Here is a 72,089-nt window from a genome sequence, read left to right as displayed (position 1 = left end):
TGATGTCAAAAGAAGTTTAAAATGAATGTGTCACAATAAACTTAATTTGAATTTTTTTCTGACTTTTCTTTTAATACAAAGCATGATAAATTTTGGACATTTGATTCCAGCATGGTAATCCTTTCTCTACTCACCTCAAGATCGATACGCACTCGTTGATTTGCGGCATGGTAGTAGAAGTTAATTTGAGATTTTTTTTCGTGACTTGACCGCACTCATATGATACTCCTACTTTCGTCTTATCATTATTGAAAACACTTTACACCAGCTATGAGGACGACGACCTAAGGTTTTGTTCTTGAGAATGTTTCTCTTTAAAAAGTCGGAAGCAATGAGCACCACTAAGCTAAGAGCAGCAGACAAGATTTCCTTCACTATCCCAAATAAAATAGAGAAATGGAGAATTTCGATCTTACTTTTTAGCGCAGGAAAGAAAATATATTCTTATGAATTCACATCATGCTGAACTTAGTGCGAAGATTATTCAAGACAAATAGTAAAACATTAACTCGAGTCTGATTTTACCCTGCTGTCAAGGGCCCACCAAAATCATCTTTTGATTGGAAAATATATGTACAAACTACTTTAATAATGTGATGGGACCACACAGTTTCTGTTCTTATCGATAAGGCGATTAACCATGGGGTCTACATTTCATGTTCTTCCATCAATTCTAGCGCAAGTAAATGTAGATTTCATCTCCATTGCAAAGATTTTTTCATACCTAGGGTAACATTCTTGTCCATTCCTATTAATTGCCAGATATCAAATTTTGTTAATTTGAAAACAAAGTCCATAGATTCATATTTTTTCACATTAACAAAAAAAATGGTTAACGATTTTTATTAATATCATCAATAAGTCATCAGTCGACTTCATAAATGAAGGTTAGTACATACTCAAGGTACCTCCTTTCAACTAAAGGGCCCCACAAGTTTGAATAAATGTAATCTATTGTACGAACTGCTGTGCTGAGCTGTACTTTGTGCTGCTTGTCAAACACGCAATGTTTGTAAAAGTCCATCTTTCAAATTTCATATTATTAGAATATAATATACGAAAATGATAGGATTTTACAATTTATGTTAACGAAATCACTAGATAAATAAACGATAAATAATAATGACACTAAAAATTTACGTGGTTCGATCCAGATTATCGGTCTTTTACGTTCACGGGAAGAGCCAACAGTAAATAATTCATTATAATCGAAGAATTAGAGTTTACAATCATTAATACGCTTGAGTATTTCCTACACCTAAATTTAACTTCAAACTCAAAGTATTTATAAATAAACAACTCACTTGGATATAAATTTACTGCACAAAATAATCATTTGTTTAAGCTCAAAACAAAAATGCTCTACGTAGCCAAAATTAAAAACTCCAGCGTTTGTCTTTGGTCCACGTATGTAAGTCTTCACGTTGCTTTTCAAGGCTTCGCGTGTCTTGAAAACTTGCGGCTCCTTTCTCAAGTGGTGTGGACATGCAGAGGGCTTCATGTTCTTTGATATTGTGTCTCCAAAGTCAAGACTTTGACTTTAAGCCCCACGTCTAGAAGACCTTCCTTTTTCTTCTCTCTTTTCTTTTATCTCCCTTAAAGATAAATAGATAATAAAATATATAGTGTGCCCTATTTTTTTGTCTTCTAGTGACAAAATATATCTTCCTTTCTTCTTTTGCACATATGAAAGAAAGTCCCGAAGAAATTGCTTCTTCATCCGATTGCTAAACGGTTTAGGAAATCTTTCTTAATAAATTTGATTTAACAATTATTATCTAAATTCAAACTCGAGACATTAATTTAACACATACTCATACAAAAAGTCTGCTCACTCGAAATGTTCATACCTCTCTCGGACATGTGGATGAAACTGTAGAAGTTGAGCCTATAATTGTCTATCCCTAAAGGTAGTAGAGATCGCTCGCCCGCTTCCCTTCATGACCATAAGCGCAACAATGATAACCTTCAAAGTTTGAGACTCTAAAATAAATCGACATCAATAGATTAATAACCTGAAAATCAATCCCTATGTGATGTCATGTGATATGTGAATCCAGAATTCATGATCCACTCCTCTCTAGTCGAACCAGTAGTCCCACTCAAAACGTATGACTCCTCCCCTCTGGCCCGTGTGACATTCGCGTCGCTCTACGATCTCTCTACTTTCTTTAGCTATGGACAATCCACCTGTAATGTGCCCCTCTTTTTGATAGCCGTAACATCTTAACGGCTTTTTCCTCACTCTAAACTTTAATCTAAACTTACGTCTTTTATAAGAACTCATCTTTGGGTTTTTGCCTTTGATCGACAAGCCATAGCGCCACTTCTACGTTCGTTTGCCCTACAATTTATTCTATCATTCTTTTGGAAAACAGTGCAGAATTCACTTACTCCTGTTAGATAACCACGAAATTACTCATCAGAACTGGACAAAGAATAAAGTGACATTATAGTCATCCTGGATTGACATTCCTCTTTCATCTTGGAGTGAAGCACCGTCTAATCAAAAAAGTTTCTTCAAAAGAGATTTTGATATATACAATGCTTCAAGTTTCACCTGAACTGCATCTGCACTTGTCTGATTTATCTCTTCAACCAAAACATCATCCCCCAGATTCAGCAGTATTATACACATGGCCTTTTTCAAAATATCAACTTTTTCTTCAGTTGGAGGAAATTTATCATCTCCCTCCAATGCTAAATCCAAACACTATGGCTTTAACATCACACACATTTTAATGCACCGCAAATTGAAATTGTTCTTGCCGGTAAATTTCTCCAACTCGAATTTAATAAAATCCATAACGATAATTGCATACAGACAAAATTTCTGAAATAATCAATCAATGATAAATTCTTGCAACTAATGTGAACAATTCAAGTGCGAAATAAATTGCAAAATACATCGGATCGAGATGGCTCCATAATTTTTAGCAAAAAGAATATTACAATTGCTCAAACACTCAACTCTCAAGTGTTCCCAATCTTAGATACCAATCCCCAAGGAACAATCATAAGAAAGGAGTTTTCTTACGCTGTCAACTCTCTTGGATAACAGCTCTAAAAAACTCTATTGAGTTGTCACGAGTTGTGTTTTGAAATTGCTTAAAACGAGTTTGGATTATGAGTGATCAGTTCCTAGTCCAATCTGGTCCCACTCAAGAATCGAAAACCGGACTGGGAGGACCGGTTTCAAAACTAGGAACCACGGACTAGATCGGCTAGTCTTAGGACTAGAAATCTGACCAGACCACTGATTTTGGTTTAGTCCAATGAAACTGGTCACATAAAAGTGCTTGCTGTTCTAAAACTTCATTCTATCCTCTGCATTAAGCAAATTAAATATCTACCAAACTTGGTTTTAAAATGCAGAGGATATAATTAACTTAAGTCATTGGACCAGTGATCATTAAGCAAATGAAATATCTACCGAACTTTTACAAGTGATCATTAATAATGTGAGCGTAGAAGCTTTCAAGTGCACTCCAAAATACATCGTTCCCCAAATTTCAAAATAAGTACTCGTCTCACCTAATTAATTATACTTTATTTCACTCGAAGACTTAAGTTAATTATATCTTGGGTAAACAAATATAAATCGACAGACGATTTGATTTGATTATGATAACATGGAAATATTGCATATAAAAAGTTTGTGAAATCAACGTTAACTCTTAAAAACTTTCAACTGTTGTTGTAAGACATTGTTTAATATTTAAATATTGTAATAGAGTCACGGTATACATGAAGCTAGTGGAACAACAAGAGATGGCCCAAAGTCTAAACCTGTCATTTATACTTGACCAGATCAAATTTAACTGAAGAGTGAACTTTGTTGTATTATTGTATGTCCATTGTGGATTTTTCCTATTCCCACTACCTCATAGCTTTTATTTAGAGAGGGGCTAGCATCACCGTGTCACGGTGTGACATTCAAAGAATGTCGACAACAATTTTCCTTCCTCAAACACAAGCACTGGGAAGTTTCCAAGCAAGACACAAGTCTCCCTCTCTCTCATTCAAAATGTGTGGCTGAGGATTGACCCTCCGTCGAAGCTAACGGTACGGTTAGCTAAACATTGTTCTTTTATTAATATGGGTTGCATGCACTTATGTATATTGGCAAGAGACCTTTCTCTGTCTTCTGGACACCGAAAATGGGAAGATCCGCGTTGCTCCTCCTCTGGTGTGTTTCCATTGCTTCTTCATTAGCTCCGGGATTGAAGCTGCTGGCTCTAGCCCAACCAAATCCAGGTCTCTCTCTCTCTCTCTCTCTCTCTCTCTCTCTCTCTCTCTCTCTCTCTCTCTCTCTCTCTGTGAAACGGCGATGGTTTGATATGCCATGAAGATCCTGGAGATGTTGCATGTCTTGATTGGTTGTCTAGCTCTAGGAGTCATCGCTCGCAGGCAACAAAATCTAGGTTCTCTCCCTCATCTCTCTCGCGTGCGCGCATGGTGATGATTGAATTGTGAAGAGTTGAGACATGAGGAAAGAGGACTATAGAATAGGGCACAGTGATGAATCAGCGTCTGCCTTTCTTTCCGTTAGCGATCCTTCTTTTTCAAGCAGAAGACAAAATGTAGTCATGCTCCAATTTGATTTCAAAAATGAGCGCCTACTATTTAGTCAGGGTGGAGCTCAAGAAGTTTTAACGGTTTTAGAGCTACATAGAGCAATCTTTTGAACTAAAATGTAGCAATTTAGCAAAGTTAAGGCCATTTCAAGATTCTCTAGGAAACATTTACAAATCCTAGGCTCTGTTTATTTTTTCGAAAATAGATGATATGAAAAATATTTTCCTAAAAATTGTCTCTTATATCGCTTGAAATAATTAATCAATAAAAAATATTTTCATTATCGACAATAGTATTGTGTAAATATTTTCATAAAGATGAAAATATTTTTTGTTCATTCATTTTTATAAATAATATAAGCGATTATTTTAAAAGAATATTTTTGAAATAATTTATTTTATGCAAAACAAACGCACCCCTAGTGTATCATCCTTTAGCTCACTTTATTTTTGCAAATGACATCTCTATTTTCAAGCTTTTCACAGATGCCTTTACCATCCGACTATCCATCAAAACTTCTTTTCAACTTACAATTCTCCCAATTATTACCGATGTAATTTCCATTGCTGAAATATCTATCTAGTTGATACGGTTGCAAAAAAGTTAGATAAGCAAGTTTAAGGGACATCACAAAGAATAAAAAAAAAAATTAGAAAGTTGTTTCTATCTCGAATTAATGAATAGTGAAGAGTTAGTGACAATCTCTGGTTTCCCCTGATTTAGGTTTCATAAGCATCGATTGTGGGGCACCTAATGATTACCTTGACAATGACCTTGACATATACTACAAGGCAGATGCTGGGTTTGTAGATTCCGGAATAAACATGCAGGTGTCCACCGAGTTAATCTACGAAAACTTCCAACAACAATCGAAGAATCTCAGGATCTTCCCCAGTGGAACAAGGAATTGTTACACATTAATGCCAGATGAAGGAAGGGGCAACACATATTTGGTCAGGGCTTCATTTTGGTATGGTGATTATGACGGCAAGAAACTATTCCCGACATTTGACCTCTTTATTGATGTTAACTATTGGATCACGGTGAAATCTTCTAGTTGGTCATACGAAGAGATTATTTACACTCCTCCAAGAGATTATATACAAGTTTGCTTGGTGAATACCGGCTCGGGAGTTCCATTCATATCAACTCTTGAGTTGCGGTTGCTAGATAACTCGACTTACCAGATCAATTCCGGTGCACTTGTAACCTACCTGAGATATAATTTGGGGAGCCAAAACACATACAGGTGATTTTCTTTGTTATTGCCCTTCAATTTTGGATGTCGACCACATTCATCAGTCTATAAATGACGTGTTAGTATATACACATTTACTAAACATGTGTTTTCGCATTATGCAACAGCATGAACAATAGAAAACGTGCTGTTATTCCCAAACCAATTTGTGTCGGTTTGTTCATCATGTTGCACTTACTACTATGATTATTTGATTGGCTTCGGCATTAATAGGCATCCACAAGATGTATATGATCGCATCTGGAACAATTGGTCGTCAGTCAGCAACACGACGGCCATCGTGACAAGTACAAGCAATGACGCCTATAAAGTTCCATCCGAAGTTTTGATGACCGCCACAGAAGTACAAAATGTCACTGATCCTCTGAGTCTGTCATGGACCTCAAAGGACTCCATCATTGTTTGGTGTGTATACTCCCACTTTGTGGAATTGCAATTGCAAAAGGGTCAATTCAGAGAACTCACGGTAAATGTACTAAATCAATCCGTGAAAACCGTCATGCTGGAGAACCTAAAGCCGGTGACCATAGCCTCATTTCCCATGGCTGGACTGTCTTTGGACTTGACTATTAGTGCGACGGCCCGCTCTAGTTTGCCACCGCTCCTCAATGCCATTGAGATTTTCACTGTGGCGCAGCTTCCAAATTCACCAACTTTTCTTGATGATTGTATATTATCTATGCTTCCACTTAATTTTTTTTTTTGTTTTGATAATCTTTGATTTCCTTATGATTGTAGCTATTTATGTGGTGGTTTAGTTAATGCCGTGTATGACATCAAGAAAGCATATAGGGTGACGAGAGCAAGTTGGCAGGGTGATCCATGCGTTCCTACACAGTACTCATGGAATGGTCTGAATTGTATCTATGATAGTTCTCCAAGAATCATCTCATTGTAAGTCTACAAAAACATATTTTCTGTGACACAATGCTGCATTGGAACTGCACAAGTCTCGAAAGATAAGTTTACTTGACAATAACTATAGTACAGATTGGTAATACATCATGTGAAGAAAGGAAGATTTTGAAATTTAAGTCTCTAAATCGATGCCTTCCATGTTGAAAGTTTTAAGCGGTGAGATTTTACCCTAATCGAGTTAGCTGCTGATGTGCAGGAACCTGAGCTCTAGTGGACTGAAAGGACTTATAGCTACATCAATCTCCAATTTGACAGCAGTTGTATCCCTGTATGCATTAGCAGTTTTTCTTTCATTTTACTTAATTTGAACAGAAAAAGAATGGACAACACTAAGCCCCAAAAAAGCAGCATACTTCTTTATCATTAGCACGATGTTCATTATCTATCTTATCCTGTTCTATACATTTCAATAAGTACATGCAAATGAAGTTTCTTAGTACTTTTTTGGCTTATGTTCAGGGATTTATCCAACAATTCATTAACTGGGTCCGTGCCAGACTTTTTAGCGCAAATGCTGAGCTTGAAAGTTCTGTGAGTCACTGAGCTTTTGATGGAACTATTATGTGTGGTTATCTAGCTCGAGTAAATGGCTATCAACTTCTAATCATGGAAAAAAAAAAACTTCTAATCATGGATATTTGCAGGAATTTAAGTGGAAACAACTTGAATGGCTCTGTTCCTAGAACTCTCTTGAAGAAGAAGGCAGATCGATTGTTGCTACTAAGGTTCGCTCATTGCCACACTAATGTAACACAACCTTAATCGCTTATTATTGTCAATACAATCTGCATCTTTGTTCTGTACGTTGCTGCTCACAATGAAGAATGAAAAAGATGAAAGTGATACTTGCCTTTTTTTAGTTTTTTATTTCTTCAACTTGTGTATGTAGTACACACAGAGTGGGATATCCATGAATTCATGCCCTAATCTTCTGGCATTGACATGTACTATCGACATTCTTCGACAGCTTAGATGTGAGATAGCTAGTACGAGTACCTAGAGGGGGGTGAATAGGTATACAAAAAAAATTTCTCGAAGCTTGCACGATATTTAAACAATTAGAGAATTTGCAACAGTTAAAAATTCAATCGCAAGACTCGAGTAAGGGAAAGAGAGAATTGAACACTCGGTTTATAGTGGTTCGGCTTGATTCAAGCCTACGTCCACTCTTCTGCACTGACAGCCGATTGGCTGGATTCCACTATAATCAAAGAGTTGTTACAGTGTTGATCTTCCTTGATTTCTAGGTGTAGATGATCTACCACACTCACTCAAGGCGTCACCAAGTATAAACACTCTCAGTATACAATTTCGCTCAGTCTCAACTAACAATCAAGGATCTTCAGACTCTGGAATTTTTCTATCGATCACACACTTAAAACAACTAGAACGTCTTCCTTTTATACTCCTTCATGCCATCATAGCCGTTGGCACTTACCAAAGGAATTCCTCCAATCTACCCGTTGGACGGAATCAATCAAGAAGATCATCCGAGCTATTTAAGGAATCGATGATAGCCCATCAATCTGTTCGCCCATACAATCGGGATCTTGGTTTCCAAGAATAGAATAATCCAAGATTATTTCGTCGACCATCGGATCTTCAATCGATCTTAGATAAGAATTAAAGAATCCGAAATGATTATCCAATCAAAGAATCTATTCCGGAGGATAGGATCAAATCCTCAACCATAAACCTCGACTTTGGATTTCCTTCAAGCACTTGGATTAGAAAGATGTCAGTGAGAATAATCTTGAGTCTTGAGTCTTGAGTCTTGAGTCTTGAGTCTTGAGTCTTGAGATAACAAAGTCTTGAGACTATAAATTCTTGAGACTTTAACTATCGATATCCAGACTTAGACTAATAGAAATGTTTTGTCAGCTTCAAAATATTCTGGAAAGATTTCTCCAACAATCTCCCCCTTTTTGATGGTGACAAAACTTTCTTGAAGATTTGAACAACTTTGACCTGCAAAAACATTTCTCAAGCAATATGGCTAACTCATAAAGATTAATAAACAACCAGACTCTGCATCCACAGCAAATTGGTTAGTCTTTCATGAGTAATACCATGTAACAATACTTGATATGAATGCAACCAGTCAAGCATCAAAATCCACAGCCAATTCAGTCTAACACTCAAGTTCAAGTTCTCAAGTCATACTCAAACACAAAAGTCAAATAAAGTTTTAAAATAATGTTTGTTCAAATTGGTTCTCCCCCTTTTTGTCATCATTAAAAAGAGGGTGAGAAAGGAGTCATGTCTGCTTGGGAATGCGCACGATCCTGAAATCCCCAATGGACCGGACTACTCCTTCGAGCTTCTTCGATCTTCTCGCGAGATGAGCTACCTCTTCTCTCTTGGCATTGGCTTGAAGTTGCAGAGCGAGGTCTTTGTATTTATCTTCCGAGAGATTGAAGATGCTTGTCCAAAGATGCTTCAAAGCTTGGATTTCACAGTCCGAATATATATCTGGTTACGCATTTTAAGAATATTCATGATACTACGAAGATCTGCAGAATCATCCGTCGTATGCGGCATTGGCTTTCTCGGATGGTGTGTGTGCGCGACGATGGTGCTTCGAACGGTCCGGCAGATTTGGAATCGTCGTATCATCTTCTTCGTGCAATTGAGAGACCTGAACTTCTTCCGGGTCTTCCGGAGATTGTCTTGGATCTTCGTAGCATGAGATGGAGACCTCTCTTGCTCGCTAACTCCCCTGTCTCTAGGACATCGAAAGGGGAAGAGTGATGATCAATCTCTTGATTTCCCTTCTCTCAGTTATCTCCAGACTGTTCTTTTACTTCTTCTCCTTCTTCCTCAACTTCTTTCTCCTTCTCTCGAGTTCTTCTTCTTCTCTCGCTTCTCGCTGAAGTTCTGTCGGATAAGACACAGAACGTCTTGTTCTTGTCAGTGCTGGAATAGTGGGATCTTCATCATCTTCATTCTCATCCTCATCCTCATCCTTCAGGATAAGAGTTCTTCTCTTCTTTTTCGATGAGGCTCCAATGGCCTCCTTTCCTTTTCTCTTTGAAGTAGGCGAACAGAGATTTCACTTTGAATTTCTCCATTGCCTTGGAAAGTTCTTGCAGACGCATCTTCGTTAACATCTTCAAACCTACCACCATCTTATCACACGGTTGAACACAAAGAGTATGTGGCAGTTCAATATTCAGATGTCTAAAGATCTTGGTCACCAGACCAGGATAAGGCAATTGTCCTTTGTCTTTTGACACTGCATTCAGTACATATGGAAAAGAATAGTGTGCGGGAGAGAGAACTTCCGTCCCCGAGTTGATCGCATACATCAACTTTGCTTCGAGGGAAAGAGACACGAAGTCTTTGAAGTAGACTTAGGTCCTGAGACAATTGATCACAATCTTGTGAAGCACAATGTTGATAGCATTCATCCTGGAATAGATAATTTTCTTATCTACATCCCTATCTTTGACAAGATCCGAGTAGTTCGAGCGGGTGAGACTTTGATTGGGAGATAGCGTCCCCGTTCAACTCCAACTATGTCCGCCAACATATTCACATCTACCACATAGACTTTGTCTCGAACACCGAATGAAATTCTATTTGCATCCAAAAAGCTAAGATTTGAATAGAAATAAGCGGTCGATGATCATACCCGTCTCAGAGTCGGAGCGAAAGTCTCAAGTTGAAGCAAATTCAACTTCTCTCTTAGGTTCAAGTTGATGGAATCCGGGAAGTCAAAATCGACACTTCTAGGGTTGATTACCCCTCTTTTCAATGATCTGAAATACACTTTTTCCGATCCTTGGATTTAAACAAATCCATCCGATTTCCTTTCACCTTTGCCGCCACACCCATTCTAGGTTTAAATTCAAGGAACATTTTGTCATCATCGTTCCCGTCAATCAGATTTTGTCCTGGCATACGAGGATCTCTTGGAATGTTCGCAAGTGCTTCCTCTGCTTTTCCTTTCGGGGCAATTCCCCATTCCTCCATTTTTGGGTCGGCATCCTCGATTATCTCTTCTTCCAGATTGTGACTTGCACTTTGTGGGGCAGGAGATGCTGAATGACGTGGAGGAGAGCGAATCGGACTTTGTCGCTGACTTGGTAAGTCTTCTTCCTCAGTGAGATCGAAATGAGTCGGTCCCTTCTTCATTCTTTTTGGTCCCCCGTTTGCGATTCTTGATTATTTCCTCGAAGACGACATCTTTCTTTGTCTATTGGAGGATTCCTTCACTTGCTTTCCCAAGAAAAATGACCACTTTCTCGACGATGAACAAAGAGTAGAAACAGTATCGAGAGGAGAGTGCTTTTTAGGGTTTTGAAAATTGGGGAAAGAAAAAAAACTGTATATATATAACTCAGTTTTTGAAAAAGGAAGTTCAATCGGTGCAAGGAAAGTGAACGATTACTTCTTTTCAAAATCGATAACTGCCAAAATTATTAAACAAAAGATCGTACCTTTTCGAGTTAATATAACTAAATGACAATTAGTACCTTTTAGATGAAATACAACTTACAGTCTTTAGCCACGAATGATTGAGTCTCAGGATTTAGAGTCTAAGAGATCAGAGTCTTAGAGTTGGTGAGTCTCTAGACTTTAACTTCTTCAAGCTTCAAAATGTTGAGTCTCGAGCAGATAAAGTCGAACTGATTCTTCTCCAAAGGCTTTGTGAATATGTCCGCTAGTTGACTTTTTGAATCAACAAATTGAATCGAGATTTCTCCATTTTGAATATGATCTCTAATAAAGTGATGACGAATCTCAATATGCTTTGCTCTTGAATGAAGGATTGGATTTTTGGTGAGATTGATAGCTTATTTGGTGTTGTCACATCTCGATTTCGTGCATGAGTCTTCAATGCCAAAGTCTTGTAGCTGTTGTTTTATCCATAGAATTTGTGAACAGCAGCTTCCAAGAGCTACATACTCTGCTTCGTCGTTGAAAGAGCTACAGTGCTTTGCTTCCTCGAAAACCAAGACACCGTTCTGTTTCCAAGTAGTTGACAAGTTCCAGAAGTGCTCTTTCTATCGACTCTGCAACCGGCCAGATCTGCATCTGAGTATCCTAGAAGATTAAAGTCTCCCCTCTTTGGATACCAAAGACCGATGCTTGAAGATGAAGCAACGTATTTGATAATTCGTTTCACGGTAATGAGATGTGATTCTCTAGGATCCGATTGAAACCTAGCACGAGATACAAACACTAAACAAAATATCAGGTCTAGAAGCAGTAAGATAAAGAAGTGAACCGATCATGCTCTGTACAGCTTTTGATCTACTTTCTTCCCTTCTTCATCCTTGTCTATCTTCCGAGAACATGACATTGGTATGTCGATCTTTTGCATTTTTCCAATCCAAACCTTTTGACAAGATCATTCGCATATTTTCTTGATGGATGAAAGTTCCTTCCTTCATTTGTTTCACTTGGAGTCCAAGAAAGAATGTTAACTCTCCCATCATACTCATTTCAAATTCATCCCGCATAGACTTAGAAAATTTCTTGCAAAGACTTTCATTAGAGGATCCAAAAATAATGTCATCAACATATATTTGAACAAGTAAAAAGTTTTTGTTTTCTTTTTTGATAAACAAAGTAGTATCTACTTTACCTTTGACAAAACCATTTTGTAATAAAAACTTACTTAGTCCGTCGTACCAAGCTCGAGGTGCTTGCTTTAGACCATACGAGCCTTTTCGGTCAAGGCGAGTCGGCTTCTTTGGGTCTTCAAATCCAGGCGGTTGTTCCACATAAACTTCCTCATGGATAAATCCATTTAGGAAAGCACTTTTGACGTCCATTTGGAATAACCTGAAATTTTTGTAACAAGCAAACGCAAGTAATAGACGAATAGCTTCTAACCTTGCAACGGGTGCGTAAGTCTCGTCATAGTCTATTCCTTCTTCTTGCGTATACCCTTTGGCCACGAGTCTTGCTTTGTTTCGTACGACTTTTCCTTTTTCGTTCATTTTGTTCCTGAATACCCATTTGGTTCCAATAACAGTTTACCTTTTGGTTTAGATGTCAATTCCCGGACATCATTGATGTTGAACTGTCTAAGCTCTTCTTGCATAGCTTCGATCCAGCTTTCATCAGATAAAGCTTCTTCTATGCTTTTTGGTTCAATTTCAGAGATGAGAGCCACAGCACTAGATTCTTCATGCCTTTTTGATCTGGTGCGGATTCCTTCATTAAGTTTGCCAATAATAAGATCTTTGGGATGACTGGATTTGTGCTTCCAGTTACCGGGTTGATGATCTCTTTCTTTATTTGATTCTCCATGAGCGTCTTGATGATGGACTTCCGAATCCGAGGTGCTTCTTGAGATGTAGACATTTGAAGATCTAGAGCGGATTCAGTCTCTTCGTGCGAGTCCGGGCTGGATTCATCTTGCACCGAGTCTTGGAATTTGACATTCATTGATTCTTCCATAGACTTGGCTTTTTTTTGTTGAAGACTCGTAGGCTTTGCTTGATGTAGAATATCCAAGGAAGATGCCTTCATCCGATCTTTCTTCAAACTTACCAACTCGATCATTTGCATTTTTCAAAATAAAGCATTTGCAACCGAACACATGAAAGTATGAAACAATAGGCTTCTTACCTTTGAACAATTCATAGGGGTTTTATCAAGAATAGGTCTTAGAAAGACTCTATTTATAATATAGCAGTTGAGCTTGACTTCAACCCAAAATCGTGAAGAAATTTTACTTTCAATTAAAAGTGTTCTAGCCATTTCTTGAAGAGATCTATTCTTTCTTTCCACAACTCCATTTTGCTCTGGAGTAGACGGAGAGGAAAACATGTGATTAACACCAGATTTATCACGAGAATCTCGTAAAATCTTGATTTTCAAATTCACTTCCATGATCTGTTCTTATACTAGAAATAGCACATCCTTTTTCATTTTGAACCTTTTTAGCAAACTTTTCAAAGTACGAAAAGGTTTCGATTTATTTGCAAGAAAATATACCGGGTAAAACGAGAGTAATCATCTACAATTACTAGACAATATTTCTTACCTCCAATGCTCGGGTTCTTGTTGGTCCGAAGAGATCCATATGAAGCAACTGTATTACATGATTAGTAGATACATGATTTATTTGCTTAAATGAATTTCTTACCTGCTTTCCCAGAATGCATGGAGTGCATAAGTCAGACTTTTGGTATGGCAGTTTAGGTAGACCTCGAACAAGCTGCTTTGAAGAGATTTTGGCTAATTGCTTCTTGTTGATATGGCCAAGTTTTCTGTGCCATAGAATTGCTTCATCTTGAATTGAGATTAAGCATTGTTCTTCATTTGGCTTTACATCAAGGAGGTAGATGTTTCCATGCCTTCGACCCATGAAAGACGAGTCGAATCTTTGCTTATTCAGAACATATGCCTTCTTGAAAGAAGATCTTGTAAGTATCACACAATTGGCTAATCTTTGAGTAGATTGTAGTTGAGTCCTTCCACTAGAGAGACATTGCTTATTGTGAGATTTCCAATTTTCGCAATTCCGAATCCCACAATACTTCCTTTGCTATTTCCTCCGAATGAAACTTTTCCACCATTTACTTTAATAAGCTTTATGAAACATTTTGAGTCTCCTGTCATGTGTCTTGAGCATCCGCTGTCAAGATACCACTTTACCTTCTTTTTGACAGAGACCTGCATTCAAAAAAGAGTCTCAAGCTTTCTTTGGTACCCAAATTTTCTTGGGTCCTTTCGTGTTAGTAGGATGAGCATTATTAGGCCATACTCTCTTAACAGGCTTCCAAACCATAGGACACTCTTTTTCAAAATGATCCTGATTTGTTACACTTAGAACACCTTAAAGCATTTCGACCTACGGGCTTTACAAAAACTCTTTTGAAATGATTTTTATAAGCCTCTCTCGATGGTCTTTTCTTAATTCTTTCTTTTACTTTCGGAAAATCAATCAAAGGGATTGTTTCAGCTGTCATACCTAGACCCGACTTATTGAAGTAAGGTCTTTGGATTGAAAGAACTTTTCAAGTTTTCGGACCCTATTGAAAATTTCTTTGAAATATTTGATAAATCAGTTTTTAAGAAAGCATTTTCTTTTGAAAGATTGTCTTCACTCTCTTTAAGAGTAGAAACATTCAAGTCTAAATTTTTACCTTTTCTTCTAAAATGTTTTCCTTTTGTTTTAAAACTGAGTTTTCCTTTTAAGTTCGGAAATCCTTTTAAGAGAAGTCTTAAGACTAAAACATAACTCATCAATATATTTAGAGACTTTGACAGGGATTTTATAATCACTTACCTCAAATTCACTGTTTGAGTCTGATCCAGAGTCTGAGTCTAATTGCGCCATTAGACACAGGTTGGCATATTCCTCATCACTCTCTTCACACTCAGATCGCTCCAGGTTTCGGCTTTAAGAGCTTTTCGAAATTTCTCAGCTTTTCCTCTTTTCTTTTCGAAGAGGACAGGTTGGGTACGATGTGTCCCTTCTTTTTACATTCGAAGCAAACTACTTCTTTATTTGGTTCCTCATCATCACCTGAGACTTGGTCTGCTGTCTCGAAAACTTTGTTTCTTTGGGATGAACCTTCGCCTTTTCTATTCAGTTTTCTGAATCTTCTTATCATGAGGGCGAGCTCCTCATCATCCATATCTTCTTCAGAATCTGCATCATCGAATCATCGTTTGACTTTAGTGCAATAGATTTCTTACCTCTTGGATCTTCGTCTTCATTAATTCGTTCCACTTCGTAAGATCGAAGAGTTCCAATCGGCCCGTCTACGAGATAATGGCATGATTCTTTGCGTCTCTCTTATTGAAGTCTTTATATGATTCCAATCCTTGGAGAGTCCACGTAGAAGCTTGTTCACCTTCATGGGATCAGAAATTTTTGTCCTTGGTTCTCAAGACCATTGACAATATCTCAGTAAAACGACTAAACATGTCGGTTATAGATTCTCCTGGTTTCATTTTGAAGGATTCATATTGACCAAGAAGAATGTTAATTCTGGTCTCCTTCACTGACGTCTGTCCCTTCATAAGTGATATGTAACTGTCCCCGAGACTTCTTTTGCTGTGACACAAGAAGATATTCTGTTATATTCAGTTGGTGACAAAGCACAATATAAAGAATAAATTGCTTTAGCATCGAGTGCTTGTCTCTTGTTTATTTCTTCTTGAGACATTCCGCTGGTTTCAACAGTTTCTTTCCCTCTTTCGGTGATTGATGCAGCAGCGGAGTGATTCCTTTTTCCACTACGTCCCATTCCGGAGGATCCTTTGATCGTAGGAAAGCTTTCATCTTGTTCTTCCGGATGTTGTAATCCTTTCCATCGAAGTAGGGAGGTCTGGTATTGCTTTGCCCCTCCATCAGCCCCGGTGCTAGCATACTAGCCATGGATCTTTTACTCAAGTAAAACACTTCAAACAAAGTAAGAACACGGGCTCGATACCAATTGAGATAGCTAGTACGAGTACCTAGAGGGGGTGAATAGGTATACAAAAAAATTTCTCGAAGCTTGCACGATATTTAAACAATTAGAGAATTTGCAACAGCTTAAAAATTCAATCGCAAGACGAGTAAGGGAAAGAGAGAATTGAACACTCGGTTTATAGTGGTTCGGCTTGATTCAAGCCTACGTCCACTCTTACGCACCTGACAGCCGATTGGCTGGATTCCACTATAATCAAAGAGTTGTTACAGTGTTGATCTTCCTTGATTTCTAGGTGTAGATGATCTACCACACTCACTCAAGGCGTCACCAAGTATAAACACTCTCAGTATACAATTTCGCTCAGTCTCAACTAACAATCAAGGATCTTCAGACTCTGGAATTTTTCTATCGATCACACACTTAAAACAACTAGAACGTCTTCCTTTTATACTCCTTCATGCCATCATAGCCGTTGGCACTTACCAAAGGAATTCCTCCAATCTACCCGTTGGACGGAATCAATCAAGAAGATCATCCGAGCTATTTAAGGAATCGATGATAGCCCATCAATCTGTTCGCCCATACAATCGGGATCTTGGTTTCCAAGAATAGAATAATCCAAGATTATTTCGTCGACCATCGGATCTTCAATCGATCTTAGATAAGAATTAAAGAATCCGAAATGATTATCCAATCAAAGAATCTATTCCAGAGGATAGGATCAAATCCTCAACCATAAACCTCGACTTTGGATTTCCTTCAAGCACTGGATTAGAAAGACTGTCAGTGAGAATAATCTTGAGTCTTGAGTCTTGAGTCTTGAGTCTTGAGTCTTGAGATAACAAAGTCTTGAGACTATAAATTCTTGAGACTTTAACTATCGATATCCGACTTAGACTAATAGAAATGTTTTGTCAGCTTCAAAATATTCTGGAAAGATTTCTCCAACAAGATGGAAATCCAAATCTTTGCCAATCAGACAATTGTCCAACCAACAATGTGCAGCCAAAGAAAAAAGGGCATATCTGTTGCTCCAATCATTGCATCGGTCGCAGCTGTTCTGGTGTTGATTTCATTGGGAGCTCTTGCAGTATTGTGGATAATCAAAAGAAGACAAATCCAAAGTAACTCTTTTGCATATTGCATGTGCAAGGAAAATCAAAAGTTTTACATGTGATTTTGTCAGTCCGAGTCGGGTTTTGAACCCCAACTGGTTAGCTAGTCCAATTGCTCGTGGCCCTTTGCACAATTGGGCTGGAAAAAGTAAACATGGCACTCCGACTTGACCTCACTCACGTAATCATGTTTCTATGTCATCACTGTTTCATGTTCAAAAACTATGCACATGTTATTGGTTAATGATATCATAATTGCAACAACGCTTACTCACAAGTCACGTAAATGAAGGCATTTCAAGGTATGCTTCATTTGGTTGAGGTTACTCGGTTTGCTCTTTCTGGTTTGTATTTCACAACGCAGTCTCTTCTTAGGATAAGTCATTACATATTTTTTCAAAAAGGCTCTGTTTGCAGTGAAGATATATGATATCAAAGTGAAGATCATGACCGATAACTTTTTCTCCAGAGGAGCTGCTATTACTACTACCACCACTTTTGGAGGATCTACCGGGACACTAAGGTTGTCAAAAAATCAACATTTTACATCCCGAGGTTGCAAGAATTACCGATAACTTTAGAACAAAGTAATTGGAGAGGGAGGATCTGGGAAAGTTTACTTTGGCAGGCTTAACAATAGCACTGAAGTCGCTGTAAAAATGTTATCCCAATCATCAAAGCAAGGCTACAAGCAGTTTCACACAGAGGTTCGAAACATTACTGCAGCTAGAATTGATGTGTCATGTTTTTCAATTTTTTGGCAGTTCTACTCACAGCAAGTTCTGATATCTTGACGTGCAGGCCCAACTCCTGATGGTCGTTCACCATAGAAATCTGGTTTCATTAATCGGATATTGCGAAGAATTTGAAAACATGGCGCTGATTTACGAATTCATGTCCAACGGAAATGTGCGGCAACATTTGTCGGGTTTGTCGATATTCCCTTTTCCAATAGCACGATATATGTCGAGATAATTTTATCTCAATACCGTTCTTTGATAGTTCAGACTTTTGGATTAATTGGTCAATTTAGATATTCAGAATAGCACCATGGAAATGAAATTGACTTTCTCGGTGAACGAATACAATAGCGAACAAGCTTTACACCTTTCATGAATACTCCTTAATTCTCTACTTTCAAGCAGCACACAACCCAAATGTTTTGAGTTGGAGCCAGAGACTACAAATCGCAATCGATGCAGCTCAAGGTACATAAAGTAGATCAATGACATCTTTGTTCACATTTCCACAAGTTAAGCTACTCGATACATTTCGTCAAGTTTTTCCTGCTGGTGTGCGGGGTTGGAGTACTGCATAACGGCTGCAAACCTCCTATTATCCATAGAGATCTAAAGACCCCCAATATTTTACTAAACGAGAACATGCAAGCAAAGATTTGTGCTTTTGGATTATCGAGAGCATTTGTAAGAGAGCAGGATTCTTATATTTCGACTTGTCCAGCGGGGACGCCTGGTTATCTCAATCCGGAGTAAGTAACTCAAAATTTCTGAATACAAAGACTTTTCCATTCCACCTATGATGCAGAATAACTGTACTAATTTTGACCAGCACGAGAGGCCCATACATCTATTCATACATGTTTATGTTGGATAGACGTACGTAAGTTCATTTTTGTGAAGGCAGCTTAGGCAATTGTTGTACTAATCAAAGCGGCAATTCCTTTTGAATCCTCAGGTTTCATATACTTGGACACTCGAGCCAAAAGAGCGACATATACAGCTTTGGCATAGTTTTATTTGAGTTAATCACGGGCCACCCCGCCATTATAAGAAGTCCGGAGGGCAACATGCACATCCTTCACTGGGTAACTCCATTCGTAGAAAGAGGAGACATCCAAAGCATTGTCGATCCGAGGTTAGATAACCAATTCAACATCAGTTCTGTACGGAAAGTGGTGGAAATAGCCATGGCATGTGTACCAACGAACGCGGTTGAAAGGGCAGACATGAACCGTGTTCTATCGGAACTAAAAGAGTGCTTGACGGTAGAGATCAGTTCAGGAAGAAGCCAAAGAATGGGAAATAGTGAGAGAATAAGTGAGTTTGATACAACCACAATGGAGCTTGATTGTTCTCTGTATGCGCGTTAACTATACTTCATACTTAAGTTTATCATGTCCAATTTTTATTTTTATTTTGTTTAGATTATCATGTCCAGATTCTTCATAAGGAAAATTGCCCAAAAACTCATAAACTTATTGTATTTTTATTAATTTAGTTCTAAACCTTTTAATTGTGTCAATTAAATGATAACCATTTTTACGTTTTGTCAATTAAGTCCAATCGGGCCAATTTTAGTCAAAGATCAATTGTCTTACATGACATGACCGGGACAATTTTCATTTTTTAATATTTTTTTTGTTTTTTATTCTTTTCTTGTTAATTTTTTTTTTTTTCTTTTCTTCCTTATCTTTTCCTTCTTTTCTTTTTTTATGACCCTCACCCGCCACAATAAAAAAAAAAAAAAAAAGTAAAGAGGGAAAATAAAATTAAATTAAATTAATAACAAAAATTGAAAAAGTATATGTTAGTGATTTCCGACCAAGCTGAATCAATTGGAAAATCATGAAAAGTTTACAACTCAATTATCCTAATTAAAATATTTATGACTAAATTGACAAAAGTGCAATAAATTATAACTTTTTGGATAATTTTTTCAATTGTTAAAATAGTTTGTTATCATAAAAAAATGTAACTCTTGGTCATGAAAAGAGTGACGCCTGGTGATGAAAAATATGACTCTTAGCTATAAAAAAAGGTAATTGTTTATCATGAAAAATGGTGATGGTGTGGATAAAGGGGCGTTTGGCTTGGCTTTAGGGAAATGGGTTGAGGAAAATGCAAATAACTTTGGAATAAAGGGGTTTTCCAAAATGCTATACCATTTGGTAAATTGTAACTTCAAATAGCATTGGAAAATAGTTTTGGTGTAAATACCGTTTGATAAAATCCACATTTATAAAGGACTTTTGCTTTTTTTGTTTTTTTTTTTTTAAGTTTGAAAATTAAATTCGGCAGAGGGTGCTACTGGTCGACTGCCGCTGGCCAATTGCCGGTGGCCAGATCAGGCGTCCCCTAGGTCGGCCAGATCTAGCGACCTCAAGTGTCCTCAGGTGATGCCGCTCGAGTCTCGAGTGATGCCACCCTAGGGGGTGGTCGACGAGAAGGCATGACCCCAAGCGGCGGTGGTGGTTGCCAGAGAAGCCCAATCTTCAATGGCAGATCAAGGAAGCCGAATGGTTGTGGATGAATGAGGAAGAAGATGAATAGTAATGAATGAATAGTGATCGATGAATAGTAGAGTTTGCATTTTCAAAATGCTGAAAGCACAAAGCATGTCCCTACCTACATTGGGCTTTCAAACCTGTATTGGGTTTTCAGCATTCTAAATGCTAGCTTTTAGCTAAGGAAATCTAAAAAACACTTGCCAAAATGCTTTACATTTTCTCCAAGGAGCTTTGGAGGTCCAACACTTATTGCAAAAGTTGAACCAAACGAGGCCAAAGTACTTACTATCAAGAAATGTATGAATTGTTTGTCTAACAAAAAAAAAAAACAAAACAAAACAAAACAAAAAAACAAAGCATTTATGTTCATTACAATTGTTCAAAATAACAATTTCTTCGTGTAACTCTCTCCTTCTCTTTTTATATGGACAACTTTGATAACACATTCAAGGTAAAAATTTCAAGAGAAAAATTGAGGAATTGTTGAACTTGTTTCTCTACCGCTTTGATGTATATCTTGAAGGTACATTTGTTTTAAGCCAAGCAAGAATACTAGTGAGGGGTAAATATTGCCTAAAGACCCATAATCGTCATCACACATCAAAGCATCAAAGATCTATTAATTATTGCTCTGTCTTCATCGACATTCAAGTTTTCCTAATAATCTTGAGGTATTATTAGTTTTCGCGGAGATGGAGATAGTGGTTGCATCAACTATTCACAATCTTCACAAATAAGCATTACTGAAACTTTTGTTTCTGTTTACATGCTTTAGTCATGTTTGTCACAACCTACCCTCGAACAATGATTCACCTAAAGTTTAACTAATAAATTATTAAGCTTAAACTTATTTTAGGCTTTCCCAAGCCTATACCAATTCGTAACTTAGATTCAAGTTATTAGTATGCAAATCAATTTCATTTGGAGTCTTCACTAATCAATTTATAGTGGGTCAATTAAAAACTCAAGAAATGCATCGAGAAAAACACTTTACCTTACAAACTAGAAATTGCAGATGACACGACATGGCACAATAATTTAATTATTTTATTTACAATTAATAGTTTTTTAGTATAATGTTGACTCATCTATATTTCACAAGGAGGTAAAAATGTGCTATTTATGGAAAATATTTTTTGGAAATTTATTTTAAAAAAAAAGACTATTTTTTGGTGATTGAGACTTGAAAATAAATTGTAAAATATTTTCCATTGTTTGGAGGAAAATCTTATTTGATTTTTCTAAGTAGACATATGCTATCCGGGCACTAATGATTTGTGTGTGGGTACATAAGGAACCTAGAATGGGTACAAAGTTCTTAAGCCCAGATACAGACTCCCAAGCACGAGCATGGGTAGTAACCTTGGGTCGTCAAAACCAAAGTCGAAAACTTGATGCATGTGCCCAACTACCTCACACCTTGACCAGGGTCTACAAAGGCTAGACCAAGTCCTCGACACCTAGGCTTGGGCCCTCGAAGCCAAGCCCCAAACCTTAGTGCCCGGCATGGGGACCCCAAGCCAATGTCCATCGAGGCTTGGCCTCGGGACTTCAATACTAGTGCTTGCTTCCTAGTCCATCAAGGCTAGGCCTCGAATCCCATGCCCAAATTCCGATCCCCTACACCTAGACCTGAGTCTATTAATGTTGGGCCCAGGACCTTAGCGCCAATACCCAAGTCTATCAAGGCTAGGCCTCGGTCCCCAACACCCAACCCCATCCCCAACATTAATGGACCATGGCACAAGCTCAAGGGACTTAGGCTTGTGCATTAGAGTCCTAAGCCAGCCTCAATGAACCTGGGCTCAAAAGCCAAGGACCCAAGCTTAGGCATTTGGGTCAAGGGCCCATCCACATGGTGCATGAACCCGATGCACTCGGCCACGACCCTTGGCCAAGATCGATCCAGACACTTGGCCAAATCAATCGACTCGACCACGAGAATGATCCTCGAATGTCTAGGATCAATGCACACAGTCCATGGACACAATGCAAGGCACGATAGACCCAACGTTGATGGACTCTTACAAGGTCACTAAGGACCGAGGCACAATGTAGATGGACTTGGGCTCAAGTAGAGGACCCTGCCCTGCTATCAAGGATCTAAGAAAAAGTGTTAGGATATGTTTTATTGTCTATCTACTTAAATTTTGAAAAAATAATCTTTGATTTAAAAAAAAATATTTATTTTTCTAAATTTAAGTTCAGATAAAATAATATTTTTCTTTAAATAAAGAAATATTCGTTAAGAAATCAGCTTCCTTAACAATTTAAAGGCGAAAATTTTTTCTGCCAAACAAGCTTGAGCTCCTTAACCTGCGATCCTCTGTATCCTTCCCCGTTCGAAGGGCCCTTGACTTTTGAACTTCGCGGGGTTTTGCGTTGACTTCTTCGTCCTCCCCTTGCTCTGAACTCTGCAAGTAAGCCCTAAAGATTCCTTCTTTCTGAGATTCTCTCGCCCCCTCCCTCTTTCCATGTCATGCAAGCATCGGAAATGAGAGCTTTGAGAACGCTCTGCGCCCACAAGCACCTCCTCCATCCCACCTCCAAACCCACATCCCTTGCCTCCTTCAAGCCCTTCCAGAACCCCCGTCTCTACGGCGGCATCCACTCCACGAATCGCCGCCTCCTCTCTCGAGACGCCGGTCTCGCGCCCTTGCCCTCGGGCTCCGAGTCGGAGGCCAGCGACGCCGCCCCCGCTGTCGGCAACGTCCACGACCCTTCTGCCCGCTGGGTCAGAAGCAGCGGTGGGGAAGCTGGGTCGGGTCCCGAGAGCGAGGCAAGGAGCAGGAATGGCGAAATTCCCGAAGAAAGGAAGTATTTTGGAGGTGGTAGGAGCTCGTATGGCGGGAGCGGTAAGAAGGGGAAGAAGAGGAGTTGTTGGGTTTGTTCGGAATGTGGGTACACGGATGGACAGTGGTGGGGTTCGTGCAGGTCGTGCCGTAGCGCCGGGACGATAAAGCAGTTCACGGTGGAGGAGAACGGCGGCGGGAGCGAGAAAGTGAGGGGCTTCCAGGTGTCGGAGAGTGTGGTGAGGACGTGGCTGCCGCAGTGGGCTGGCGAGGTGCGGCCGCTGCGTTTGACGGATGTGAATCAGTTAGAGTGGCGGATTCCTCTGTAAGTTTGTTCTGTTCTGGGAAATGAGCAACTGGTCAGCTTTGGACCCTATATGCAGCTGCTACAGAAAGATAAATAGTTGAAGAAAGTTGTTGTCGAGTTGATTTTATTGTCTTATCTACATTTGACATAATTTACTTCGAAACATCTTTCCAGGAGTTGGATCATAGAGCGTATCTTGTGATTCTGATGAAATTTTGCCGGAATGATAGTATATTTCCTTTTCTTTAGTAATACGAGAGTGATGATATGACCTTTGGTCCTGATGACAATCTGTTGTCCACCTCGATGAAACCATCCATGCTGGTTATTGTAACACATTAGTACTTCTGTTAATTTATTTTGAAAGAAACGTGCATGTCGCTCTAATTCCTTAAAGTAAATGATCTCTTGGGGTGCTTGATGTTTAGGTATGGACCCTTTGGAGAGGAGGTTTCGAGAGTGCTAGGCGGTGGTCTTGTGCCAGGTTCGACCTACTTTTTAGCTGTATGGTCCGCACAGATCTGCTGCTGTACTAGAACTTTCACTTGAGATGTATGGAAGTTTTGAAGATCTTAATTTTATCAAAGCTATTGATTTTGCTGCATTGTGGCTCTAAAGGTTCCTTAATTTTGGTGGGAGGTGATCCTGGTGTTGGCAAGAGTACCCTGTTGCTGCAGGTAATGTACTTAGATGATACATTAAATATTCATAAAATATTTGGGTCACTTTGATGCCACAATACAGCACCCTTGCTTCACCCATAATTGGGTCCACAGCAAGATTTCAGGTTATAATACCGACAGGTACAAAGTTTCACTCATAGACATGAAAAGCAAGCAAATTCCAACAAATTTTCCACTCCAAAAGTGATGCAGCATCAGCTGAAATTTTACTCGATATTCATGAGGCTTCCATCCGATTACTATTTTTCAATTGACATTCTCATTGCACGCAGCGAGTGATTTAGGACCTTAAAGGCTTGGACTTGGTCTTGGTCCTCATATTTTGCAGCTACAAACGCTTCCAAATCCATGCAGTGTGCAAGAGAGACCCACCAACTTGTTTTTTCGTGCTTAAGACCTCTTTAATCAATTTTATTACAGTTTGAGAGTTACTCCCCAACTTTGAATTTTTAGTATAACTAAACAAGACACTAAATGATGTTCCATCTAAAGAGAAAAATGGGAACATTCCAAAACACGAATCATCAGCACAGATTAATAGCTCCTTTTGAGAGAGCCTTGATTTACATAGGCTGGCCACTAACAGTATGCAAAGGATAAGACAATTTGTCCATATTTAAAGCAAGCTCCTGAATAGATGAGAAAAATTCATGACTTCTCCGGACTAAGATGGATGTGCTGAAAAGCATGGGTAACATCGAAATGTGGCACCAAAAAAATTTCTAAAGAGAAAAATATATGAGAGCATCAACATATATCCACCTTTCTTATATCTATAAATTGGAAGTCAAGGTAGCCACCTTTCTTACGTCTCTGAACATGACAAAACAGGAGTTGAATGCAGAGATATATCTATTGGTCAAATGGAGCCCGAAAATGAACATAATCTCTTTAGGAATCCAAAACACATCAAAGAGCTTTTCTAGAGCAATTATTCAATTCGACAATGTTCCACTATCATGAAGCACAACAATTCTTGATTTTTGACAAATGGAGTAGGAACACATACCAACTTGATAAACGCAGGATCAGATGATCTTAACGTAAGTGCTAGTTTTATGGCAAGCAGCCAGTAAGGGAAGCCCCCAAAATCCCACCCTGCATCAATGTGTACCCATCAGGATTATTCCACCATATAAACGGGGAAGCAAGGAAAATTGGAATGCCATCATATCGCAGATATTGCTAATTAATGCGCCTAAGGAAACACTAGCGCCCCTATTGCAAAGATATAGAACATAAACAGCAAGTAGTGTTAAGAGATCATATTCATTTAGAAGAATTGTATTTCTCCGCTCCAATTGGAAGTCTAAAATTTACTTTTTGAATGATTGTAATCATCTCCTATTGCCAACAAAAAAAGGATCATACTTGGTTGTTCTTGCATAAAAAGAAACTTCGAACATGACAACATATCTGAAGATGAGCCATATATTGAGTTACAATGGACGAGATTTAGCAATCTCCATTACAAATTTAACATGCAAAATGCTTTGGTAAGGAAGTCAGAAAAGAAGAGCGTTTGGAATCCAGAGTATGTATTTATTAATAATCATGCTTTTCTAACTACTAGCACATAAAAATAAAGGAATGAGTCAGAAACCACCTTTGCTCTGTTAACTATGCTCTCTAGAATTGACTCTTCACGAAGAATAGAAGATTAAAGCACACGTGATACCTAAATTTATTTTGCCAAGCTAACAGAATGCATGAAGTCATGGTCTCAGAGCATTTCCAACACTTAAGACTAAAATGGCACAGAACTACCTGTCAGCCAACATGGCATGCTTAATTAAGTGCTAAAAGTCAAGTATCTCTTCTTTGAGAGTATGAGGACAGCAACTGAGAGTATTGCTCTGATTTAGTGGAAAACATGAGACACGAGCTATTCAATGACTGCATATAACATAGAAATAAAGGAATATCACAGACCCAAAGGAATGACTAGATCTGCTATTTGCATATATGCACTCACAGACTCAATCACGCAAATGATGTTTAATCCTTAAGAGTCCTAAATAGTGGAACAGATTCGGTAGGAAATATGCACCACATATTTTTTGCTGCAACAAAGTAAAACACACAGATGCAAATCAGTCTTACGTGGAGGCATAAACTTCATCTCATCTATAAAAAGAAACAACTGAGAATTCACCAGTCGGGACAGTCCCAAATGATGTATTTTGAAAATCGAATGAACAGCGAAGGTCTTCAAGTTGACCATCAATTAGAGATGTCACGTTTTATATCTTACTGGACTTAGAACAGACAAAATCCTGTTATGTCCAAATAAACTGTCTAAGGTCAGCAATTCATACACTTCACAGCTCCACAGAAACACGAAGAGAAAATAAGAAAAAGTGTCCTACTTCCACGATTTTTTCGTTTTTGCTAAAATGCTACCTCCACTTACTTGTGCACGAAATCAAATACGCGTGACTGATGACCCTCTTGTAATGGAAGAGACACCCATCGCCAAGGTCCAAAATGGAATGACAGTTATGGGCTAAATATGCTGAAAGCATGCCATGGCTTAATAAGGCCATGTCAATCCAATGTCCACTTCAGAGTCAAGACAAGGGCAGCAAACACTTCAACGTAGATTAACAAGTTTTAAAGCACCAATAAGAAGATTCTGGCCCTCACCTGCACATATATAAGGGCCTACTTGAAGCATAACCAGGAGATCAAGCTTCTTGCACAAGTTGAGAAAAGATATTATATGTGCAATTCCCTCAAAGACTGTCTCCCCCGGTTTCGGTTCATGCAGATTCCAAGGAACATATGTCTGGATAGTGTTCAAACATAGGGCTTTTGCTCTCAACAATCTGTCTTCCCAATACTGCATGCACAATAAATGCCCAAGTGTAATTGATTTGTTAAATGGAAGTGGGCAAAGGTTGCTTCAAGCAAAGAATCCTTCTAGTCAGCATTGAAAGAAGATGATGAATTATATTAAGACGTGAACAAGTCCTTCAGTGAGGGGCTCCCTGAATTTGTCGTGGAGCTCTAGATTTTATTGCTTCCTGATGGAGCAGAAAGTCATCTTCTAAAACAATCTCAAGTTCAAAGTTCCTCTTCTAGCCTAAATTAGATGCATTACCACATGCAGTAATACTGCTTCAGATATGGCCAATATAACACAGCTTCTCTTCTTAAAAAAGTGCATCTCCACATAGAAAGGAGAACTATTTGTGAGTAGCATTTGGAAAAAAGCATATATAACAATTGTCACAAAAACCCATTGTAATCTAATCACATGAGTAAGAAGAACGACCAAAGGAAAGAAACAAAAATACGTCCGGGAGCACGCGGAAATAATGAACATCTCCACCGATTATCCGAAAGGGATAGCCATCTTTCCAGAACTTGTCACTGTCGATCTCAAATTTCCAACTACTGGACTGATTAAAGTAAATTGCAATTAGACCCAGGTACAGAAGCAACCCAACAGAAATTCAACCACGCAACGATAGGGATTTACAATCAAAGGCAGGTAGTGTCGACGAAAGTGAGATGCACACTGTGAACGAGCAGAATAAACCAAAAACTAAACTACAATCACATTGCAAAACCGCTTTTTCAATCGGTGAACATAATCTAGAAAGATGGACACAAAGCAGCAGGAACTGGACTGATTAAAGTAAATTGCAATTAGACCCAGGTACAGAAGCAACCCAACAGAAATTCAACCACGCAACGATAGGGATTTACAATCAAAGGCAGGTAGTGTCGACGAAAGTGAGATGCACACTGTGAACGAGCAGAATAAACCAAAACTAAACTACAATCACATTGCAAAACCGCTTTTTCAATCGGTGAACATAATCTAGAAAGATGGACACAAAGCAGCAGGAACTTGCAGCTTAAGGCAGCTCCGATAAGCGAAAGTCCTCTTATACGAAGTTAAACACAACACTTGAAAGCAGAAACTATCAACGTACGCTAGCATCGATGAATTAGAACGAACAGCTACATTACGGTCCGATGACAAGTAAATTACTGCAGCTGACACACTGATCAGCAGCATTTAAAGTCGGCCATTGCCTAGACACAGCAAAGCGACTAGAATGGACAGTTTTAAGTCATTCCAGACAGTCGATCGCGCGCCAAGCGTCGAACATGCGACGCTAACAAAACGCGAACAAATTCAAGTCATCTCAAAGCAATCGAATTCCATTGGAGGCAGCTCGAACCGATCAAATCCAATGATGGCGGCACAAGCAGATCAAGCACGATGGCGACTAAGCCGCGATCGCATTCGGGAAAAGGAACTACACAATTCAGGAGCAACGAACTGCGGTTCCTCACCATCGCGGCGGCTCTGGAGGAGGCCGGCACTGCACTGTGAAAAGGGAGAGCGTTGCTGGTGGCGGTGGGAGCTGGCATGCCCGTACAAGTGGTCGTTCTGGACAAATTACATTTCCCACTGCGACATGGATTTTAATCTCAATTATCCAAGTTCTGCGCCAAATTGGTCATCGGGAATGGGTTCGGACCCTTCGACATCGAATTATGTCTCAATCGAATATCTCCGGTGGTTCATTGGAAGAGCACAACATTTACTAGGTTCAAGATCAATTTGACATATCAACTTTGCTTATCACTTGCTTTTCCATATTTTTCAAGTAGACAAAGGCAATAGTGTCGGATTTAACTTTCTCTATCGAAGATTTCGCCTTTCGTGGTTCAGATCTCGTTCCCAATTCATTTGGAATTGTTCTCCGGGTCCAACTTTTTTCCAACCACGATCTCTTTTACAAGGAAGCAAATCTGCTGAATTCCTGGTGGTCCCTAGCTCTTTTTACTCACGCTGGTCTCTCGTTTTTATTTTTATTTTTATTATCTCCTTGCTACTTTCGAAAAGTTCTTGGTGCCCTCCAAGTCCCTGTTTTTTTCTTGTTCTTTTTTTTTTCCCCCAACGAGTAGAATTTTCTCGTCACCTTTTATTCTAGAAACTCACCTTTTCGCGTCGAATATACCCCTGCAACATTTTCTTTCTCTTCGTCGCGCAAAGAATTTTTCCATATTTCTATGATAATCAAATGGGAAGTTTACGAGATTGTTGTTACTCTTCATAAATTGATTTGGGATATTTACCAAAGAATTTGTGAATAAGCGACAACAATGAAATGCGGAAAATTCTGTATTTTCAGAGTACTAATTTCTTTTTTTTTTTCTTATTGATGTGTGTAATTAGTTGCTTTTCGAGACTTGAAACTTTTCTAGTAAAGCATGACGACGCTTCTGATTCATGATTGACTCCGTGGGGAGTGAGGGCAGCGTAGCTTAATTATGCTTCTTAAGCCGATTAAGAAAGCCCATTTCGTATTTCTGCCAACGGAAGAGATCATTATCTCAATGCAAAAGAAAAAAGATTCGAAGCATCCTATATGTCAAATAAAAGTCCGAACTCGAGAAAGAAAGAAGTCGAAGGGTAAAAGGGAAAGGAAGAAGGAGAAGAAATCGATGAACTTCTTTCGATTTAGAAAGCCCATTTTGAATTTCTGCTAAAAGGAGAAATCATTATCTCAATCCAAAAGAGGAAAAAAATTAAAAAGATCGGAAGCACGCTAAACGTCAAATAAAAGTCCGATTTCCATAAAGAAAGAAGAAAGGTTGAAGGAAAAGAAATTGATGAAATTCTTTCATTAAAGCTTCCGCCCTAACCGCTTGAAAATTGAAGTTCGATATGCAATTCCTAGGAAACCACAAGCGAATCCTTTTCTAACGATTTTGTCTTGTTCCAACCTTGTTCTCTCTGCATCGATTGACATTGTTCCTTCTCTTACGAACATGCGCTCCTTCCACGTGATGATAATAAAAGAGAACACCTTAGCCACAAACAATCGAGCGAACGCTGTCGCGACCGGGGCAGTGTCTCGCATCAGACACCTGAATTTTCCGGGAATCTGTCGAAAACAATTCGCGGCCATGTCTCTTTTTTTTTTTTTTTTAATTTTAATTTGGGTCCCACACGAGCTATTGATTACGGGGAGGTAAAATCCCATAAATTGTTGGCAAATGAAGCCTAAGGACCTATGACCAAAAGAAAAAAGAAAAAGAAAAAGTGTAACGACTTTCATCTTCATCTTCGGGTAATAGCTTTCACGTGTTTGTTCACATGCATATGGGGTCGGCATCCTATGTCCGCGTTTCCCCTACAACAGTTTAATATGCCTAAAAGACATTTTCTCCATCCGCAGAGCCCTAAAAGTACTAACCCCAAAACTGGCCATCCTTTCGACCACCCATTGCGGCTCTCCTCTTCCTGATAATTCCAGAAAGAAGAGAGCAAATAATCAAATAACCAGCAAATGTTCATGGAATTGAGAATATTTCTCAGCGCTCTAGTGCACGGGATTAAATAGAGCCTCTTTCTTTTTCTTTTCATTTTTCTTAGTGTGTGCGTTGGGGGTGGGGGATGATGACATACATTTTAATGACAATAAAACGTGCCTGAGCAGTAATTGCTTCCTTCACTGCTTGATCAATGGTGTGCTGCGTCTCTGCAATAAATTGCATCCGAAGTGTTTTGCACCCCTGGACGTGATCAGTGTTTCGGACGAAGGAATCTGCAATTAAACAGTGAATGTAAGTGCTCTCAGCAAATTGAAAATCTGCATTAATTGGAACCAGCACGATAAAAGCAAAACTCACATCTTCCCACGTGCTTAAAGCCAAGCAATCTATGGTCCCGTAGTGGCGTGAGGTTTGTTGTCCAACAATCGAACCAACAAAAGTTGTTCGAGATTATCCTTCTCACCATCCAAATGAATTGCCGCCATCGCAGACAGCAACCTTAATGATTGCAAGTGTCATTGAATCGTTTCAGTAAAAGATCCACAAGCAAGCAACGGGAGAAACATGAAAAATATTTGCCGCATATAAATTTTGCATACTGTCAAACAAGCTTGTCACGCGATATCTCAAACATCCTCCCTACTCCTCCAGACTCTATCCACATAGTCAACATCATGGCTAAACAGTGTAGCAAAACTGGATAGAAAATGAAGCACATAAGGATTTCAAGTACTATTGAATATAACCGACAAGTAAATCGCAAACTTAAAAATGTCCATCACTCCTTCATTAACTCAACGACCATTCAAGAGACTTTATTTGCTCTTTTTCATACGACAGACCTTCCATAATCTTTCATAATATCCAGTCTTCCTTCCTTCATCTATTGATCCATCTCATAAAAAGAGAGGGCACTAGAGAACCGACTTATGGCCAACGTAGTCTCGCGCGAAAGAAGTGTCTCGATGGCCGACCAGGTTTCACTAGTAGCTCCCTTCAAAAGAGCTTCCACTGGTCCAAACAATAATTGATCCCATCAACCACCATTAAGTAAAAGGGGGAAAAGCCCTCCATCTATAAAGAGAGGCACGAGACTATGTTGGCCATAAGTCAGTTCTCTAGTGCCTTATCTTCTTATGAGATGGATCAATAAATAAAGGAATGAATGCTAGATGTTATGAAATAGAAGGTATGTCATACAAAAAATAGCAAATAAAGTATCTAGAAGGGTCGTTGAGCTAATGAAGGAGTGGTAGGCATCTTTAAGTTTGCGATTTACTCGTTAGTTAGATTCAATAGTACTTGAAATCCTTATGTGCTTCATTTTCTATCCCGTTTTACTACACTATTCAGCCATGATGGTGACTATGTGAATAGAGTCTCGAGGAGTAGGGAGGATGTTCGAGATATTGCACGACAAGCTCGTTTGGCAATATACAAAATTTACATGCGGCAAATATTTTTCACTTGCTTGTGGATTTTTTACTGAAACGATTCAATGACACTAGCAGTCATTAAGGTTGCTGTCTACGATGGCCACAATCGTTTGGATGGTGAGAAAGATAATCTTGAACAACTTTGTTGGTTTGATTGTTGGACAACAAACCTCACGCCACTACGGGAGCATAGATCGCTTGGCTTTAAGCACGTGGGAAGATGTGAGTTTTGCTTTTATCGTGCTGGTTCCAATTAATGCAGATCTTCAATTTGCTGAGAGCACTTACATTAACTGTTTAATTACAGATTCCTTCATTAGCTGCCTAATGAAGGAATCTGCAAGGTCTGTCGAGATCTTCATTCACTGTTCAGCCAAGATCTTCAAGACTGGATATTATGAAACATTATGGAAAGTCCGTCGTACGTAAAAGAGCAAATAAAGTATGGTTGTTGAGCTAATGAAGGAGTGGAAGCACCTTTAAGTTTGTGATTTACTCGTCGGTTAGATTCAATAGTAGCTCCCTTCAAAAGAGCTTCCACTAGTCCAAATAATGCTTCCTTCAGTCTTGCCTGTAAAAACATGATATAATTCGTGCAGATCCCATCAACCACCATTAAGTAAAAAGGGGGAAAAACCCTCCACCTGTAAAGAGAGAAGCTCGAGAGAAGAAGAAATCTCTCTACTCATTATGCTACCTTATGTGCTTTCGTAAGCTCAGAGACCTTGGTATCACGGACCGAACCAACATGGGTATCAATGTGACTCCGCAGCATCTCCCGTACGCTAGACGTATCCCATTTGGCTTGTTCAATTACGACATCTGTTCAAAGTATGATACAAAACTTATCCATGCATTCGGTGGTAAAATTCCCCTAATAACAAGTCAAAAGTGAGCATGGCATGAACATACAAATAGTTTCCTAAATGCCCAGAGTGTTATTTACCAACAAGACCATATTTTCACATCAGCGTCTGGTCTCAGACACAAACCTTCATTTCTGACTGATGCAAGTAAAACAACTAATAGGCCACCAAAGGAGTGCAAATGCAAGCACAACAAGAGTCAAAGAACCAAGAAAGAACTTAGTTATAGGACAAAGCACAATGACAAACCTTCGCTCGTGACCTACTTTTTCAGAGCATTGACTTTACAAACATCAGGTTACAAGTTGCCGTACCTGCGCATCATTCGTCAAATAGGGTCATATAAGACTGAGTACAGTCACGAGCAGCCACTGAAAACTCTTCCCCTCCTTGGACATATTCTGTATGGATGTCTAGGTGAGTTCAAGGAAAGATTTGGCAAGCCTTTGGAAGGAGGGGAAGAGTTTTCAGTGGCTGCTCGTGACTGTACTCGGTCTTATATGGCCCTATTTGACGAACAATGCGCAGGTACGGCAGCTTGTAACCTGATGTTTGTAAAGTCAATGCTCTGAAAAAGTAGGCCACAAACGAAGGTTTGTCGTTGTGCAAACGTAAGCACAACAAGAGTCAAAGAACTAAGAAAAAGCAAATCTTTCCTTGAACTCACCTAGACATCCATACAGAATATGTCCAAGGACTGCTTGGAAAGCTAGTCATTCCAACTGACGAAACAACAAAACACAATAAGCAACATATGATAAGATGTCCTCAACGGACAGTCTCTCTGTGTAAGCTTACTTCAAATGAAAACATCCTGATTGAAAGAAAATGTGTCAAAAGGAAAAATATTTCCACGTTCCAAGCAGCTTGAAGTGGTAGTCGTACAATAGAACCCAAAAATGAAGCATTTTAAGCAAGGAAAACCACCCCCATAACTTCTTACTCGAAGTGACCATTTTTCAAGCTGCTTCCGCCTCTTAGATCTGACATTCCCATCGAAATGCATAGTCTGTGATTCATACCTAATAAGGGCCACATAAAATTTTATAGATGAAACGTACTTATAGTGATAAGTAAATTTCTAATCCTGACAGAACATAATCTTCACCCAAAAATAAAACCAGGAAACATCGCAAACAGAAGGCCAAATTAAGCTAAGCCGTCAGCTAGGCAACTGCTACACTGTGACTAGCCATTACTCTCCTACCATCAAGAAAACTGATCAATCAAACAAGAAGATGATTGCTCAAAAGCAACCATTCAACCAGTTGAAATAATACTCAGATTGTGAATGAAGGGGGGCCATTTCAAGCTAGAATGATCACTTGAACAGAATAGCTATATCTCATCTATACACAGGCTAGACCTCAACAGCTATATCTCATCTACTCAGGCTAGAACTCAACAATTAGATAGTAGATATATCAGAGGCAAACTTGTACAACCTAAAATCAAACAATAATAAATTCAAAAAAGCTGAGGCTTCCTTTGTGTTTGCTCTTTAAAAAAATGCACTTGTTCCAAGAAAAGAAAATGCTCCTACTGCTCCCACTTCACGTAAGCCAGGAAAAACTCATAAACAACCTTCTTAACAGTAAGAACATGGAGCCGATTGTGTTGGATAACCTTAATGTACTTGCATTATTTAATGAACATAAAATCCAGTTGCCGCACCACCATCTGTAACTCATCAAATAATAATATTACTCATCTTACCCAGATGAACACGTGTCAAGAATGGAACAGTTTCTTTCCAAAACCAAGAATTGCTCCCAACTGCACAGCCTCCTTCATCGAAAGCCAGTCCTAACATGTTAAGAAGAGTTCGCCTGATCTTAATATGTGTAAGATAAATTGCATATGTTTGCATTTCAAAATAGCAAAACAGACAAGCAAGTTTCATGTCCAGCAAGAACCAGATCGATACCTCATTTTCAGTAAGACTGGAATATTGTTCATCGGCAATTTCTTCACATCATATGTGAGCAACCATGACCTTAACACGGATAGCATGATGCGTCCATTAGCATTCTCATTATTAGCAATATATCCAATTGCCCTTCAATTAACACTCACCCTGTGCGCAGGCAAGTCCAAGTCCTTATTCTCCTTAATGAACATCCAAATATGTTGAGCACTAAAACAAAATCCTGAACCAGGAACTGCTCCCTTCGATCTCTTGCCAGCCCACCAGGTGCGGTACTATCCAAGAACCACCCTCTAAGAGCGTCCACCTGTTCGTCCAAGGAAATTCAACCATATGGCAAAAGATTAGTGCAGAGAAAGGGTAAAATCCATTTGGAAAACTCCATCCGAGAGTTATCAGTATTTATCAAATTTGCTCCAAATTCCATAATACAGAGCACAAGAAGATGAGATGGAAACATAACACGTCTGAAACTACAATTGATTAAGAATGTGAACAGAAGAGTAGTGAAAATCACCAATCTCAATAAGGGATGACTGACCAATGATAAGCCCCAAAGAAATTAGAAATAGCAGTCGATGATGAGTGGCATTTCCACAGATATTCCAAAACTCATGCATACGAGGACTGAAGCTTTGTCCTAAACAGTACTCAAGCACAGGAATTATGCAAAAGAAAAGGCGCCCATTGCGGCATTTGAAAATCTTGTCGAGACACAACAACAAAGCCGGCATAAACTCCTCATTAGGGCTGAGCACGGTTCCGGGTTACCCGGGAACCGGAACCGAACCGGAGGAGGGTCCGGTTCGGTTCCCCGGTTCCAAGGGGGACTGGTTCGGTTCCGGTTCCTTTTTCTAGGAACCAGAACCGAACCGAACCGAACCGAACCGTTTTCGAACCGAACCGGAACCGGTTACTTAGGGCAGAAAAAACTCGACCTTGGATGTTCTAGTGACTTGTATGTGATGTTCTAGTTGAAGTTTGGCTTTGGCCTCTAAATGAAAGTTGTAAAGGACTTCTTGGAGTATAACATACTCAAATTTGGGACAAAAAAACAAGTATAAGTGGGTGAAATCGTTATTCTTTGGAAAGACTGGATCTGGAGATTTTGGGACCGACCCTTGATGAATGCATGGACTGTAAGGCAACCTTTTTGTCGAAATTTCACTTTGATTTCTTAACAAAAGTTGTAAAGGACATCCTGAGGTACCACATATCAAAAATTTAGAGAAAAAAAACAAGAATAGGTAGGTGAAATCGTGGTCCTTTGGAGATGGTTAGATCTGGAATTACGGTACTACGAACAGGGATTTTAACCGTACATATTTAATTATCTAGGACGAATTTGACTTCGATGTTTTCATGAAGTATCTACCTTATGGTCTTGGCTATCACATAGTCTAATTTCATAATTTTTTAAGGTCATTTGGGTATTTAATCGGAAATGTTTCTAAAACTGTGCAATCTGATGTGTTCGGATCTTGTAAGTTGCAATGCGTGGACTATATCATTTTGTATGAGGTTCTTTTGGAAATGTGTTCTGCATGAAATATCTCTCTTGATGTCTTCCCTACAAATATTTAAATTTCGTAATTTTTGTAGTTCATTTGCCTATTTAACCAAAAAAATTTCAAAAACTGTGCAAGTAGAGAATAGGAAAAGTAAATCGATTTTATCTTTTTAATACAGAATGAATTGGACTACAATTTCTTCATGAAACTTGTACCTCTAGGTCTTAAATACAACGTGTCCAAATTTCAGAATTTTCTGAGTTCATTTAAGGGTTTAATCGAAATTGTTTTCAAAACTTGTACCTCTAGACATTCTTGTTCTAGTGGTGTTTTATTTCTATTTTCTAGTTTGCTATTTGTTTTGAAATTTCTAATTATATTCTATTATTGTTGTGCAGTGCGAAGTTAATGTATCAAGATAACATGTCAATGTGAAGTTACCGTGTAGTATACAAGTACATTATAGTTTTTTTTTTTTGGTAACGTGCGCATATGTTATATTTTTTTTTAGTAACGTGCGTGCACATTATAGTTTTTTTTGGTAACGTGCGCATACATTATATTTTTTTTGGTAACGTGCGCATATGTTATAGTTTTTTTTTTGGTAACGTGCGCGTACATTATAGTTTTTTTGGTAATGTGCGCGTACGTTATAGTTTTTTTGGGTAACGTGCGCATATGTTATAGTTCAAATCTGAAAATTAAAAAAAAAAAAAAAAAAAAGGAACCTGTTGGAACTGGAACCGACCCCGGAACCTATGACAGGGTAGGTTCCAGGTTCTCGGATTCTCACGGGTAGGTTCCAGGTTCCTCATTTTGAGGAACCTGTACAGGGTAGGTTCCAGGTTCCAGACGGAACCGAACCGGAACCTGGAACCGCTCACCCCTACTCCTCATTACTTCTTTTTTCTGGGTGGGAAAGAAGCCGACTTTGTGCTATTGGGCTTGGAAGAAAATTCTACAATACATGACAAAATTCCAACTCCGCTTCCACCGGAGGATAGGCGATGTCTTGACACTTCACTTTGGTTTGACAATTAGCACCCAGTGTCCTTTGAACTTAATATTCACATATTCACTTATCTATAGATCTGGACTTTCAAGATAGGTTTCGGTGGCTAACCTTTTTTCTGAGGACGGCCATGCTATACGGTCAGTGATTGCAACTTGGAGTTCGTCACTCCCTTCTCTAACTGATGCTAAGGATCGGTTTTGTTGGAGGGAGAATTCCTTGGGAGTGTTCTCGATGGCCTCGGCTTGGGAGCTTATAAGTGTTCTCGATAGCCTCGGCTTGGGAGCTTATAAGGCGAAAGAAGGATTGAGTTAGTTGGAATGGTTTCATTTGGAACAATGACATCCTACCTCGACATCAGTTTAACTTTGGCTGATTAGCAAGCGAAGGCTGCTTACTCAATCCCTTCTCACGACTCATGGTAGGATCGATGATACATTCTGCCCTTTCTATGAAAAGGAACTTGATTCAATTGATCATTTATTTTTTGGATGTCGCATTACGTCGCATATTGCCTTCTTTTGGGCGACCAAATGTAGACTCTCTTAGAGTAACAAGCCTTGGGAGGAAACGCTAACTTGGGCCACTACCTTTCTTGTAGGCAAGTAGTTCCATAAATGTATTGTCCGTTTTTCCTTTGATGCGCTTTGTCACATCATCTGGAAGAACAGGAATGATATTCTTTTCAGGGGTGAGCCCGTTTCTACCTCAACCATGAAGAAGCACCTTCTCAAAGTCGTTCAAGATAAGGCTCTCACCTATAGAAACGTGGACGGCTCCACTAGAAATAGAAGATTACAACGGTTCTGGGATTTGGATCCTTCCATCTTCTCCTCTGCTGTTTGCACACTGGCTAGGTAGGCCCTTGGTGTTTTTTGGGTGTGCCAACACCTCTTGTGTTGGCATTGGTCCTTTTGCTTGCCGCTTGGCTTTTTTTATCGGCTTCCTTCCACTCTTTATGAGCATGTTCATTGGGAGTGCAAGTTTTTGAAGCCGAGGGTTGTATAGTTTTTTCCTTCCCCATTATGTTATAATTATTACCTTTACTAGAAAGGAAAAAAAGCTGACATAAAATGTGGGCAATCGTATTCAAGGTCCAAACGTGCTTCTATGGGATGCAAGGTAGGTATACCTCATCTTTAAATCGCTTTTCCTCTTCTTCATAATTAGAAAGAGCAACGAACTCAACCTGGAAAGCATAAGAGAGTCATTAGGTAGAAGTTCATTTCAACGATTAGAGGCAAAAGCAAATCATTGAAAGGAACTTGTATAAGCATCGGAGCACCTACATTAAAAAATGACTGACAAGAGTTTCCTTGTGCTGCTCTAACATAGGAATATTGTCCCATATCTGCAGGAAAATACTAAATGAAACCAACAACGGCTTTACAAAGTCGATTTTCCAAAGGAAATGCAACAACCCTCACCTCCTGCACTTCTTCTCTCAAGGCAGCTTCTAGACATTCGAAAGGACTCTGGATAAAAAGAAAAACCAGAGAGCATATAAAAAAAAAAAATCAACTCAGATGGGCAAAACTTACCAGATGCAACCAAAACGAGCAAATAAAAACCATCACAATCCGAAATGGAAACATGATTAAGTATAGGTACGAACCCTCCTTGTTTTATCCCGTAATACGAATACGAGAGTTGTTTTCCTTGGACAAAACAATCGCATCATGGCCTTCAAGAAGAGTCGCAACTTTATCATTAACTCTTAGAACTAAACATTTAGCTTATCTTGAGGCAAGAGGAGAAGAAACACCTGGAATACAGGTTTCAGAAAAGGCTTGCTGGCATCTTGTGCACAGACAATATAATGACCCCACCTATGAAAAAGATGCTGAAAAGAAGACAAGAAATACCTGGAATACAGTTTTGAGCAGAAACCTGCTCCCAGCTTGCTCAAGGCCGACCCAACGACACCATCTATGAAAAAGATGCTTAGAAAGGGCACTAGGAAAATACAAAAACAACAACCTCGTAGATAACGCTGCAGAAATAGAAACAGTATCTCACTAAAGCAAAGCAAAAGCCTCACATGTTTATGAGCACTATATTGGAGACAGCAAAGCAAAAAGAGCGCTCTGCTTTTTGAAGGAAGCATCGTCCTGTATAAAAATGACACCGATTAAGCAGCTCCAAGAATGCTAATTGCTGCCTACTCAAACCAAGTGTAAATCAGGTGAATTTCAATGAGCCTCAGCTACACGTAAATCAACCTTCTGGGTTGGTAAGATGAGAAAAGCCATACAAAAGTGGAAAAGCTACAGCAGCTAACCAATGAACAAATTAACATTTCAACATGTACAAAAAATTAGAATTTGCAATTACATCTGGACAAAAATAAGTAGTTGAACATTGACAAATTAAGCTATTATATATCCATGCAAAATCATCTAGTAAATAAACCTGTCTTACTTTTCCATCTGTCCCCTCCAAGTCCATAACTAGAGTACACGGTTCAATCCCAGCAGCTTTCGCGATCCATATTCATTCGGTGGTTTGGGACCTGAAAAAATAACAACCTGGCTTTGGACATTTTTCCTAATCCAAATCACTAGAGTGACCTAAAGGACAGTTCAAAAACATACCTCCCTCTTGAAGGATCCATTTTCCTGAACTTTGTGCCAAACAGTGCATTCAACAGTGTGCTCTCGCCTGTCAGAACCAATAGAAACTTTCATCGTAAAACATTGAAAAAAAAAACATTTCGTCCAAGAAATACCGCCTATATATGACTTCACTGAAAATTATCACAGGCAATATATCCCGAAACTCACTGAACATTATCACAGCCAATATATCCCGAAAGAATGGTAAGTTATTTCTAGTTAAACATAAGAAATCCAATTAAGAAGCAAAACTAACCACCGAAAAGTAGTGACTAGGTTTCTAAACAAAGTGAGTAGCCAAGCTATTCGATAGCGAGATAGGAACTCACCACTGCTCTGAGTCCCGAATATAGAAACGACAACATATGAAACGCCCGTTTCCTCCAATCTCACGTCACCGATGAATTTTTCTAATGCATGAATCTTGAAAGCATCCCTTGCGTCTATGAATTGAGTAAGGGAACGTTCAGTAGGGTGGTCATCTGTCCTTGAAAAATCGCCACAACTTTCATAACAAAGAAGATGTGGTAACAAACATACTCTCGATTATAGACTAAAAGGTAAATACAATTAAGCGTTAAATCGATGAACCCCTCCCCGAACAGTATATCTCGATGACTTATTCAATTTATAAGGTCGGATAGATTAAAAGAGAAATAAGGCGTTAAATGAACATATCTGTGCGGTAATCTAATGATTATCTATGCAATTAATAGGTACCTGTATCGACGACCGGCGATGGAGGAGACTCCATGATCGGCGAATCCCGAGCGCTCGTCCTCAATCACAGAGCACCTGTTCAACAGAAACCAAAACTCTACAGATCACCGACCAACTTCCAATATCCAACGGACTGCCCCGCGAAATTCGCCTCAAAACAATGGGGCAATCAACGATAATCAAGAAGATTCTCGGAGCCTACCGGAATCGCCGTCGGCCCAGAGGAAGAAACCGAAAGAGTCGTCACCGAAGAAGTTTCCGGAATCGGAAGACGACGACGACAACGCGACGAAGAAGAAGAAGCTCTCGGCGGCAACCGGAGGGCGCGAGAGGGATAAGGCGGACTGCGGTGGAGAAAGGGGAATCTCCGGACGGAAGGAGAAGGGACTTCTTCGGTGCGAGGAGAAAGTATAAGTAATAGCTACTAGCTACTAGGTAGGGCCGTCAAATGGTTTGCTTTCGAGGGTACGAAAAATTATGGGAAGACATATTGGGAATGGGGCTTCATCATTGGGGTGAGGGGCTTGACGATGAGGGATGTCGGCCGGAGATGGTGGGGCTATGTCGGAAGGGGGTGGCGGTGGTTGAGCGATGCTCGGCAGAGATAGATTCCGGGCCTCCTTCTTCCCGGTCACTCTTCATTTCTACCCCCTCTCCTTCCTTCAAGCTCTCTCGCCAAAGGCCTCTCCCCTCTCTCTCGGCCAAAAATCCTCCCCCCTCCCTCTTTCAGAGTCCTTCTCCGTTCCTACGCAAGCGCCCGACCTTCCGCCGTGCCAGCTGCCCTTGCCGGCCCGATCCGCGACCACCAACTCCAGCCGATCGTCCCCGATTCGGCTGTTCCCCCGCTCCCCTCCGCTGTTGCTGCTTTTCTTCCTTTTTTGCAGGCGCGCGTGAAGGATGGCAGGAGGGAGACGACCAGCTCGAGCGCGGGCGGGCTGAAGAGGAAAAGGGCTGGGCCGGGCCCACGCGAGGGAAAGAATAAAGGAAAGAGAGGAAGGGGCCAGCCCAAGGCTTGTCCGAACCCAACCCGATTGCCCCTCTTTTTTTCTTTTTTCTCTTTTCTTCTTCTTTTCTTCTTTTCTTTTTTGTAATTAATTTCTTTTGATAAATTTTTAATTTTTATTTTTTTTATGATGAATTTTTGGAAGAAATTAAGAAAAGACCAATCAATGCAAAGTGCAATATTGAATACACAATGATTTTTTTTTGCGACTAATTCCTTACTTTTAATGATATTAAGTCTTAAGTAAAATGGTGAAATTTAGGTGTCAATATGACTTCACTGAAAATTATCACAGGCAATATATCCCGAAAGTCACTAAACATTATCGCAAGCGATATATCCCGAAAGAATGGTCAGTTATTTCTAGTTAAACATGAGAAATCCAATTAAGAAGCAAAAGTATCCACCGAGCAAAAGTAGTAACTAGGTTTTTAAACAAATTGAGTAGCCAAGATATTCGATAGAGAGATGGGAACTCACTGCTGCTTTGAGCCCCAAATATAGAAATGACGACGTATGAAATGCCTGTTTCCTCCAATCTCACGTCACTGATGAATTTTTCTAATGCATGGATCTTGAAAGCACCCCTTGCGTCTATGAATTGAGTAAGGGAACATTCAGCAGGGTCATCCATCCATGAAAAATCGCCACAGCTTTCACAACAAAGAAGATGTGATAACAAGCATACTCTCGATTATAGACTAAAAGGGAAATACAATTAAGCGTTAAATTTGACATACTTTCGTGATCAAACCCCTTCTCGAACAGTATATCTCAATCATTTATTCAATTTATATGGTCGGATAGATTAAAAGAGAAATAAGGCGTTAAATCAACATATCTTTGTGATAATCTAATGATTATCTATGCAATTAATAGGGTGCCAAAGCATTTCCAAGGAACTATCCGATATCATCACATGTGTGATATGATGAGACAAGTTTGGAAACAACATAGCAACGAAACTCTCCAAAACCAGGGCTGTCAAAAAGGGGCATACTGGCTCGAACCAAAACTTTCAGGCATTTTCAATACAGATCTCTTTTAGGTGAGAAGAGGGAAAAGAAGAGGAAATCAATTCGAATTAGGATCAAATACTTGTATCGATGACCAGCGACGGAGGAGACTCCATGATCGGCGAATCCCGAGCAGTGAAAAAGGACGCTCATCCCTCGAAGCGAGGGGAAAGTATTAGTAATAGCTACTAGCTACTAGCTAGGGCCGTCAAATGGTTTGCTCTTGAAGTTACGAGATGGGCCCCAAAGTATCTCCCGAGCCCAAAATTCGAAATGGGCCTCGGCGGACCCGGAACCGGCTCTTCGGTCCGTGCTGTGCTGACCTGGAATTTGGGCCTGTGTGGGTTTTCATTTGGGAATGCCTCTCTCAAACGGTGACAAAGAAATTATGGGAAGACATATTGAATGGGGCTTCATCATTGGGGCGAGGGGCTTGACGACGAGGGATGTTGGCCGGAGATGGTGGGGCTATGTCGGAAGGGTGTGGTGGTGGCTTGGAAGAAACTAAGCTTCGTTGCTTTTGGGAAGAAGACGGGTTGCAAACAGGCCGGGCGCACCGGGCCTTGTGGGAACTGGCCTCAACAGACGGAGTTTGATTGCCAAGGATCTAGAAATTAGAATATTTCTTTCCTTTCTAGGGGGGAAAAAAGCTTAGGAAATTGACACAATTAGTCAAGAAAAAAAAAAAAAACTAGCTGGAATTGGGGGTAAGGGGAGGAAGCTCAACCTCTTCAAACAATAGAGCGTGCAGGCAGGACACCAAGTTTCCAGACTACCACTGCTAGTCCCTTATGGTCTTTGGACCTATGGATCCAGCACTAAGTGCAATTGATGTCTGAATTACTTGACTTTGTTATATAATAATTTAAATCAATAATGCTTTTTTTTTTAAACTACATAGGAAAGAGGATAGTGCATGTGTGCAGTGAAATTTGATAGCATTTAGACAGTAAAGAGGTAAGGCAAGAAGTTTGCACATGTGGATACGTGGAGCATATATAGTACATGGTAGATTTTTTTCGTTCCTATGTATGTCGTAAGTATCCTATTCATTGATCATTTGAACGTACAATATTACATTTTATAGCTTCGATATCGTGCGATATCAGCGCATCCGTGGCTACACTTTACTCGTGATTTTTTCCAACGCATGCACATACTAAATAGACCTATGTAATTGTTGCAAAAAATAAGCGACCCAACAAATAGTAAATGAAACAAGAAAATAAATCGAACACTGGATTTATATAGTTCAATAAATGTGATCTATTCCATGTGGAAAGCAATACAGGATTTCATTATGGATCAAGGTAATACAATAGAGATTGTAGCCATAATTGAGTCTCTTAAACACTTTTAATGTTTTCCAATCCCCAATTATATAGCGTATGTGACCCTTTGCTCTAATACCAATTGTAGAGTATGTGGCTTTTCTCTAATGCCCCTTGTAGGGTATGCAGAAGCATTACGAGAGAATTGTAATAGACGACTAAAAGACACACTTGTTACACTAAACTGTGATACAAATATAGTACTCAAAATAAACACTCTCACACCACATATAAAATACTCACACTCAAATTAACCGATACATGCATACACTCAAGTATTCTATTTTCCCTTCTTGATCACGAAGGGACAACTACCGAGGCTGCGTTGCCTTTCACTTGAAGCTCACCTTTGCGCTTGGTGACCTCCTATTCTGAAGCTCTCACTGGTTGAGGCTTTCCCTGAAGCTCACATGCATGTGGCTTTCCTTGAAGCTCACCTTTACACCCGGTGGCTTCCTCTCTGGCCTGAGGCTCTCTGTCTGCGTGTGGCGTGAGGCCCTCTCCCTGGGCTGATGCTCTTTCCCTAAGTCTCTCTACTCTGCCTACGGTGGCTTGAGGCTGTTAAGCCTCTCTTTGAGGCCTTCCGGCCTTCTGGCCTTGAGGCACTCCTGCCTTGAGCCTATTAGGCCCAACTTCAAATACTTCACTTCACGTGCTGCCATATTTATAGGAGTTTCACCGCCTCTTGAAGTCCAACGGCCTTTAATGTGAACTCATCCAGCCGCAACTTTTCTTCTCTTTCTTTGCCGACTTCAATTGTTAACAGATGGCTATAGTCATTGCTTCGCTTGCGTTCACATGAGAAGACCGACTTGGACTTCTCTTCTCCTGCGGACTTTAGTGTGAAGGGAGAACAGCCGCAACTTTTTCTTCGCAAGCCAAAGTTCAAGCTTTCTTTCTTCCTGCGATTTGTTGAATATGGACATGAGTTCCACACCAATGCTGACTTTTCTTTCGGCCACCAATTTGCTCTCCAGAAGGGAGAGAATTCCTTGCAACAACTCACAAATAAAATATTACAAAATTGTGAGCCCTTCTTCATACTTTTTCCAGAATTCTCACCTATGTAGTGGAGAATTCTTTCTTTGCTTTCTTCATGCTCGCGGCTTCTTTCATATTAGGTGTTGACTCGGTATTTAACCCTCACGATTTCTTGCAAAATACTCTATTAATCTCGCAAAGGGATTCATATGTGTTATCACAAAATATATTGGCATTAAAACACTTGCATACTCTTCATGATGTAATTCACAAAATCGCTGCACAATTGATTGTTACGACCAAAAATTCCTCAGCTCACTAATGGGCAAAAGCCATATAATTAATATTAGGATTCAAAATAATAATTAAAAAAAAAAAAAAAAGCCTTTTAGTTGACTCAGATTAGGAATTCTTCAACGTGAATTTCTTGCTTGCTCAATCATCAAACAAGTCCTATAAGATAATTATCCAAGATGTCCTAAACATATTAGCGGATGCTAATTTAGATGTAAACCTTTGAGTTTGACCAATTTAATCGTGAACCTTTTTATCGATTGGCTAATATAGTATTTCTAGCCAATTTTGGTAGAAAAATCATTGATGTTAACATCAATCATCATATATGATATGACCGCTATTGATGTGAATAATTTTTACAATTTTTTTTTAAATTTAATCGTAATATATATATTTTTTTTTCGCTTGCTTTTCCATTGTCACTAGTGAATGTCCACTGGAGGAGAGACTATAGACTGTGGCTCTCGTCGACTATGGGCGAGGGTGGCCAACGTCCACATCAGTATGGGGTCTACTCCTTAAAAATTTGTAGCTCATAACAAGCTGTTATTCTCAAAGTAGTTAAATAGTCGTTACACTAGCAAATTTTGAGAACCCAACAATACTCTTTGAAGGTAGGTCTTAAATCTTTTCTTAGTCTGCGACGAACGGATCAAGTCAAACTAAGCCTAGATCGATGTTAGCTCTCGGCTAAATGGATCTGAAGGAGTGCTCGAGACACTCAAAAAAGCAATAGATGTAGTATCTCTTCTACTTGATATATGCACGTTAGTTTTGGGGCATCTCAATTATTATAATCTCGTATGCATGTTTTCTTACGCTGACTCGTCTCAATTGGCGCCAAGGAGAGTCTGCAAGGAATCTACAGTAAGATCGTATGTCCTTGTCACGAAACAGCTTGGACATTCCAAAGTGGAATGGACTTTTCAAGATTATGTGATTTCGGACACGTGACATGCATTGTCTAAGTTGACTTCATATTATAATCGCAACTTGTCGGTAGGCTTCATATCCAACTGCGAGTTTGTTGCCTGTCCAAAAGGTCATAATCAATTAATCTACTAGGTGAAACCTCATCCAATATGCTTACTATGTTACACGGTCACACATGAACACTTCATTTAAAGACTTGACTCAAGTTATGGCATTACTTGTACCATGTTTGATGCATGATTTAATTATTTTATAAAAACCAGTAGGATTCAACAAAGAAGGAAGACCTTTATGCTATGTCTGATTTCAAGCCTAACACAGAAACACTGATCGATCTGAGTTTGCTTCCTTCTATTAATTCCAAGTTTGCCAAGATATTTTAACTCGGCTTCTTTGATTAAGTGAAAGTTCTCCAGGAGTAGTACTGGTTGTTTGAGGACGAGACAAATCAAGCACTCTCTCTCTTTCTCTCTCTCGTGACTTTGTCGGTCTACCATGAGAATTGACAAAAGCTTTAATGATCTCTGTTTATTCAAATGATAAGGGGAGAGTCGAGTAATCAAAGCCGAGATTAAATTGGCAATTACATAAACTTTCTTGTCTCACGTCAAGGGGTTAAATCCTGCAAAAAACCAGAAGCAGCTTCTCACGTCAATATTATTTACATATATCGCATACAATTCTTCGGTCCAATAATGCAAAGGTGGTGGCTTTAGTGGGCTCTTCTTGTCTATTTGCGAGTGGGAAAGAGCTTTGGCACTCTTTTCTTTTTCAGTCTCCAACATTATTTTCGCAAAAACCTTTGCTTTTGTCTGCTAAAACAGGTAAACCTTGTGGAGAACTTTCCAAGTCTATGGTTATTATAATAATTTTCTTTCGCTTCTAGACAAGCAAGGTACGAGCCCCAATTCACGTCCTAAGCTTTCCGTGGTTATAGGTATTGTCCATGGGGTTCATGCGATCCATTTGTCTATCATCCATTTGTCCATCATAACTATATGTAATTAACACCATTATTGTGATATTGAAAGGAAATAATAAAGATATTCCAAGGAAATACTTAACATAAGAGTTACGTAAAATTACAAGATTTTTAATAGTATCGCTCCAGCTAAGAGATCGAGAAGACCTAGAGGACTAATTAAATATTGAAATAGAGATATGGTTTGACATAAACATCGAAGAAGATATACGGTCAACAGATGAAAGGAATACATCAGACTGCCAATATATTGGTTCGGAAATTTAAAGAAGACATTAGAAAAGATCATGTTGTTGTTTCATAATAGATGATAGACCAAAGATCCGGTCAACTCCATTGCCATTTTAATTTCTTTCTTAATAAGAGAACATCTTGTGTTAGCATAAGAAGAATACAGCAGATCAGATATGACTAACAATTAATAATGACCCTTCTTCTCGGGATCACCCCCAGAAAAAGAATATGACCTTTGTTTAATCATTAAAAGAAGCACTAGATTTTAATAATCTCAATTCGTTATAACTGTAGTAATTATTACTCTGTCAATATGAACACAAAAATCAAAACATTGAATTATCACAAATGAATCATGGACGACCCCGCTTTCATATTCAACTTTTTCTCCTTTTTGAAATGAGAACCGTGTTCCACAACAATATTCTCTTTTTGAATGTTAAAAACACATTGAAAATCACCAAAGTTTTAAATCTACTTTGCGGATGCCAACTTAATCTTAAATTTTTCAATTTTGCTAATGTACTTCTAAACCTTCGTACGAAATTATAATGTAGGCCTACCTAAAGCGTTGACGTGGTCATCCATCTAAAACGTTATTTCGAATAAAGTTGTTCACGTTAGAATGCCACATAGAACGGTAAGTGATGACTAGACACTACATCAATAATTTTATTTGCGGTAATTTGCTAAAAGATTACGTTGAAATTTTCATTTAAAAGTTTAAGATTATATTGATAAAATTGAAAAGTTTAAAACTGACATTTGAATAATAGATTTATCATTGATTTTAAAATGGGCTTTGGCATCTTTTCAAGCTAAAAATGTGAAAGTAAAACTCACTTTTTACTACAGCAAAAGGACTTTTCCTTTTTAATTTCTTTAATCTTAGTGCGATGTGCCAGCAAAACTCATTTATATTGTTCTCGAGTGCGGTACACCGTGTAATTAGGTCAGTGCTTTTCTTGTTCAATTCAAGCACTCGGGAATTTTTTTGGCCCCCAAAAACGAGAGTAAGGAATGTACGTGAATCATGTGGCAAGTTCTTTGCTGCCGTAACCAAAGAGATTGCGCCCCATGCACTTGGATTGAAGAAAACTAAAAGTGATTTTCGCTTTAAAATAGTCTAATTACTTGCATCTAATATCTTTAATCCTAAATTGGCAAGAGACCTTTCTCTCTCTTCTGGACCTGAAAAATGGGAATGGCCATTAAGTTACCTAGCTTAATTAATTCAGTAAAGTTTGTCGACAAATTACTAATGTATTTAAGTTTCCACTGCAATCATTGATCATCAACTAATTTCTTAATCAACAGAAAATAAAATACTGTTTTTATTACCATTTGGTGTTTATAGATAGTACAATAGTTCCATTTAAGTATATTTTAGCTTATGATCTCTATATTAGGAAAAGTACAACCTCATTTACAATTGAAATGATAAGATATTTTAAAATATGGGCAATATTATAATTATGAAAACTTGTGAATAATACCAAAGGACCAATTTTGACTTCGCTATGGAAAGTTATGGGTCGAGGGTGAACAAATTGAAAGTTTAGAGATTAAATTGAACATCTAGGAACAATTTAGTGACTATATTGGGCAAATTAAAAGTTTAAGGATTACTTCACACATTGAACCAAAATTTAGAAGCTATTAGTGTCATATATCCATCTTTTTTTTTTAACCAAGTTCATCATAGACTTGTATTTAACACTTGAATGGAATACATAGGCAACGGAAATCTTTCTAAAATCGTTAATATCCAAGCGCATGCATTATATTATAGTTGTGATTGCTCCACAGTCAAACCATGTAATTTGCGTTCATTAACTCTTTATTAATTCAACTAACTTTTTATATGACATCCATTTAATGATAATCTTAATTTGGCTGGCACATCATAATAAACCAAATATCATCAATTAGACCCATTAAGTTAGCCTCTAGTGATAATAGTTCAAATTTAGGAAAATTCCCGATAAGAGCCTGACGTACTATTATTTTCTCAAATAAAACCTGAAGTGAACATTTTTTTTCAAATAAGAGCTTGAAGTGTTATTATTTTCTCAAATAAAGGTTTGAAGTGGATCTTATTTCAAATAGGAGCATGAATTGCCATGTTAGTCTCAAAATAGGGCTGACCTCACAAGCTGATCAAGGGTATTTCCATCATTTACTTTTTTATTTTCCTTCCTTTTTTATGTCTTTTTTCCTTTTTCTATTGACCAAAGGCAAGGGCCACCAAGCCCTAGCTAGAATTGGGAGAGGGCCACACCTTGACGACGTTGGGGCATCGGTCATGGCCGATGGGATCACGGGCACCTCAACGAGGGCCAGCGACCCTTGTTGACCAAAGGTAAGGGCCACCAAACCCTAGCTAGAATTGGGAGAGGGCCACAACCCTCTCCTTCTCCTTCTCCTCTTGCCGTTGCTGCTACTTCTTCTTCTTCTTCTTCTTCTTCTTCTTCTTCTTCTTCTTCCAAAAATGCCCTCAATCAACTAATGAGGTCAAGCCCTTTCTTCTTCTTCTTCTTCCAAAAATGCCCTCAATCAACTGATGAGGTCAAGCCCTTTTTTGATACTTACTCAAGCCCTCATTTGGAAAAACGAGGGCACTTCAAACTTTTATTTTAGACAATGTTCACTTCTGGCTCTTATTAGAGAAAACGAGGCACTTGATGCCCTTGTTTGGAATTTTCCCTTCAAATTTTATTTCTTTAAAACAAGAGGTAACATTTTCTTAGAAAAATACTAAATGTCTTGATAAATAATCTTTATTGAGCATGTCAAATGCGTGATTATAAAGGCTAATAAACAATTGGTTAAAAAAATATTAAAGGTATATACAAGTGCACAAGAACTTCTATGGTACACTTGTTGTGCAAGAAAAGTATCAAAAAAGTTATAAACTTATTGCATCAATACCAATTTAGTTCTAAACCTTTTAATTTGACCAATTAGTCTTAAACATTTTCACATTGGATAGAGTCCATCCAACCAATTTAGATCGAAAATTGCATACGTGAAGATTGGCTCCCTATGTGGCACGGCTGGTGCTAACATGGAATTTTTAAAAAATTTCAACAAATTTTATTTTATTCATAAATTTTTAATGTTTTATTAATTTTTTCATTTCATTTGTCTTCCGTTTTTCCTTTATTTTTATTTTTATTTTTATTTTATTTTTTTCCCTTTAGCTTGTTGTCGGTAATCAATTATGCCCTACAAAAGGTCATAGGTGAGGACCAATGAGGGCGTTGAGGCTCTCTCCAAATTTGGCAAGGGCTTGACCCTCACGACCTAGGCGAGGGACCTCGCCAAATCCGAAGTGGGTGGCCCTAGCCTGATCGAGCCCTCGCCTGGCGACGACCATGACACCCTCGCTAGTCCTTGCATGTGACCAATCGCCGGCCATGGTCAAGTACCAACCACAGGCCAAGGGAAAAGAAAAGGAAAAAAAGGAGAAGAAAGGAAAATTTTAAAGTATATTTAAAAATTTTAAAAATTGTCCACGTCACTACCAGTCATGCCACATAAGGCAACCAATGTTCATGTCAATAATTTCTGAGCCAATTTGGTTGAAAGGACTCAATTGGTATCAATGTAAAAAAATTTAGGATTAAATTGATCTAATTGAAAGGTTTATGACTGAATTAGTAATGCAATAGCTTTAGAACTTTTTGGATACTTTTCTTCTTGTTATGCCATACCATATTACGGCTGACTTATTTACATGGCAGTCATTTAAAAATGAGAATTTTAATTTGTTCGGCCCCAAAATTTTTGAGTTTGAAAAATTAGTGTCATCCAGGTAATTAATTGTTCTTCCAACTCCTTTGCAATCTTGTATGTATCTATGTATGTATGTATGTATGTATGTATGTATGTATGTATGTATGTATGCATGCATGCATGCATGCAGAAAATAACATTAAAAGTATGAGCCCACAAAAATTTTTATGGTACACATGCCGTGCCATACAATTATAGGTATATTTGTTTTTAATTACGCTTATATGGTACAGCTGCCGTGCCAAACAATTGTAGCGTCATAATTGATATATAGCGTTATAAGTTTATTGTTGTGATGAAATGCAAGAATAGAAAATTATGTGGTAACACCTTTAGAATTTGTTTTACCTACTTACTATTTTCTATTGTAAAGAAGCAATTTGCATCCAACAAAAGAGAAGAGAGTTAAATCTCTTTAGAAAACGGCCAAAATGACTCTTTCTTTTCTCGCCAAACGTCAATTGGGACGACTCATGGTCGCCATTTTTTCCCTACTTCATTTTTGTAGTCCAATTTGTTTTTTTATACAAAATCTAGGCCATTGTGTATATCCAAATAGAAATTCCAGGTTAGGTATGAAGTAATAAAATATAAGATGGAACAAAACGTGAAGTTCATTGAGATTACAACAAACAAACAAAAGAAGAAAAAACCATGACATGAAATTACTCCGGCATCATTTGTTGACGACCTATATCCGCAACAGTCCATCAATTTGTGTAAACTAGAATACATCTATAGAGTGAAATTTAGAGATATACAGAAATAATGAATAAAACTTTGTTGATTCATATCTATTGTGAACAAAAAAAAAAAAAAAAGATCTTGGCATAAAATCAGATAATGTTTTTGTCCGATTAAGCAAGCTCTTCTATTTTCTTTTCTTTTCTTTTTCTTGGTCGATTTCATTAGCATAAAAGAAAAGAGCAATGTTCGGAGCTGGTCAAGCAATTCACAATTTACTTTCCAAGATGCCAAATCAAATCCAACTTCAAGGGAAAATACTTTAAACCAATGCCAAAGTTGGTGGAATGTGGAAAAGCAAGGATTAGATCATCATCTCGGTCCCAGCATGAACTGACTCTTGATGACCCTCTTGATCTCGTGTTTCACATCGAATCATCTATTTTTCCATTGCCAAAATATGGGCCAACACGCTTTGCTTTTGCTTTATTCTCTCGTGCAACAACTTTGTAAAAAAAAAGTGAGCAGGCATCTACTTTTATTTCATCCATCCAAGCGCAAGTCAAAGTCCCTCCACAGTTTACTATTGGAAACATCCTGGCAAGTCCCCATGCATTCGTTGCTCTTTTTTACGTTGTGCAAGTCCCATTTACATCTAGAAGAGGAAAACATTACCTAATTAGTTATAAACTTATTGTGCGGATGTGAATTCAGTACGACAGATTTAAGACTGCAAACAAGCATTGTTTATTTATGTATTTATTTTTTCTTTCCATGGTAATTGGACCTATGGAATCCATCAAACAATCAAAGTAACCATAATTCGCAAGAAGCGTGATGTTCGTCACATCCTATTCAACTATTTCTACACACACCAAATAATAATTATTAGTTTACATAGACTGATATGCTCATCATATTCACCTAACTTGATTGATCTGGTTAGTTTTTTTTGACAAATTACGAGTGTATATTACTTCTTGCTACAATAATTCATCATAATTAACGATAACTCCATGGTACACTTGCTGTGCTGTACAATATTATAGCGTCTCGTCATAATTAACTATAAAAAAAAAATGTTGTAACATGTCGTAAAATTCGTGTATAGCATTATAAATTGGAAAATTGTCCAAAAAGTCTTAAATCTACTGCACTTTTATCAATTGATAAAAAACTTCCAATTTTGTCTGAGTATTAAACATTTTCATGTTTTGTCAATTGAGTTCATCTGGTCAATTTTAATCGAAAGCACTAAAGTGGATGTCGGCCATCCTAGACAATATGATTGGCGTTAATGTGGATAATATTTACTAATTTTTTAGTACTTTTAAAATTTTTTTCCTTTCCTCTTCTTTTTTTTTTTTTTTTTTTTTTGGATCTTTTTTCCGGCGGAGGTTGCCTGCCCCAGGAGAGGGCTGCCCTCACCAACCTCAAGCAAGGTCGCCCACGCTGGCCTCGGCATTCTCTGCAGGCCACCATGACAGCAGACCACCATGACAAGCTGCGGCTTACTTGCAGCGATGTAGCCCTGTTCCCGTGCGACCTCCAGCTTTGCCACCTCGTTGTAGTGCCTTAAAATCAAATCCCTCGTCTGGCGAGCCCTTTAACAGCGACTTCTAGCATCTACAGCGAAGTACGATGATTTTTGTTGTCCATGCAGGTTTTCCCGGCACCTTGCAGCAGCATCCCCATCGAAGCCAGCAATTTCGAAGGACTGCCATTCGGCTGTAGTTAAGCCATATCGAAGGGTTCCCAGGTGTCCGACGAATTTATGGAGAGTTCCAGCCCGACCCACCAAGCGAAGCGAACCCTACAGAGCCGGTGACCTCCTGCAGAATCCGATCAATTCCTCTTGCATGGTCGGGCTCACACCAAAATCGGTGGCGTTCCAATACCATAAGCCCCGTTGCTGCAAGCACCCTTCACCGACCGGAGAGACCCACTAAATATCTCGCCATCGGAGGTTGCCCAAGCAAGGGCGCCCCTCGCATGAGGCTGGTGACTACCACTGGACATCGACAAGGCTCGGTGCTGGCTGGCGAAAAGAAAAAGGAAAAAAGAAAAAAGAAATAGAAATAGAAATAGAAGAGGGAAAAAAGGAACAAAGAAAAGAAAAATAAGAAAAAAGGGAAATATTAAAAGCATTAATAAGATATTTGAAAAAAAAATTAAAATATTATTTGAAATTGTCCACGTTATCATCGGCTAGTGGCTTTGCCACATAAGACAATCGGCATCCAAGTCAATAATTTTTGGTCAAAATTGACTGGATTGACTCAATTAACAAAATGTGAAAATATTTAAAATTTCAATATTTTTTACTAAATTGATAAAGGTGCAATAGGTTATGACTTTTTAGATAATTTTCCTCTCGATTTTGCCAAAGGCCCAAGTTAATGATATCTTGGGTAAATGACTATACATCAATAAACAATTTAATTTTGATTATGATAACGTGGGATTTTGCATATAGAAAATTTGTGAAATTATTGCTAATTATTCTAATGCCTTCACATTTGGCACGATGCCTTTAGGCTTTTTGGCCAAAAGAAGCTGCCTTGAAAGCTGAGAGCTTTCGGGGAAACGGAGTGGAAACGGCCATCATCGTGCTCGAGAAGTGTGGGGATCAACATTCACTGCAATCTCCTTGATGGACGAAATAATTTGGATTTCTTTTATGTGTATCTTGCCTTTTGGGACAAAAAAACTTCCAATAAATGCCATCGAAGTCCACGTCGGATTATTTGACACTCCTGAATAATCACTACTCATTAATAAGGGAAAAAATCACCAAAAAATTAAAATTATATCCACTATGACACATTTACCATATACTTTTTTCTATGATACAAAAAATCTAAAACTTATGCTTATGCGATACATCTATCTTTCATCAAAGTTCTATCAACGAGAATGTTAGAAATTTGCCCACATAAAGGTCAGAAAGCAAACAACGTCAGCATGGTGCTCACATAACTTAAGAAAAATAAAAATGACGTTGTTTTAGCTAAAAAAGTATCTAATGAAATCTTGACGGAGGGTAAATATATCATATAGATATAGGTTTTGGATTTTTTATTATAGGAAAAAATTTAAGGTAAATACGTCACATAAAACATAGTTTGGAATTTTTTTGTGACTTTTTCCCTATTGATAAATGACAATCTCAATAGGATTGATGACTTGTTCCCCAAATTTAAACTTGATATTCATCTTCTTCCAATGATTGAGATATTCCATGAAAAATTCAATCACGACATTTCAGGAGTCATCCTTTGGGAAAATCGTCAGCATCAAAAGTACTTTACTAATGTACCGTTGTATGTAATATTGTGTTTGATTTGGTGGAGTGGAAAGGAATCGGAAGGGCATGGCATGACGATTCCAATATTTTTGTTAGGCAAAATGTGGAAATGAAGTGGAATAGGGATTTTTGTGTTTGGTTGTAGGAAATAATGCTGTGGAAATGACATTGAATGAGGATATTTTAATAATATACACATCGATAGTACTAACAAATGTGCACGCGTTTTGTGTATGACAAAAAGAAAAAAAAACAGTTGAATCCCTTCAAAAAAGGGCCAAAATGGCCATTCTTTTCTCGCCAAACGTGGATCGGGATGACCCTTGTTCGACATTTTTTCCCCATTTTCACTATGAAGAAATCTTCCTTTTACGTCCAATTGAACAAAGCTGGGAATTCCTTATTTTTTCCCGACACTTTTCCTCAATTTCCCCTACTTTACTGTTCAAATCCGATTTGTTTTCTATATAGAATTTAGTTTAGTATATATCCAACTAGGAATTACAAGTTAGGCAACAAGTTAAAAAAATATGAGAATGAAAAAACCATGGGATGAAATTACAAAATCAGTATTTTATTATTAGCAGACAATTCATCTCATAATTTACTGTATAATTTTCATGGAAGATGCCTCTTGCGGGAAAAAGAAGTTAATTTCACGGTGTTCCGTGTAAGAAAAGCTGTCTATGGACACGTTTTTGTGGTACTAAAACTTTGATACAGTTGCAGACGAAGACCCGGTTGTAAGTCTCGGTCTTCTTGTGCTATAGCCATGTCTCGGCCAATTACAAGCACCGCGTCGGGTCGTGGGCATCGAGAGCTCGCGATATAAATATAAGGTGTGCATGCGTGTCTTCCTCACCCTCCTCTCTTGGACAATGTCCCCTCCTCGACGATAATGGAAAGATCAATTACAGCTTTCTGGTTTGCGTTGCTTGCTTCGTTTATTTCAGCGATAGTCCTCTTGGTTCAAGCCCAACAAAATCCAGGTCTCTCTCCCTCTCTCTCACCAAAATTTCGAAGTTTTTATGAGATGCTAGGGCGTGTTTGATAATATTTTGTTCCATAAAACAATTTTTAATAGAAATAGTTTTTTTTTTCTTAGGAATAATTTTTTAGTATAAAACGCGCTTGGTAACTGCAAAAATTTATACTCTAAAAATAAAAATGCATTTGGTAAACTTGTAAAATTTTGTTGTTTCTTTTAATTTTTCAATATTTTTATTATATTTTTTTTTTTTCTTCTTTCTTCTTTCTTTTTTTTTTTTTTCCTTCTTTCTCTTTGTGGCGGGTTGCCGGTTGGCAACCGGTGACCGGCGACCGGCTAAGTGAGCTCGATGAGCTCATCGAAGCCTCTCCAATGGCCTTGGTGGCCAAGCGAGCCTCATGAGGCCACCGGTGAGGCCGACCTTGCACCGCCTAGGGGCAAGGTTGAGCCTTGCCTAGGCAAGGCGAGGTTGGCCTTGCCCTATCTAGATCGTCAAATTTGGGCCAGGTTGACCTCACCCAACCCAAGCAAGGTTGACCTCGCCAGCCCGGCGAGGCTAAGCCTCGCCATGGCTTGGCATCTTCAGGGGTCGGTAACGCTTCGGCGAGGTTGCCGGCCCTCGTCTGGCACGGTCGTCGGTGCCGCCCATGGCCAAGGCCGATGACTGGCAAAAGGAAGAAGAAGAAAAAAGAGCAGAGAGAAAAATTGTTTCTTGGAATTATTCCTAATAACAAGAAACAACTTTTTTCTACTTCTTGTTTCTATTCCATTTCTGTTCCCGGTAACAAAAGTTTTACCAAACACATTTCTGTTTTTCTTTTCTTCTCGGAGAACAAAAGAACAAAAAAAATTATTCCGAGGAACAGAAACAATTTTAAACAAACAGGGCCTAAATTACCTCAGAGCAAAGCTTTGTGCTTGTTATTGCTTCAAAATATTGTGGAATGTATTTTATGTGTGATAAGAACATTACAAGATTGAATACTGGCAAAATGTATCGACTCACTAGAAAGATTGGATATCAAACCTAGAATGCATAGTTGTAAAAATAGGTAATAAGTTCACCTTATTTGCATCGTATATATAATTAATCTTCCTTTTTCATAATTTGCCCTATGATTTTTAATGATGGTGCCTGGAGTGGGAAAAAGAATAGTTGACTCTAAGGTCTATTGTAATAATGATACACGTAAAATAATTAGGAGCACGCCAATGGTCGATATGTTGTCAGTCAAAAGCAGTCTATTGACGTTTACTTTGGTACCTAGACTTTGGTACATTCGTTGACGAAGAGCCAGCTGCAAGTCTTGGTATTTTTTAATTGTAGCCATGCCTCGGTCAATAAAAACCGAAGAAAATTCAGTGCGGGAACTCCGATTAGATACTCTTCCTTCTCATAATTTACCATATGATTTTTCATGGCGGATATCTTTAGTGGTAAAAAAATAGTTAGTTTCATGGTGTATTGTAATAATGATACATGTAAAAAAATTAGCGCATAGCATGGTGTATTGCCATGGACTTACCAATGGACGATATGTCGAATCAAAAGCTGTCTATTGACTTTTGCGTTACGATACAAACAATGAAATTTGCAGGGCGATGGCCATTAAGAATCTAAGATGACGTCGGTTGGTCATGATATAAATATAAGGCGTAAATATGCACAAAAAAAAAAAATTAAATGTAAGGCCTACATGCATATCTTCCTTGCACTTCTCTCTTCGACGGCCTCCGCTGCGCTATTATATTTTAAAGATCAATTGCAGCCTTCTCATTTATGTTGATTGCTTCTTTAGCTTTAGTACTAGTCCTTGTGATTCAAGCCCAACAAAATCAAGCTCTCTCTCTCTCTCTCTCTCTCTCTCTCTCTCTCTCTCTCTCTCTCTCTCTCTCTCTCTCTCTCTCTCTCTCTATTTCTCTCGCCAGCGCTTCATACAATGTATTGCCTATAGCAATCCATGAGTTCTGACCTTTTAATGAAACAAGATACTGTATTTGGAATTGTGTGAATGGTCAAGATTTATTGAACAGAAAAACCGTGATTTAATTTCATTGACCTTTTTTTTTTCTCTTGCGTCATTAGATTTTATTAGCATCGATTGTGGGGCAACTGTTGCATACACAGAGGAGGGAATTGGAATAACATACGAACCGGATGAAGGATTGATAGACTATGGAGAGATCATGCAGACATCTGAGGCACTCACATACCAAAATAATCGACAGTTGTTGAAGAATGTAAGGATATTTCCCAATGGAACTAGGAATTGTTACACTTTAAAACCCAACCAAGGCAAGAACAGAACCTACTTGATTAGGGCAGTATTTTGGTATGGGAACTATGATGGGAAGAATCAGGCTCCTTCATTCGACCTATATATTGATGTCAATTATTGGGCCAAGGTGAACTACTCAATTTACAGTTATGAAGAAATTATGTATGTGTCCCAAGCAGACGATATACAAGTGTGTCTTGTGAACACCGGCAATGGAGTGCCCTTCATTTCGGCGTTGGAACTAAGAAGTCTTGATGATGATATCTATCGATCAGGATCTGGATTCTTGCAGCTCAATCGGCGCCGCGATGTTGGACGAAGCTTGGAGTTCGATGTCAGGTGATCAATTAATTTTTAAAATACAAATGTACAGTAATAATAGTAAAGAGAAAGATTCAATTTTTTCTAGCGATTTTAACATTTTGCAAACTATTCAAGGCACGAGTTTCAAAGACCAAAAAGGCCATGAAAAATCAACAAAATACAGAACAAGGCATTTAAAAATAATCGATAAAGACAGTTAAAGAAAATGGTATTAGAAATCAAAGATAAAAAGAAAAATCATTAAATGATTGAAGGATATGATTGGAGGAACAGAAAAGCCATTATGTCCAAGCAAAAAATAAAATAAATGATTTGAAATCTTGCAATTATAATCCAATCAAACTTAGAATTTTACGTATGTATCAAAAACACTTACTCTACTTACCAAAAAAAAAAAAAAAAACCACTTACTCCATCATAACAGGAGAACTCATTGACAAATTTTTGGAAAAAATAAATAAATGCCTGTGCAAAAATATTAGTATATAACTGTAATTAGTTTAGCGTCACCAATAAAATTTTATTAAATTAATAACACTTATATCCTAAATTGAAAATTTGGAATGAGTATCAATAATAATATTGCAAATTATTTTCTATCTAAAATTTTTACTATAAAAGAAAGTTTATTTGTATATTGAAGTTACTGATATCGAATAGATATAAGGTGGTGTAGTGATTTTAAGTTGGATATAGATTTTATATAGAACTCACCGTCAGATGATGTTGTCGAGGAACCATTTTTAAAGGCAACACTGATAGATCAATTTTAATCCAAAACTTTACTAATATAATGAAATTGAAATTCTTGTTATGTGAGGAAAAATACTTATTATTGGTAGATTGTCATGCCAGCAAATGTAATTATGTTTCCTTCCTGCGTACTATTAGGCATGCGTGATTTAAATTTTCTTACTTGGTCACGTACTAATATAATAAAGCGATAATTGCTTAATGTTACTTTTTTTGTTTTAGGTTAATCGTCATCCATTAATTATCTACTAAGTTCAAAAGAAATTATGTTCCTGTGAAGAATTTTCATAGCATGGGGTCTTCCAGCTAATAGTTTTTGTATCGTTTTGCTTCTCTCAATCAAAGATAAGATAAATACATAGGATAAGTGCACTAAAAATCCTAAAAATTATTATGAAAATGTAATCGAGTCTTAAAATCTTTAAAAAGTGCAATAAAATTCCAAAACCTGTCATGAAAATACTATCCAGCCATAAAAAAATTTTAATAGTGCAGTCACGTCCTAAAATTTTCCAAAAATGAGTTAACGGAGGGACTTGATAAAAAAACAAAAAACTTGACAATTTTTAAAACTTGATTGCACTTTAGAAATTTTTAAGACTTAATTGCACTTTCATTTTAGAATTTAATTGCATTTTAAAAAAAAAATTATGACTCAATTACACTTTTATGATAAGTTTTAGGACTTACAATGTATTTATATATCTAAATATGTTTTATAATTTCATATTATCTGTGTTTATACTATTGTATAAAATTAAAGAAGACGTTTTTTTCCATGATTTTGTAAATATTCTCTAAATAGATGAATTTGTAAATTAATAATTTTATTATATCTCCCATGTATTTTGAATGTGAAATCTAAATCTTTTCTATTTTATGAATAATCTATACATTTCTCTTTCCATATGTATGTGTTCAATTCCTTTAAATGGTGTCAATAATTCTTTTTCCATCATTAATTAATAATTCTAATATTTCATATAAGATGATTTTGCAAAATCTTAGAAATGACAATTTTTCGCATACGTATGTGCACTTTTGCCAGTAAACATGTGATAACAGGGTCTTCCCTGAAAGGTTGACACGTAAGATTCTGATTTGCAGGAGATTAATCATGTTTGGATTATTTTTCTCGTACTCTCCACTCATTATGCGAACTATTTTGTTACTCTTGTCCATCTCCCTTACCCTCTTTCTTCTTTATTTCTTTGTTCTAACTGTACCTCTTTAGTGTCAAAGAAGTTTCCTCTTTTAATAGTGACAATAAAATTTTATATTAGTATGCAAGTATGTTTACTAAATAAAGTTACATAATTTATGTGCACTTGAGACACGACTGTTTCATTAAATAAGTTGCTCAAAATGATTGATGCCATGTTAACATTGGAATCTCTTATTATTAATACGTTAGTGGATACTTTCTTCATGCTTCAATGTTTATATACGTTTTTATTATACATATGTATGAGAATTTGCGTAAAGCACATACTGCATTTAGTATATAAAAGAACTCAAGCTCTACTCGTGAAGTGCTACGTCGATACTTGTTAATAATAACCCAACGAGGGCATCGGTTTTTCGATAATAAGGTGTTGAATATAGTAGCTTTAATATTTCTATTGCATATCCATATGAATTGGCATTTGGTAGTCACTTAGTCAATTGCTTAATTGTTCGCTTTTAAATTGTTTGTGGAAATGCCTCATTCAGGCACCCTGTCGATGTTTACGATCGGATATGGACAATTCGAAACTATGAAGACGAATTCATACTTAACACCACATCTGCCATTGATGTATCAGACAATAACAATGCGTACAAGTATAAGGTTCCTGGGGAAGTTCTACGGACCGCTCAAAGAACAATGAGTGCTAGTTCTCCCTTCGAAATACACTGCACACCTTCAAGCTCCGCACAGAAATGGATTATTTACTTTCATTTCGTCGAGATTGAGAGACTGACGAGTGGCCTGCAGAGGGAGTTCACAATTTCCATGAATGACAATCAATTCACAGAGACGGTGAGCCTTGACTACTTAAAGCCAGTGGTTGTAGTTTCCACTCCAGTTAACGGGTCGCTCATCACCTTCTCCATTAATTCGACAAATAAGTCTCGATATCCACCGATCCTCAATGCCGTGGAGTTCTATACCGTTGGTGAGCTTTCAAATGTACCCACAGCACAAGATGATGGTATGCTTTCATTCTTCTATATGTTTTATTGTCTATATACACTGTCCAGTTGTGCTACAATTGACATCTATAATAATTACACAGATATTCTGTCAATAAATAAGATTTAGGGAATCCTATGCTAAATATACTAGCCTCCACTGTGGGCCTTATGTTATTTGTGAACATCTGATCTATAGTAGCTTCGTTGGGATCAACGGTTGTGGATGAGTATTACTCTGCCGTCGGCTTATTTCCCTGCTTTGGCAACTTTTCGCTTGGTAATTGCAGGAAAGTCTTCCAATTGAAGCCTTGAAATGTTACAAGTCCTTTGAAAAACTGAAAGTCTATATAACTCATATGCCATCGCAACCACTTATCTTATCTCTATCCTTCTCTGAAGATAATAGATCTTTTTTGTAATTTAAACCACAGTGAAAGCGATCAATGACATCAAAGTGACGTACCACATTAAGAGAGAAAGTTGGCAAGGTGATCCGTGCATCCCAAGCAATTACATATGGGATGGTCTAAATTGTAGCTATGGAAATCCTCCAAGGATTATATCGCTGTGAGTCCCTTGGCTCTATTTCTCATATAATACTGGTTTTTTTTTTTTTTTTTTTTTGTGAAGTTTAACAAGAATTCTCGTTCATCACGAAAATCGGAAGATTTTTTATCCATGAAAAAGAACATTTAGGATAAATACAACGGTCCAGGGTGAATTCTCAGATAAACTGAGAACTTTGTCGTGTTTTTTGTCAAGTTCTAGGAAGCATGATGGGAACTTCAGTGCTTTAAAAGAGCGAGCTTTTGACACCCTAAGCCTCACATGGTATTGAGAGAGCTCAAACTAATCCCTAAGTTGACATCCACCCCAAAAATTCACCATCTTGATTATCTTTTTGGGGGTTGCTCCATATGAAAGGGATGGGTCATGACAAGTTATATACTCATCGATCGGCAATACATGCTCCCTCCTTCTCCGATGTATAGTTATGTTCCTACTTTTCCAATTTTAGACATAAGCGTTCCAAAATGCATCGTCTATGAGCAAGTATTGGGCCCTCCGAAAATAACTTTTTACGTACTCTAGGACCAATAATAACCATAAAATATAGAACAAGGAGGTAGGGAGACCCATGCAATGAATGAGATTGACGATTGTGAATGGTCTTCTAGTACTTGAAACATTGTACACCAAGAGAACTTTAACTATTATCACTCTGAATAATTGATTGCACAAACTTTTCTTTGTTGTACCAAAAAATGCTGCCTTTATGAAGATGGCAATGACAGGATCCTCTTCTTTGATCTATTATGGTCAGGAAATTGAGCTCAAGCAATTTGATGGGCGAGATAGTCTCATCAGTTTCACAGCTATCAAGATTGGAATACTTGTAAGTATCACAGTGGTTGAATTAGATGTGTCTGCACTTCACTCATGATTAAGCACCCCTAGGGAGTCAACTCATGATTGAATTGCTAAGATTGTGCTTTAGGAGACATAGGCTATTGAAATATTGCCCTAACGTGTGGAAACATCCTGCTTTTGGCTATCGAGCTGGTTAACTTGATATTAAGTGTTCTAAACTTGCTCTTTTCCAGAGATCTGTCCAACAATGAGCTTACAGGAGCAATACCAGAAACTCTGGCAGAATTGCCAAATCTTAGATTTTTGTAAGTTAATGTATCTAGTGAAGCAACCAAGGATTTAAAGTGGACAAATCGCTGATCATGGCTATATTTGCAGAGATTTAAGTGGAAATGACCTGATTAAATCAGTTCCTGAAGCTCTTAAAAAAAGGGTTGTGGACAATACTTTAAACATGAGGTCTCTCTCTCTCTCTCTCTCTCTCTCTCTCTCTCTCTCTCTCTCGTGAGCGACATTTATACGTGGAAAGACTATTAACATGTTTTGTTTATTGTAATTAAAAATAAAAAATAAGAAGGCCAACTTGTGACGGCATTTGGCACATCAATCTGGACATTTGTAGATAGGAATTTGAGTTCATCTCCTTCATCCTTTGTGGCAGTTTGACAGAAAATGCGAATCCGTGCCTAGCTGATCCTTGCCCACAGAAGAAGAAACAAAAACCATCCTCGTTCCAGTTGTTACATCAGTTTCAGGCTTCTTTGTAGTTCTCTTTGGTGCTTTGGTTATTATTTGGTTAATTAAACGGAAACAAATAGCAGGTAAGTTTTCTTACTTGTCCTGTTCACTCAATGTACACTACATTTAACAACTATCTTGACTTTCACATTCCTATGGTATGGTTCTATCTGCAACAATGCTTTTCGAGCATAATTTAGTTGAGAATATACAACTCAGCAATTTTCTTTCTCTTCTCATCCACCCTAGGAGTGTCATTTTACAATCTCATCGACATTGCAATTAGGAACGAACGAAAGTTGGCTTTAATCAAAATTTCTGATGCTTGTAATATGAGTTCATAGTGATCACAAGAAAATGAAGAGGAGAGAAACAGGGATCACCACAGCGTGGTCGCACCAGCATCACAAAGAGAATGTGTGCTTAACTTATTGACAATAAAGTTTCTGATTTTTTTTCTTCAAATGTAACCATGCTATGCACGAGAGCTTATAATTACTTGAGAGTTCAACTTTGTCCTTCATATTATGGTGGTTCCTAAAAGAAAGTTTGATTGTGAATTTCAAACTTATAGAAAAATTATCTGTTTGTTAGCATATTGACGGCAGGTGACAGATTTCCTGCCCAGGTCTTTGATTTTTGTCCTCTTCTCCACTAATTTAGCTGTTAAAACAAGATCGGAAAAGCCTTCCGTACGTCTTTTAATTGTTGAAATGCAATTGGAGTTATTTTCCTTGAATGCCTACTATCCAAAGTGGTAGTCGCAATACTCATAGCAAGCTATTTGGTACAGAATCTAGTGAAGGGACGCTGAGGTTAAAGAATCGACCTTTTAAGTATGGGGAGGTTTCAAAAATCACTAGGAACTTTGGACGGGTGATTGGAGAAGGTGGATTTGGAAAGGTGTATCTTGGTACATTAGATAACGGCACCGTAGTTGCTGTGAAGATGCTCTCTGAATCATCAGAGCAAGGGTACAAGGAATTTCAAGCCGAGGTTAGATCCAATGATGCAATCGCATTTCCTTTTAAAATCATCTTATGCTAACACATGCACAGATGTTTGTTTAGAAACTTCCTCTTAGACTATTCTCAGTATTCTTTATAATAATGCACACTCTTTATCTTGTAGGCGCAACTCTTAATGATTGTTTACCATAGAAACTTGGTTTCTTTGTTTGGATATTGCAATGAGTCCAAGCACATGGCATTAATATATGAATATATGGCTAATGGAAATTTGAGGCAACATTTATCAGGTGCATTTTTATGTCTTGTTGTATTGTTTCTTCTCTAAAATGATCATGTAACACTCTATTTCTTGCTCACAGGTAAAGTTAAAATCCATCCAATAGGGGACCAACCGAAGGTCTTGACATGGAGTAATAGACTACATATAGCTGTGGATGCAGCACAAGGTCTACTAAAGAGATATCCTCGGTTGTGCGTTTTTTCCCATCATTGCTTTGGCATTGTTAACTCGTATTATGTGAGGATTTCAGGTTTGGATTATTTGCATAATGGTTGCAAGCCACCCATCATCCACAGGGACTTGAAGACTACTAACATCTTGTTAAACGAAGACTTCCACGCCAAAATATCTGATTTTGGCCTTTCAAGAGCTTTTGCATCTGAAAATGACTCTCATGTGTCGACTTGTCCTGCAGGCACTCCTGGCTATCTCGACCCCGAGTAATGGCTAAAACTCAATATTCTTTTATCTTGTTTAGTTCAGGATCTATATTCATAGATATATTGACATTACATAGGATTTCATCTTTGATATAAAAATCCATATTTTGTTTTTCCTCCTTCCAGGTTTCAATCTTCTGGACAATTTACCAAGAAGAGTGATGTTTATAGTTTCGGAATCATACTCTTTGAGTTGATCACGGGCCAATTTGCATCAGTGAGAAGTCGGAATGGTAGCGCCAGCATGCACATACTTCAACGGTTGATTCCTATTGTTGAAAGTGGCGATATACAAGGGATTATGGATCCAAGGTTACAGGGAGAATTCGACATCAACTCGGCTTGGCAAGTAGTGGAGATTGCCGTGTCTTGTACACGACCAACGGTGATTCAAAGGCCAGATATACATCAAGTATTGGTAGAGTTGGAATCTTTAGTAAGCAAATCAAGTGGTTCCTTTGAAATGACCTCCTTGGTTCTCCCATCTGACAATGCCCCTACTGCAAGGTAGCAGAACTTTTCCAATCCAGAAAGGCTCCCTTCTTTTTAGGTTAGAGATTAAATTTGTACTTTAATTGCATCACTCATTTCCCTTTCTGTCATTGAATCTTCCAAACTCGCTGTCTCGCGATGATATCGTTTCATCCTCTGTCGCTTCTTTCTCCATTTATTGTGGCAATTCATGGCATTCCTAATACTGCGAAATTAAGAACTCCATGTTGAGTTTTGGGGGAGCTGGTTGGGGTCCATGGATGGGGTATCGTTGGCATGAGCAGGCCCTCACGACACGTTCTTGGAGTTCAGCTGAGACTTCAGTTTGAGTTAACACCATTGGGTAATTAGCAACTACTTCGCAATTTTGGGGGAGGGGGACTAATCATCTTTTCTTCTTTCTGGGGTAAGCTCCAAATATAGAAACTTGGGATCCGTGCATGCGCGAATCTTTAACAAATTATGGACAAAGAGTTGAGCTTGACTTATAATAATGCATACATTTGCAACATGTTTATATCCAGATAAAAGGCGATCTCGATCTCTCTAATTCTTAGAATGCGGAATAGACTTCCTGTCCTGGGGTTCCAATGCAACAACTAGTATCATTGTCTAGACGAGAGCTACGTGGCTGGAGAAGATGCGTACCTCCGGTATAACATGGCCTAAGTCGTCAAAGAAGGATGCGCCGACATGCCACAGAGTAGCCCCGTGTGCAGCGATCAATGGAGGGATTCAAAAAAAAAAAAAAAAAAAAACGAGGGCTCATCTTAGTAAGCAAACCAGGAAAAAACAACCTGTTAATGATCTTAGACCAACAGGAATTTTCGCAAACCGGGACATAAAGTACGTGATGACCCTTCCGGGCACAGGGGACTTTGATCAAGCAACACATGCTCCAGCAGAATCCCAGAGTCGAAATGCTTAGGATATAAAAAGTGCGTCCAGAACTCGAGTTCAAAGTAGAATACATCAGATATGACCAAAACTTGACAATGACACTTCTCCGGATGACCTCCAGAAAAAGGATGAAACCTTTGTTTAAGCATAAAGAGAAGCACAAGCATTTTAATAATTTAAACCCGTTTAGTAATAGTTCAATAATTTTAACGTTGATCAATATGAACACAAGAATCAAATCATTATCACAAATTGAACTAACTTTTGATGATCCGCTGTCATTTTCCAATTTTTCTTTTATTACTCTTTTGGAAAAGAAAACCATTTTCCACGGTACGAATCTGTTCTTAAATGGAAAATTATCCCACAAATTTTTTCTTGATGAATGAAAGCAAAACTCACTTTTATTTCAAGAGCAGTCCTTTCTATTTAATTTATTAGTTGTAATAAATTTGCTTCAAATTAATTTTTTTATCACCAAAAACCGTAAACTGATATACTTTCCACATGGACATATGCCATTTACTCAGCAATCTCACGATAAAACATATCAGATACTAACAAAGAATAAATATGTTTGGGTTTTTTTTTTTATAATTGAGATAAATTTATCACAGGTATACCAATTTAGGATTGTCGATAACTCAAAATTTAATGTGGGATAAATTTGTTACAAGTATATTAGTTTAGAGCTTTTCATAGTATCTACACTTTCTTTAATCATGCTGCGATGAGCATTATTAACGTAAAAATCATTTTTATTGTTCTCGAGTGTGGTGGTACATTGTGTAATTAATCCAATGCTTCTTACGGCCACCCAAAAACGAGAGTAAGAAACGTACGTGAATCATGTGACAAGTTCTTTGCTGCCATAACGAAAGAGATTGCGTCCCTTGCACTTGGATTGAAGAGAACTAAAAGTGATTTTCGCTTTAAAATGGTCTAGTTACTTGCATCTAATATCTTTAATCCTAAATTGGCAAGAGACGTTTCTCTCTCTTCTGGACCTGAAAAATGGGAATGGTCATCAAGTCACCTAGCTTAATAAATTCAGTAAAGTTTGTCGACAAATTACTAATGTATTTAACTATCCGCTGCAATCAATCATCGTCAATAAATTTCTTAAATCAACAAAAAGACTACTTTTCTCATATAACATTTGGGTCTTTCTAGATATTACAATAGCTCTATTTAAGTATATTTTAGCTTATGATCTCTATATTAGTAAAAGTATAACCTCATTTACAATTGTTTCGGGTGGATATATATATATATATATATATATATATATATATATATATATATATGCTATTTTAATTTATTAATTTATATATTAAGATAACACAAAACACAAAAAAATTGAAAATTTCATCTATTTAAAAATTGGGAACAACATTTAGATTAATATAAGTATGAGTATCCAAAGATAAATTTAAATCGTTCTTAGATAACCTTATGAAAACACTTACTCTTTAAAAAAAAAACATGAACATCAACTCAATACAACTTGAAATGAAGTTCTTTTCTTTCACTATTATAGAGTTCATAAGCGAAAAATACTTAAACGAAACTATCGTACTAATTATAAAGACCAAAAAAGTCAAAAGGTAAGAAAAAAGATATCATATTTTTTGTTGACTTAGGAAATTGATTGAAATGAAAAGATATCATGAGCAATTGTGAATAGTAACAAAAGACTGATAAAGTTAAGTGGTCAGATAAAATAAACTCAAAGTTTAAGGACTAAATTGACTATCTAATTATAGTTAGAGGATCATATTGAACGAATCAAAAGTTCAAAATTTATTTATACATTGAGTCAAATTTAGAAACTATTAATATCATTTTTCCCATTTCTTTCAACCAAGGTCACCATAGACTTAGGTTTAACCCTGAAAATTGAACATATAGGCAACGGAAATCTTTCTACAATTGTTAATATGTAGTAGTGATTGCTCCAGAGTCAAAGCACATAATTCACATTCATTAACTCTTTTATTAATTCAACTAACTTATTTATTTAAGATTCATTTAATGAAAATTTTAATTTGGTTGGCACATCATAATAAACCAAATATCATTAGAACCCAAAAAATTATCCTGTAGTGATAATTGTTCAAATTTTGTTTCTTCAACTCCTTTGCGAATCTACTATGTCTACACAGAAAAAAAAAAAAAAAAACACACACACACACACAAATAGTGGCTAAGCGAGATAAAATAATTTTTTAGAAAAATAATGAATGTCTTTGATAAAGTATTTTTATTTAGCGTGTGGAATGCGTGGGTATGAAGACTAATAAAGAGTTGGCTAAAAAAACTAATAAAAAATATATACAAGCGCAAGAACTTCTATAATACACACTTGTTGTGCCATATCATATTAACACTGACTTATTTACATGAAAGCCATTTAATAATGAAAATTGCAGTTTGTTTGGCCCCAAAATTTTCATTTATCATTATAAATCAAGATATTATAATTCAAAAATGCATTCAAAGAATTAGTATCATCAAGGTAATTACTTGGTCTTCCTACTCTTTCGCAAATCTAATATACACACTTGTTGTGCCATATCCCCTCTCTATTGTTCCTCTCTCTAACGCTCAGCTCCATGTAGCCTATTTTCTTTGCTTCCTTTTGTTTTCTTTTCCTATCTTCTTTTATTTCTTTCCCACTCCCTTCCTTCACCAAGAACCTACTGTCCTTGCCCAGAGGACACGCCATTCTTTACTGATAACCCGCCGCCGGAATTTCTTTCACTTCATCAACGTCAATGTCTACCGCCAACGCTACCAGCCAGCGCCGCCACCAACCTGATACCTTCATCGCCACTCATGGCCGGAGGAAAACAAAAGCACGGATTTGGCTGAGACATTACGTCGAACATCCGGCGGCCATCGACTAAAAGGGAAACTGCAACAAGCATTCGAGACACGGGCTAGAGGAAGCCGGTTTGCGTCAACGACCGCCGAAAGACGCTCAGCGGGGGCACCATTTCGTCTCTGTCACTCACGACTCTCTCTCTCTCTCTCTCTCTCCCCGAACCGAGCCCCCTGTGTCCGAACCCCACTTTTAAGCATGCCCGGCAGGCGCGCATGGCCCCTGCCAGCTGCCACCGCCAGCTCGCCGTGTCCGCCTGCCCCCCACCCAAAAGTCGTGCTCCTCAACCCCCTGTCCTGCCTCTGCCCTCTGCTTTTGTCCTTCGTCCTCTCTTCCCTTTTCTGCAGAACGCGTGAGAGCATAAGAAGGAGGGAGTGCGGGAGATAAAGGATGGAGGAAGAGGCCGGGCTGGGCCTAGGCGCAAAGAAAAGGAGGAAAAGAAAACGAAAGAAGGCTGGGCCGGCCTGACCCTGGCCCGATCTCGCATTTTCTTCTTTTTTCTTTTACTTTTTTAAATAATTAATTTTTAATTAATTTTCTTTTTTTTTTCTGAAAAATTAATCGCTATTAATGCAAATGCTCCTAATTTCTATATGCCATGTAATTTTAATGAAATTTATTTTTGCTAGGGATTAAAAATTAATCCATAATTTTTATGTAACTAATAAATGATTAAATGGATCAGAAAAATTCAAGTGTCAACAGTAATACCTTTATAATTCTTTTCACCTACTTACTGTTTTCTATTGGAGAGAAGCTTTCTGCATCCAAAGGGGAAAAAATAGAGTTAAATCTCTTTAGAAAATGGCCAAAATGGCTTTGCTTTTCTCGCTAAACATTAATTGGAATGACTCATGTTCGACATTTATTCTCCATTTTACTTTTAAAATTCAGTTCGTTTCCTATATAAAATTTAGTTTAGTATATATCCAAATAGGAATTCCAGGTTAGGCAACAAGTAATAGAATATGAGAGTGAGGCAAAACATAAAGTTCCTTGAAATTACAAGCGAAAAAGGAAGAAAAAACCATGAGATGAAATTACACTCGCATTGTTTGTTGACGACTTTCCGTGACAACCCACCACTTTGCATAGACTAGAACATGTCTAAAGAGTGAAGTTTAAAGATACATAATGTAGAAAAAGTGAATAAAAATTTATTGACTCCTCTATTCAAACAAAATATCTTGGCATAAAATCAGATAACGTTTTTGTCCGATTAAGCATTTTGAATGATTTCATAACTCAATTGTGCAGGAGTTGGTGGAATATGAAAAGCAAGAATCAAGTCGTGATAGCATTGCCAACATGAAACGTCTCTTGATGACCCACGCTATTATATTCCACATCAAAAAAATCTATTTTTCCATGGCCAAATTATTCTTCGACACACTTTATTTTATCATACGACAATCTAATAAGGAGGGAAAAAGCAGCTTTAGAAAAAGTGAGGCCAGTTTGTATCCATTGAGTTGGTCGTTGTTATGCTTTTGTTTCATTTATCCAAGTGCAAGTCAAGTCTCCTCCATTATTAACAAGCGAAACATCTCGGCAAGTGTCCATGCATACATTGTTCTTCTTGGTTGTTGTGCGTTGTACATTGTCCAAGTCCCATTGCCATCAGCAAAGAAGGGGAAAAATTACCAAATTAATTCTAAACCTATTGTACAGACGCCAATTCATTCACAAATATTTCAATTTTATCAATCGAGTCATAAACCTCTATGCGAAATTCTAATATAAGTCTTTTTGAATAATTTGTGTAGATTTTCCAATGTAGCATATATGTCATCCGAGATTTCATGTTAGTTCATCAACACATGCTAAATTAGAATTCATGTAGTCATAGCATTTGAGTTTAATTATGTTCCAGTTAAACAAGAAAATGCAAAAAGAGTAAATTTTCATCTCGTTATCATATCTAATAATCATGTCTAAGTCATGCATACATTTAATGGTTGCTTGGCCTTCAATTAATATTTTGCAAAACATTCATTGGAAGCTTTGCTTAGCACATCAAGGTTTTTCCATCTCCTTAGGTAATTTAAGTACTGCCTAAATTATTGAGCATTAAATTCTTGTTTGTGGGCCCATATGATCTTCTCTTACATGTTAGTGGTTAGGCTTAAAATTGACTCAAATTGCTCGCAAAATATTTTTGATTAAAGAGAAAATGTACCGAAATGATGTTATATTTGCCTAGTGTAATCAAGTCCTTGTATGCATGAATATCCAATTCACAAATTGCTTG

At 38.0% G+C, this 72,089-nt stretch overlaps 2 protein-coding genes, 1 long non-coding RNA gene and 1 pseudogene across 3 annotated transcripts; 3 read left to right on the top strand and 1 right to left on the bottom strand.

The window, feature by feature from the left end:
- The first annotated feature begins 4,160 nt into the window (after window positions 1-4,160).
- On the top strand, window positions 4,161-6,734 carry LOC120286038 (probable LRR receptor-like serine/threonine-protein kinase At4g29180). Its single transcript, XM_039299653.1, has 4 exons — window positions 4,161-4,257; window positions 5,302-5,827; window positions 6,050-6,504; window positions 6,595-6,734. Exons 1-4 carry the CDS (start codon window positions 4,161-4,163, stop codon window positions 6,732-6,734), a joined length of 1,218 nt encoding a protein of 405 aa, XP_039155587.1.
- A 16,857-nt stretch (window positions 6,735-23,591) lies between these two features.
- On the top strand, window positions 23,592-24,278 carry LOC120286564. The gene is made up of 3 exons (XR_005545202.1): window positions 23,592-23,619; window positions 24,030-24,085; window positions 24,220-24,278. It is a non-coding gene; the product is annotated as an uncharacterized LOC120286564 (long non-coding RNA).
- Window positions 24,279-30,683: 6,405 nt separating this feature from the next.
- Window positions 30,684-42,311, bottom strand: LOC104422944 (annotated as a pseudogene).
- A 16,010-nt stretch (window positions 42,312-58,321) lies between these two features.
- LOC104424057 (putative leucine-rich repeat receptor-like serine/threonine-protein kinase At2g19230) lies at window positions 58,322-66,073 on the top strand. The gene is made up of 10 exons (XM_039299652.1): window positions 58,322-58,846; window positions 61,298-61,779; window positions 62,194-62,329; window positions 63,367-63,438; window positions 63,512-63,592; window positions 64,627-64,867; window positions 65,003-65,129; window positions 65,226-65,288; window positions 65,373-65,562; window positions 65,689-66,073. The coding sequence occupies exons 1-10, from the start codon at window positions 58,416-58,418 to the stop codon at window positions 66,071-66,073; spliced, it is 2,208 nt and encodes a 735-aa protein (XP_039155586.1). The 5' UTR covers window positions 58,322-58,415.
- The last annotated feature ends 6,016 nt before the right edge of the window (window positions 66,074-72,089 follow it).

The sequence above is a fragment of the Eucalyptus grandis genome, chromosome 8 (assembly GCF_016545825.1).
Source record: "Eucalyptus grandis isolate ANBG69807.140 chromosome 8, ASM1654582v1, whole genome shotgun sequence".
Taxonomy (NCBI): Eukaryota; Viridiplantae; Streptophyta; class Magnoliopsida; order Myrtales; family Myrtaceae; genus Eucalyptus; species Eucalyptus grandis.
The sequence above is the reverse complement of the archived record's forward strand: the minus strand, read 5'-3'. Positions and strand labels throughout refer to the sequence as shown.

Excerpts from the sequence above, each read along its gene's own strand:
- LOC120286038 (XM_039299653.1), top strand. The coding sequence starts at position 4,161 with ATGGGAAGATCCGCGTTGCTCCTCCTCTGGTGTGTTTCCATTGCTTCT. Across the intron at positions 4,258-5,301 it reads TCTAGCCCAACCAAATCCAG|GTTTCATAAGCATCGATTGT; the intron begins GTCTCTCTCTCT and ends CCCCTGATTTAG. Across the intron at positions 6,505-6,594 it reads ACCAACTTTTCTTGATGATT|TTAATGCCGTGTATGACATC; the intron begins GTATATTATCTA and ends GTGGTGGTTTAG.
- LOC104424057 (XM_039299652.1), top strand. The coding sequence starts at position 58,416 with ATGCAGACATCTGAGGCACTCACATACCAAAATAATCGACAGTTGTTG. Across the intron at positions 63,593-64,626 it reads GACAATACTTTAAACATGAG|TGGTAGTCGCAATACTCATA; the intron begins GTCTCTCTCTCT and ends TACTATCCAAAG. Across the intron at positions 65,563-65,688 it reads CCTGGCTATCTCGACCCCGA|GTTTCAATCTTCTGGACAAT; the intron begins GTAATGGCTAAA and ends TCCTCCTTCCAG.